We start from the raw sequence: 58,138 nt of genomic DNA on the forward strand, positions 1-58,138 counted from the left end.
GCTGCTGCTGCTGCTAAGTCACTTCAGTCGTGTCCGACTGTGTGACCCCATAGACGGCAGCCCACCAGGCTCCCCCGTCCCTGGGATTCTTCAGGCAAGAACACTGGAGTGGGTTGCCATTTCCTTCTCCAATGCATGAAAGTGAAAAGTGAAAGGGAAGTCGCTCAGTCATGTCCGACTCTTTGCGACCCCATGGACTGCAGCCTTCCAGGCTCCTCCATCCATGGGATTTTCCAGGCAAGAGTACTGGAGTGGGGTGCCATCACCTTCTCTGATTCCACTCACCATACCTCCTATAAATTCATCTGTGTTTCTTTTCCCCTGTAACTTACCAAAGCACTTCACTTCTCATACTTCTCCCATCTTTAGCATCGTTACCATCGAAATATTTGTCAGTTACTTACAAAGAGAAAGAGTGCACTAAAAATGGTACATTCATTATCTCATTTAATCCTAATTAGGGCCCTGAGGGAGTAGGTATTGATTTCTATCACTGTTAACATTTCACAGATGTTCAAGGTCATACACCTTGTAAGGTGTGGCTCTCAATCTACTTCTGATGTCAGAGGGTGTGCTGTTACCCACTCCATGATGCTTCTGCCATGGAACTAATGAGGATCTCATTATTTACTCTTTTTCCTAATACATAGTTTCTTCTGTTTTTATAGGTATCAATTTGAGTCCTTTCAGATGGATCATTTAAAGACTTAAATGTAAATTGCTTAAGTACTCCTAACCTTGGTCTCTGACCACATTCGGCCTGTGTTTTTATTTATATTTTTAAATAGTCTGCTACTAAAATATATTGGATTATTTAATACTAAAATAATTACCACTTTTTGCTGTTTACATTATCCATGGAGAAAACATTAAGTCACAGATAAGCAAAACAAGATTAAATATTATTCATTAGGGATCCAAAGCCAAGAAGCATATGTTTTAGATTTTAGACTATAAGCAATGACTATCTAAAAAGCTATATTCATGAAAAGTACCAGAATACAATAGGCATCAGATAGACTTGGTTTCTATTGTGTTTATTAGAAAATAGATCTGGACAAAATTAAAAACAGGTTAATAAGCACATGTTATTTATCTTAGAGATTTTTAAAGTTTTTCTGTTTTTTAAATAAATGCTGGTTTTGAGCCTCTGTGGGCCATGAGGGATTCATAAATATATTGTGCATCTATTTACAATGATCTTACTGGGCTTATATATTGAGTTTAACAATTTGGTTGGCTATTAAGAGGTCATTCAAAAGGAATGAAATTGCAATTGGGATGTACCACCAGTAGGTGGATTTAGATCTCAGGTGTGTGAGTGTGTGTGTTTTACTTCTTTTTAATCTGAGGTCTTGCTCAGTGACAACAAATACATTTTGGTCTTTTACAAAACCTCAGCTCTTTTACAGCAGCTGGATGTGAATGTGGACACCTAATACGAGCAGTAAGGAAAATTAAATATAAGCTATAACTTTAGTATTTCTTATTTTCATTTTGTGTATGGATTAATTATTACTGACAGCTAGTCTAAGGCTGATCCCTTTTCTAGGCTTCATTTACTTAGTTTGAATCCTCTCTTGGAGACATAGCTTGTCTAGACTGATGAATATTTACTTGGCAAAACAATGAAGAATTAATAGCACTCACTTTGACACCACCCACGTCCACCTTTCTCCTTTCTCTGGCCACCTAGAGTTTTCCTTACTCTCAGATTTTTACAAAACATTTCTGGGTGTGAGAGAAGGAGGACTGAAAGAATTCCTGCAGTGCTCTCTTAGCTTTCTGCTCCTGGTTTTTAAGATTTTTATTCCATAAGGCAGAAGGCAGAGAAGAAGAAAAAAGAGCCTAGTCTAATTTTTATAACTGCAAAGCAAATAACTTTCAGTTTACTTTAAAATTTTTTAATACAGAAAATGACGTTTCTGTAATCAGACTTTGAGTTAGACATTAATATATAACAGTGAACCAGATACATGCCTATATTCTATTAGGAGATTCAACAAATGAGAAAATAGATAGATGATAAAAAGATAGATTATAAAGAAAAAAACGTAGGGACATCCTGATGGTACAGTGGATGGGAATCTACTTGTCAGTGGAGGGGACATGGGTTTGATCCCTGGTTCGGGAAAATTCCACATGCCGAGGAGCAACTAAGCCCGTGTGTCTCAACTACTGAGCCCAAGCGCTTAGAGCCTGTGCTCTGCAACAAGAGAAGCCACCACAGTGAGAAGCCAGTGCCCTGCAATTAAGAGTAGCCCCTGCATCCCACAGCTAGAAAAACCGGTGTGCAGCAAAGAAGATCCAGCACAGTTAAGTTCCATTCAGTTCAGTTGCTCAGTCGTGTCCGACTCTTTGCGACCCCATGAACTGCAGCACGCCAGGCCTCCCTGTCCATCACCAACTCCTGGAGTTTACCCAAACCCAGGTCCATTGAGTCGGTAATGCCATCCAATCATCTCAACCTCTGTTGTCCCCTTCTCCTCCTGCCCTCAGTCTTTCCCAGCATCAGGGTCTTTTCCAATGAGTCAGCTCTTCGCATCAGGTGGCCAAAGTATTGGAGTCTCAGCTTCAACATCAGTCCTTCCAATGAACACCCAGGACTGATCGAATTTAGGATGGACTGGTTGGATCTCCTTGCAGTCCAAGGGACTCTCAAGTCTTCTCCAACACCACAGTTCAAAAGAATCAATTCTTCGGTGCTCAGCTTTCTTTATACACCAACTCTCACGTCCATACATGACCACTGGAAAAACCATAGCCTTGACTAGATGGACCTTTGTTGCCAAAGTAATGTCTCTGCTTTCTAATATGCTATCTAGGTTGGTCATAACTTTCCTTCCAAGAGGTAAGCATCTTTTAATTTCATGGCTGCAGTCACCATCTGCAGTGATTTTGGAGCCCCAAAAAATAAAGTCAGCCAGTTTCCACTGTTTCCCCATCTATTTGCCATGAAGTGATGGGACCGGATGCCACGATCTTAGTTTTCTGAATGTTGAGCTTTAAGCCAACTTTTTCACTTTCCTCTTTCACTTTCATCAAGAGGAGAAATTTCATCTTTAATTCTTCTTCACTTTCTGCCATAAGGTGGTGTCATCTGCATATCTGAGGTTATTGATATTTCTCCTGGCAATCTTGATTCCAGCTTGTGCTTCTTCCAGCCCAGCGTTTCTCATGATATACTCTGCATATAAGGTAAATAAGCAGGGTGACAATATACAGCCTTGACGTACTCCTTTTCCTATTTGGAACCAGTCTGTTGTTCCATGTCCAGTTCTAACTGTTCTTCCTGACCTGCATATAGGTTTCTCAAGAGGCAGGTCAGGTGGTCTGGTATTCCCATCTCTTTCAGAATTTTCCACAGTTTATTGTGATCCACACAGTCAAAGGCTTTGGCATAGTCAATAAATCAGAAATAGATGTTCTTCTGGAACTCTCTTGCTTTTTCCATGATCCAGTGGATGTTGGCAATTTGATCTCTGGTTCCTCTGCCTTTTCTAAAATCAGCTTGAACATCTGGAAGTTCACAGTTCATGTATTGCTGAAGCCTGGCTTGGAGAATTTTGAGCATTACTTTGCTAGTATGTGAGATGACTGCAATGGTGTGGTAGTTTGAACATTCTTTAGAACTGTCTTTCTTCAGGATAGGAATGAAAACTGACATTTTCCAGTCCTGTGGCCACTGCTGAGTTTTCCAAATTTGCTCACATATTGAGTGCAGCACTTTCAAAGCATCATCTTCCAGGATTTGGAATAGCTCAACTGGAATTCCATCACCTCCACTAGCTTTGTTCGTAGTGATGCTTCCTAAGGCCCACTTGACTTCACATTCCAGGATGTCTGGCTCTAGGTGAGTGATCACACCATCGTGATTATCTGGGTCCTGAAGATCTTTTTTGTACAGTTCTTCTATGTATTCTTGCCACCTCTTCTAATATCTTCTGCTTCCATACCATTTCTGTCCTTTATTGAGCCCATCTGTGCATGAAATGTTGCCTTGGTATCTCTAATTTTCTTGAAGAGATCTCTAGTCTTTCCCATTCTGTTGTTTTCCTCTATTTCTTTGCACTGATCACTGAGGAAGGCTTTCTGATCTCTCCTTGCTGTTCTCTGGAACTCTGCATTCAAATGGGTATATCTTTTCTTTTCTCCCCTGCCTTTAGCTTCTTTTCTTTTCTCAGCTATTTGTAAGGCCTCCTCAGACAACCATTTTTTCTTTCTGCCTTTAGTTTCTGTCCCCTTCCCCACAGGCTCTGTGCTGCCTTCTCCCCTCACCGCTGCCTCACTCCCCCGTGTCCTAGTCCCTGTTTTCTCTGGGGCCCCCCTTCTGATCCTTCAACTAGTCACAGAATAGGGCCTCCATCTTCCACCAGGCACTCCACCTACAGTGGGGCCCCAGATCACATTCTGTAAAAGTGGTGCCGTTGCTGCAGAGAAAACGGAGCCCTCTTACACTGTTGGTGGGAATGTGAATTGGTACAGTCTCTATGTGTGATATGGAGGTTCCTCAGAGAACTAACAGTTTTTCTTTCTGCATTTCTTTTTCTTGGGGATGGTCTTAATTCCTGTCTCCTATACAATGTCACAAACTTCCATCCATAGTTCATCAGGCACTCTATCAGATTTAGTCCCTTAAATCTATTTCTCACTTCCACTGTATAGTCATAAGGGATTTGATTTAGGTCAAACCTGAATGGTGTAGTGGTTTTCCCCACTTTCTTCAATTTAAGTTTGAATTTGGCAATAAGGAGTTCATGATCTGAGCCACAGTCAGCTCCTGGTCTTGTTTTTGCTGACTGTATAGAACTTCTTCCATCTTTGGCTGCAAAGAATATAATCAATCTGATTTTGGTGTTGACCATCTGGTGATGTCCATATGTAGAGTCTTCTCTTGCGTTTTTGGAAGAGAGTGTTTGCTATGACCAGTGCGTTCTCTTGGCAGAACTCTATTAGCCTTTGCCCTGCTTCATTCCATATTCCAAGGCCAAATTTGCCTGTTACTCCAGGTATTTCTTGACATCCTACTTTTGCATTCCAGTTCCCTATAATGAAAATGACATCGTTTTGGGTTGTTAGTTGTAGAAGGTCTTGTAGGTCTTCATAGAACCATTCAACTTCAGCTTCTTCAGCCTTACTGGTCAGGGCATAGACTTGGATTACCATAATATTGAATGCTTTGCCTTGGAAACAAACAGAGGTCATTCTGTCATTTTTGAGATTGCATCTAAGTACTGCATTTCGGACTCTTTTGTTGACCATGATGGCTACTCCATTTCTTCTAAGGGATTCCTGCCCACAATAGTAGATATAATGGTCATCTGAGTTAAATTCACACATTCCAGTCCATTTTAGTTCGCTGATTCCTAGAATGTTGACGTTCACTCTTGCCATCTCCTGTTTGACCACTTCCAATTTGCCTTGATTCATGGACCTAAGATTCCAGGTTCCTATGCAATATTGCTCTTTACAGCCTCGGACCTTGCTTCTATCACCAGTCCCACATCTGGGACTGGGTGTTGTTTTTGCTTTGGCTCCTTCCCTTCATTTTTTCTGGAGCTATTTCTCCACTGATCTCCAGTAGCATATTGGGCACCTACCAACCTGGGGAGTTCATCTTTCAGTTTCCTATCTTTTTGCCTTTTCATACTATTCATGGGGTTCTCTAGGCAAGAATACTGAAGTGGTTTGCCATTCCCTTTTCCAGTGGATCACATTCTGTCAGACCTCTCCATCATGACCCGTCTGTCTTGGGTGGCCCCACAGGGCATGGCTTAGTTTCCTTGAGTTAGACAAGGCTGTGGTCCATGTGATCAGATTGGCTAGTTGTCTGTGATTGTGGTTTCAGTCTGTCTGCCCCCTGATGCCCTCTCTCAGCACCTACCATCTTACTTGGGTTTCTCTTACCTTGGACGTGGGGTATCTCTTCACAGCTGCTCCAGGGAAGCGCAGCTGCAGATCCTTACTTTGGACGTGGGGTAGCTCCTCTCGGCTGCTCCTGCGCCATCACAGCCACTGCTCCTGCACTATCACAGCTGCTGCTCCTGCACAGCCAAAAATAAATAAATAAATAATTATTTTTTTTAAATGGCCATACGACCAGCAATCCCACTGCTTGGCATACACACTGAGGAAATCAGAACTGAAAGAGACACATGTACCCCAGTGTTTATTGCAGCATTGTTTACAATAGATAAGACATGGAAACAACCTAGATGTCCATCGGCAGATGAATGGATAAGGAAGTCGTGGTACATATACATAATGGAGTATTACTCAACTATAAAAAAGAATGCTGTTGAGTCAGCTCAAATGAGGTGGATGAAACTGTAGCCTATTATACAGAATGAAGTAAGTCAGAAAGAAAAACACCAATACAGTACATTAATGCATATATATGGAATTTAGAAAGATGGTAATAATGATCCTATATGCAAGACAGCAAAAGAGACACAGATGTAAAGAAAGACTTTTGGATTCTGGGAGAAGGAGAGGGTGGGATGATTTGAGAGAATAGCATTGAAACGTATATAACAGTATGTAAAGTAGATGACCAGGGCAAGTTCAGTGCATGAAGCAGAGCAGTGCTCTTTGACAACCCAGAGGGATGGGGTGGGGAGAGAGGTGGGAGGGGGTTCAGGATGGGGAGACACATGTGTACCCATGGGTGATTCATGTCGATGTATGGCAAAAACCACCACAATACTGTAAAGTAATTAGCCTCCAATTAAATTAATTGAAAAAACTCTAGACTTGAATTACATTTAAAAAGAAGGAACTAAACATAGACAAGTTATTAAACAATAATTTGGAGAAACCCAATTTTCCCACCTCCACCACTTTTGAAATGTTTAAACCTAGAGGAAAATTGAAAGAGTAGTTCAGTGACTTCCTTATACCCTTCACCTATATTCACCAATCACCAGTTATCATTTTTCCATTTTTGCTTTACTTTTCCAAGTAAAGATGCTTTTATTTTTCTGCACCATTTGAAAGCAAGTTGGAGATATCATAAAACTTCATCTCTGCATACTGCAGCTTGCATCTTCTGAATATGAGGGCGTCCTTCCACATAACCACAATGTTATTACAACACTTTGCAGTAATAATACCTCTCATTAATAGTGATGCCATCTAATACCTGGTACAAATTCAAATTTTCTCAGTGGTCTCCAAATGCCTTTAATAATTGCTAACCCTCCCATCCCCCATGCTCCCTAATCCAAAATTCAATCGAGGATCACAATTCACATTTACTTATGTCTCTTGAATCCTTTTTAATGTGAAACAGCCTTTCTATTTTTTGTTTTTATTTTTAATGACACATTTTTCAGTGCAAGCAAGATATCTTCTGGAATGATCTACATTCTGAATTTACTTGACCATTTCTTCCTGGAGTCCTGAGCTCAATTCAGCAGCACTCATATTTCCTGTAAATTAGAAGTTACTGTAGGCTTGACCAGATTCAGATTAAACAATTTTGACAAGAATACTAATAAGTGACCTGTACTTCACACTGCATTGCAGCAGAATATAAACATAGGTGTTTTTTTTTCACTCTTTGTGATGGTAAATCTGAGTAACTGATTAAGGTGGTGATCACCTGCTCAACAGGGTTAATTTTTTCTTTCTTTTTATAAATCCAAGTGAATAGTCTGTTCCCTAAAACCTTTCATCTATTTGGCATCCAGTAGTGTTCCTGTCCAATTATTATTACGTTGGAGTTTCAAAATGGTGATTTTTCTTCCATTATTCCTATTATTAATATCAATGGACAATACTCTATTTTTTAAAAAATTATCTGTCATTGAACTCCTTTTTTTCCTCTTCTACATTCTTTCTCTTTTTTCTGGAAATTATTTTCTATCAGTTCCTAGAGAGATATTTCTTACCTTTTCACAGATTTCTAACTTAATTTCTATCCAAACTCAGATTAATATTCATTTTGAAGGAAGTTAGTACAATCATCTAATAAAGTAGAACATCTCTATTCCATTTTCCTTCCCAGTGATTTAAAAGTCTACATGGATAAATCCTCCAACATATAGCTTCTGTGTGCCTCAAATTTTCACTCCTAATACCCATTTCTCCCACTGCCTCAGCCATCCACTCCTACAGCCACATTCTGTATCAGAAACTTTCTTACCTGTAAAACCTTTATTTCAAGTCTCAGACTCTGCAACCACCACCCCCTTCATTTCTAAGTCATCTGTTCAGGTACTGCCATCGTTCTAAAATTTTTGAATTGTTCCAACCTCAAACTGATTGATAACCCTAGCCCCAGAACTTTCTCCCCTTCCAACTGTCCCCTCTTCTGCATAATATCTCTGCTTATCCAATCCAGCTTCCATCCTGTAATCACTTCCTTGAGTATACTCTCAACTCCTTTATACGTCTCTCCTCCAAGTGTCGTAGGAAGCAAAACTCAAATCGTTTCTTTACTTCACACATGCACCTGAGCAGCTATATGTGACCTGGGAAAATCACAAAACAGCTGAATGGTTTCTCTTGAATGAATGTCAAAGCTCAGATGTGGTACTCAAAATGTCAAGCAACCCTCAATTTCTTTGGTAGATTAGCTTTTCTCTTTCTTGAGTTAGTAATTTTATAGCTTCTCCTTTTCCTCAAACTTCCCACAATCCTTTATCTATTCACACTTTGGTCTGTAGGTCTTGTCTTATAATTCACTGAGAAAATGGAAACAACTAGATATAAGCCCCCTCACACTTCCCCTCCCAAAGTTACACCTCTCACTGTAGCTGCATCCACCGTCCCCTATTTCTACTGTTAAAGTGGAGAAGGAGTCCTCCAACTGTGCTTAGGACTTCACTTTTTCTATTATCCCTTCTCTCTTCTGCGTCATCAAACTCTTTCCCTACTGATTCATTTTCATTAGCACAAAGATCTTCTAACTGTATCTCCCATTTAAAAGACAACACTCCCTTGATCTCACATTTTTAACCACCACATCATTTCTCTGGATTCCACTGATGGCTTAAAACATGTCCAAAGATTTGACATTCTTCCCCCACAGGCAACGTTAATGCATTGCTCCTTAACAACTTATTGACCATAGACATATTCATACGTCTTTTGTTATGCACAATATTGACCAGAAGATGTTTTGATATTCACTTACATAAGAAATCGCCAGCCACAGGTGTTAGTTTCTACAAAAATGCCCCTGTCAATAATGTGTTAAGAGTGGGTTGGATTTAGTGACTGATGTCTAACAAACAGAATAATGCAGAAGTGACAACATGTGACTTTTGAGACTTGGTCATAAAAGGCGTCAAGGTTTCCTCCTTGCTCCCTCATTCAGGCCACTCACTGGGGAAAGTTGGGTGCCTTATCCTGAAGACATTTCTCAGACAGCCCTTGGGAAGGTCCACATTGCAAGGAGCTTAGGTCCCATGACGACAGACGTGCAATTGAAATGCCTTCAGATTACCGCAACCTCATGACCGACCATGAACCAGAAGCACTTCACTAAGCTGCTTCCACTTTCTGACCAATAACAATGCTCAGATCATGAATTTTAAGCTTCCTTGTTTGGGGATAGTTTAGTGCATCATAATACATAACTAACACACCCATCATAAGTAAAGTCTTTGAGATCCACACTGTCTCTTCTTTCTCATTACCCATGCACTTGTCAACCAACTACAGTCTGGTCTTTGTTCATGTCAAGGTCATCAGAGATCTTTGTGTTGCCAAATCCAATTACCTCTATCTCTGCTCTGATCTTACCTGACTTCTAAGCAGCATTTAGCATGCTCTCTTCTTTCCTTCTCAAAACACTCTTCCGCCTTGGCTTTCTCAACACTATTCTCATTATCTCCTGTTTTCCCCTCCTTTGCTGGTTTGCACACCTCATCCAAATATTAATAGAAATGTAATGGCTCTTTAGGGCCAAAATTGGGTGCTCTTTCCTCTCTCCCATCCATTCCAATGGCTTTATGTACTCCCTGTATACTGATTACTCCAAAATTAACATCGCCAGCTCAGACCTTTGCAGTCATCTTTCATATCATGTTTGTCCTTAACTATCAAAAAGTCTACCCGACTCTATCTCCAAGTGACGTCTTTTTGGATCCGTTCTCCTCTCTCTGCTGCAGTCTCTATTATTACTTCTTACCCAAAACAGTTTTGCGGGTGGACTTCTGTCTACCAGTTTTTCCCCTCTCCAATCTATTTCCTACTCAGTAGCAAAGTACTCAGATCACATCATCTCCTGCAAGACCTTACTGTGTTACTGATCTCTCCACTAAGACCTGCAAGATGCTGTGTGATCTGGGTTCCGCTTCTCTCTCCAACTTCATCCAGCAATGGCTTGGGCCACACTGTAACTGCAGGTCCTGGCAAACACCAAGATATTTCCCTCAACGGAAATTCCCCTCCTCCCACTCTTTACAACCTAGTTTCTTCTCTTACTTCAGGTCTCCGTTTTATTGTCACCTCTTTAGAGAGGCTTTTCCACTTCTGGGAGACAGCAAGGGGCTCCACCAGAAGCATGTCTCTGATTCACAAACTAAATGGTCCAGAGCCATATCCCCTCTATCTGGCCCTTACACGCCAAGAGACAATATTCCTCTGCTGTAGTCATCCCAGAACTAGGTGCCAGGAAACTAGCAACTACCTCATAGCCTCAAACCTGCCAAAATTATTCAAACTAGCCAATCCTAAGTAGTTCAGCCTAGCCTGCACACTGGCAACCCACTCCAGTATTCTTGCCTGGAGAATCCCATGGACAGAGGAGCCTGGTGGGCTACCGTCCATAGTATCACAAAGAGTCGGACACGACTGAAACCCCCAATAAAGGGAGCAGCTTCAACCCTCCTGTCCTGTTTTCTGCCTCCCAATCACCCAGGCGTCTTTCCCACATGGCTCTGTACCATGCCTGTCTTTCTGTCTCTAAGTTTTGTGAGTATAAAAGACTATTATTTCCTGAGCCTCTCTGTCTCCTCTCATGGCTATACATGACTGATTATTTCATAAAAGAACATGAAACAACTTACTTTTTTTACTTTGTCTTTTTCTGTTTTTTGGCTTCACCTTCCCTCCTGCTTCTTTCCTTTTTTTCTATCCTCCCTGCCTTCCTTCCTTTAAATATATTTCCCCTCTAGGATGTAAGCCCCTTGAAGGCAAGGGCATCTTGCTCACACCAAGTCTTCAGTGCTGGGCAAGTAGTTGTCAGTGCTCACCAAACAGTGCTGAGTGTGAACACCAAGCAACATTCCTTCCTTTCCTTCCCAGTCTCCCATGGACTCACACACGCCATTCCAGAGAACAATTCAAACTCAGTGGCCATGAACCTGTCTGGAGAGTCATCGCCACACAGTGATCCACGGGGTTTGTCTTTCTTTGAAACAAACATGCAGGGTGTCGACTAAGTGAAGAAATGTGAAGCAACAGCAGCAGCAGAATCTCCGCACCACATGTGTGTGTGTGTGTGTGTGTGGTGTATTTATGCATTTTCTTCTGAAATATGGGTCACTGTTTTCACAGGAGTCTCTATTAAAAATCAAAGTTATATTAAAAGGTATGTTGAGGGCTTCCCTGGTGGTTCAGTGGTAAAGAGTCTGGCTGCAAAGGCAGGAGAAACAGGCTTGATCCCTGCTCTGGGAAGGTCCCAAGTGCCCTGGAGCAATTAAGCACTGTGCTCCCGAGCCTGGGAACCACATCTACTGAGCCCATGCATCACAACTGACGAAGCCCGAGTGCCCCAGCACTTGTGATCTGCAACAAAAGAAGCCACTGCATTGAGAAGCCTGAGCACCACAACCAGACAGACAGTAGCCCTTGCCCATTGCAACCAGAGAAAAGCTCATGTAGCAATGAAAACCCAGCACAACCACAAATAATAAATAAAATATTTTTAAAGAAGGTTGAAAAGTCTCCTTGCCATCCTATCTGTCCCACTTAGGGGAAACCAGTTTGTTAGTTTCTTGTGTATCTTTCCAATATTTTTATAGAAATACAGGGAGATATTGGAGAAGGCAATGGCACCCCACTCCAGTACTCTTGCCTGGAAAACCCCATGGACAGAGGAGCCTCGTAGGCTGAAGTCCATGGGGTCGCGAAGAGTCAGAAACGACTGAGCGACTTCACTTTCACTTTTTACTTTCATGCATTGGAGAAGGAAATGGCAACCCAATCCAGTGTTCTTGCCTGGAGAATCCCAGGGATGAGGGAACCTGGTGGGCTGCTGTCTATGGGGTCGCACAGAGTCGGACACGACTGAAGCGACTTAGCAGCAGCAGCAGGCAGATAGAAATACGTATTCCTCCTCTGTGTGAACTCTTTTCAAATTAATCTTCTGAAGAAGTAACTGTCTTATCAATGCAATTCCAGATGTTCCAATATTCCGTTAGTAGCCCTTCCTCCACAGCTTTAATAAAACTCAGCATAACTGAGGAAGGGCACAGGAAGGGCTCACACTGCCACTCTCTAGCTGTGTGGCCAAGAGCAAGTTACACAGTTAATCTGTGCCTTGGCTTTCTGACCTATAAAACTGGGATGTGAACTACCTCAGAGAAGTACCAGTAATCAAAAGTTAACATAGGCAAAGTTCTAAGGACAATGCAAGGTACATAGTAGGTGCTGCATAAATGGCAACTTTATTATTCCACTATAATTATGTATTCAAACAGTATTTATGTATCCCATAAGTCAGAAACTTCCTTTACTTAATATCTCCACTTCTGTGTTCTCTCAAACACAGAAGTTTCTATTGAGTTTACTTAAACTCAATAGAAATAGTCTTTTTTTTTTTTTTCCTTGTGGAAAATAAAAACAGATCTTGAAGACGCTCCTTGGCTTTGCCCAAACTCTTTAAGTCTTTCCCACCTCGTGCTCCCCTTCTTTCAACCTGATTTTTATCATGAGTGTGGGAGGGTGCAGATTATTTGCCTGGCAGGATCTAAAGATCCAGAAGAAAGAAGGATCTAGGAGTCTTTTGAAAGTCTAACCTTCCAAAGAAGCTATGCTTCCCTTCTCCCCGTCTCTCCTCCGTTCTGCTCATCTTGTTACCTATTCTATTTATTTCTTTCCCTTCACTTCTCCTGACTTTATCTCAAATGTTGGGGGCAGATGCTGACATTCACAAATCCTCCCAGTCCACAAACAGAATCCACCGTCCCCCTCCCCGCGCCCCGCCTCCACCCTGTGTGTGGGATCAATTCTGCGTCTCTTAGAACACCTTACCTTCCACAAACTGCAAAGTTTCTGGGTCTGAACTACAGCTCCCCGCGCTCTCTGCCCCTCCAGTTTCCCCTTCAGGACACTTGAGGAGCTGAGGTAGAATTCCGCAGCTTTTGGCAGCAAACCTCCTCCTCTATCGTCCCACCCACCCGTGGGATCTCGCCAAAGCTGCCAAGGGAACCCAGGGGTATGGTCCTGTCTCTGTATTTTGAGCCCTGAAGAATAAAGGAATCCGCGAGTAAAGGTTTCCTTGAAAGCAGGTGAATGTGGCCTTGAACCCGGAGCAGCGCTGCGGCGAAGGGTGGGACGCAGCGACCTTAGCCCAGAGCCTTGGCAGCGCACCTGCCCGGGAGCAGGAAGGGCGGGGTGAGCACCACTGGGGGAGGGACCAGCGCTGCCCGCAGCCCCTCCCGAGTACTCTGCGCGCCCTGGGCGCCCTGGAACCCGGAGACCATGGGGAAGCTGATGGCACTTATCCTGCTGGGCGCCGGCCTGGCCCTAGTCGGGGAGAGATTTTTGACACTTCGGTGAGTTGGCATCTTGAGCGTCCTGGGCTTTTTCTCTTCTTCCAAGTTAGGTTAAGGGCTTCCGGGCCGCCTTCATAGCGGGTAAGAATGAGCTGTTGGGGACCCTGTCTTCTCAATCGCACCTAACAAACTATCCCTTGAGAAGCTCTGATGTGGAAAGTGAGCTGATTTCTTGCCTTTCCTAAGATCGTGAGGCAGAAATGCCCCGGTTTATTTTCTGAAAGTTATGCAACTGCCCCCCTTCCCCCTTCCCTCAGCATTCCACCCACCCTTGAACATTGGCATTGTCCCGGTATCTGACCTGACCTTTTGAAGTGGAAGATCTGGTGGTGATAGCAATTCCAGAAATATCCCAGGAGAATACTGGGCTAGTAAGAAGAAATGTTTGTTAGATGATGACATGTGTTCCCGAATAGATGTTAGCTTCTACTTGCTTTCAGTCCTCTTTGGGTTGTTTTTATTTATTTCTCTAAATAGAAGTTGGTCTTCTCAGAGGTTCACATCTATTGGCAGAATCTGTTGAGGAGCATGGTGCCTTTTGATAATACATTCTAGTTCAGCTTGAGTTTACTGTTACATTTGCTCCCAGTGCATGCAAGTGAGAAAATCATAAAAAATAATGATAATTATAAAGCCAATCTAAAGAGTATTTTTTTAAAGTCACATTTTTTTAAAGTGAGATAAGTATAGAATCTTCCTGAATACAATTTAATAAAAATGTAAAATTATTCCTTGTGTTTAGAAGAATGTTTCACTGTGGAATCAAAAACACTATTCAAAAATAATTTGGCCAATTGTTTAAACTATGGTCAGTTTAATGAACTCATGAACTTGCAAAGTAAATGAACATAAAATTTTAAAAATAATAAAGCAAAAGCTACAGAGTTTAGCTATTAGGAGACCCTGTTGAATTTGGGGAAGGCAGTTGGGGACAAGGATCAAAAGGCAAGACTGTAAGGGATTAAGGGAACCAAAGTGCAGATTTGTAATAGATGATGCTTTGTCACATTCGATAATAGTATTTTGTGCATTTAAATTAATAATACTTATATACTATTAAATTAAAAAATATAGGCACATTACCCAGTGTGTCCACATTATATAAGTAAATGTAAATAAAAGGAGATGGCTACTTATTTGTGATATCATCCATAAATGATGAGAAAGAGAGTTAATGAATTTGAAGGTGGTTAAAGACTGGTTAGACATTGATTTTGGATGTTGTGCATTGATCTCCAGTGTTTTTATCTTCCACAGAGAAAGAATGAATGCATATCGAGAAGTGGAGTCAGTAGAATCCCAGAACTGCCACCTTATTGAGGGAATTGGTATGTATATGACAGTACAATTTCCTGGTCACCATCCCCCTGACTGAAGCTGCTAATTTAATCCACTGCTACTCCTCAAACCCTCCTACTGAGGCTTCAGCCTCATCAATTTTACCCAAGCTATCTGATTCCACGTCTCCAAGGGGTGTCCTAAATGTCAAAATCTATGGCTTTTTCTCGGTCCTCTTACTGACATCTCTCCATCATTTGAAATATGTTGTTGACTACTCTTTGGTTGGTCCCTTGCTGGACTCTGCTCCTGTCCACTCTGACATTTCATTTCCTTCTCTTTTTCTGTTGCCTTACTTCTTTTTTTTTCTTCTCCCCTCTCCTTGATGATACTCCTAGCTTCCAGTGTCACTGCCTTCAAAATTTATCGGCTAGTACTAAAAGAAATGTGACTTAGCCCTTATTCTCAAGAACCTCCCAATCAATTGAGGGTTTTTTTCTTAATTAATCGAAAATCCATAGTTGGATCCCTGATCTCTCAAACTGCAGGCCTTTTTTTCTGCTTGAAATCTTCTTTGCCTTTCTGTCATTTCCTCTCTCACACCCCACCCATAATCAGCTCTTCTTCCAGACTTTTCTTAAGCTTGGTACCTGCATTCTCAAAGAGTTTCAGTTCAAAATTTAGGAATCTTGAACTTCCCTGGCAGTCCAGCAGGTAAGACTTTGCCTTCCAATGCAGGAGATATGGATTCCATCGTTAGTCAGGGAGCTGAGATCTCACAGGCTTTGAGGCCACAACACCAAAACATGAAGCAGAAGCAGTGTTGTAACAAATTCAATAAAGACTTTAAAAATCTTTAAAAAAAAAATGAAGGAGCCATTTATTTTCCCCTCTCCCCTCACTGTTTCACGTGAGACCTGTTGGCCTCTCCTGGGCCCCCACATAGAGCTGATCTCATTTACTCCTTACTGCTTCAACTGCTTGTTCTGGCTCTGAGCCTTTAACTCTCCCTGATGATACTACTAGGGGGGAAAAAAATCTAGCCAGATGCTGTTCTAGGAATGTATTCTTTCATTTTCTCACCTTTGCTCATGAAATTACCTCCAAAGATTTCTTCATTGCTGCTTGCTGAAATCAGTTGGAAATCCCTCTTCTACCCCTGAACTCTCATAGCACTCTGAAACTCCCATTCACTTGAGACACCTACCACATGCTTTATTTTAGAGCCAGCAGTGTCTTTCTCTCACAATCAGATTGTAAACCTCCTAGGGTCAAGGACTGTGAATTATTTCAGTATGCGACAGGACGACAGTATAGCTTATTGTGATATAAATGATCTCCAAGATAAGTTACTAATACATATATATACATACATATATATATATATATATATATATAAAAGAGCCCTTTTGATTTTGGTTTTCTATCTTTATTTCCCCTCTCAATTTCTAAAACAAATAGAGAAACAGCCTGGCCCTTTATATATATATAAAAGAGCCCTTTTGATTTTGGTTTTCTATCTTTATTTGCCCTCTCAATTTCTAAAACAGAGAAACAGCCTGGCCCTTGCGCTCCCTAGTGTTAGATGAGGTGTGTATTGCGAGCTAGAAAGCAGAAGGAACTCAAGACAAAGCATTTCCTGACTTTGATATTTAAAAACCTGGACTCCTTCAAGGGATTCTGATGGAAACGGAAGGGGAATATGTGGTTGTGGTTGTTGTTGTTTTAAATAACAGGGGGCTTTGTCCCATTCTGGGGGAGAATCAAGACCTGTAAAGGAACGGCTACAATATACCTTTAGGGAGGCTGGATCCCTTACACTGTATGAGCATGAGCAAAGGTTGTATGTGTGTGCGCGCGCACAGTATGTATAATTGGCAAAAGTTTCTAAATTAAAGGGACCACATGAGCTTGGCAATGAATATTTCAGTGGTGACTAGTGTAGAATAAAGGCCATGTGGACTTCCCCAAAGTCCACAGCTTTGTTTATTAAGCTGTTTGCACAACCCTGGCAGAGAGACCCAATAATGACTCAGGCTGAACTTCCTACCAGTTTAGTGCAATGTGGGTTTGGGGTCAGATTTAATTTGATTAAAAAAATAAGGAAATGTAACATTCAATCATTTGTTTACTGCCTTGTGGAGTAATATTCATATTAATTATATATATATATATATATCTCTCTCTCTCTCTCTCAAAAGAGTCTGCCAGTTAATTTAGACAGTAATTAGAGCATTGTTAAAGCATTGTTAAAGTCTAGCCCAACTCTCAGATTGTATGATTCAAATGGCTTGAGAAGTTAAAACTAGAGCAGAAGGGGCCTCCCTGGTGGCTCAGTGGTAAAGAATCCACCTGCCATTGCAGGAGACACGGGTTCTATCCCTGATCCAGGAAGATCCAACATGGTGCAGAGCAACTGAGCCTGTGTGCCAAAACTGCTGGGCCTGTGCACTAGAGCCCGGGAGCCACAACTCCTGAGGCCAGCGTGCCCCAGAGCCCATGTTCTGTGGCACTTCACAACAAGAGAAGCCACTGCAGTGAGAAGTATGTGCACTGCAGCAAGAGAGTAGTCCCTGCTCACAGCTAGAGAAAACCCTCGCAGCGACGAAGACCCAGCACAGCCAAAAAGAAATACAATTATTTCAAAAAACTAGAGCAGAAGAAAAAAACGCATGCACATCTCATGTCTATTGGCATATGTACATTCTATATTTACAGAACTGAACAAGTGGGAATGATCATGGGTCATTTGTCAATAGGACAATATTGCTATATATCTAAAAATAATACTACTACCTTATCAAAGGCCTAGTGTCTATGGCTCTCTGCTGAGTCCTTTGGAAACACTTTCCATCATCCTCATAAACACCCCGTAAGGTGGGTGCTGCCACCTGTGTTTGGAGATTAGGAAACTGACACCCAGAAGAATGAAGTTCCCTGCCCAGTGGTTCAGAACGAGAAGGGGCCAGGTCTACGTTAAGAGGCATGGTGGTTTTCTTCCATGCCTTTGTACTCTCTGTTGTGTAACACTGCCTTTCTTATCTACTGACAGCACATTTTTATTACAGAGTTTCAGGGAAGTATGGTGGCGGCAGAAAACAGAAAATCTGAGATGCAAAAAAGTGAAATATTAATCAATAGAGCTGACCAAGACCGGGCAAGTTGCACATTTAAACAAAGCTCACTAATGAGATGATACTCGTAAGACCCTCCTCTCTGAGAGTGAAAAGCTTTGTGAAAGAATGGAAAACCAAAGAATTGAAGGCAGAGGATAGTAGGCAGTAACAGAGCTGGGGAAAATTTCTGATTTGTGTTTTCTTCAAGACCTAGACTTTTCTGATTAATTTTATTGGTCGAGGGCTTGCCTGATGGCTCAGATGGTAAAGAGTCTGCCTACAATGCAAGAGACCTGGGTTCATTCCCTGGTTCAGGAAGATCCCCTGGAGAAGGGAGTGGCTACCCACTCCAGTATTCTTGCCTGGAGAACTCCATGGACATGGAATGCATGTGTGGACAGCGGAGCCTGGTGGGCTACAGTCCATGGGGTTGCAAAGAGTCAAACACGACTAAAACTTCCACTTTATTGGCAGAACCAACTTTTCCTCTTTTTGTTTTCCTTCCTCATTATTTATTTATTTATTTTGGCCACACTGGGTGGCATGTGGGAGCTTGGTTCCCCTCCCGGGGATCGAACCCAAGCTCCCTGAATTGGAAGAATTGGGTCATAACCACTGGACCACCAGGGAAGTTCCATTCTTTCCCCAGTATTCTTTCTAGGAAGAAAGCTTAAAAAGTGAAATAATTCTAACCTCCCAGAAATCATACCTCAAAGATCTTTTTTATATTAAATTCATCTTTTTTCCAAGGCTTTGAGGCTCAAAGATTGGCTTAACTGGGAAGTTATTTGGCTAATCAAAGTTGCCCTTGAAATAGGAACAGCTTTATTAGCTTGCCCTTGACAGAATTATCAAGTAGACAGACAGTCATTGTATATGGAGTCTTCCTATCTTCCTCTCCTTTCTTTTCCCCTCCTGTAGCTTCCTGTGTCTCCAAGATATGTTTCTACTCCATGGTAGTTTCCATTTGTTTTCTTAGCTGGCTATTTTCTTCCCTCGAAGATGTGAAATGACAATATTAATTGATAGTAATGTTTTGGCATGACTTTTTCTCAAGACGTCTATAGAGAACAATTGGAGGCCAGAGAAGTGAGGTTATGCCAAAAAATAGGGTGGACAGATTAAAAGGGAGTAGATACCTATTTGTAAGACTGGTTTTAGACTTAGCAGTGGGGTTTTAATGTTGTCTGTGCACAGGGTAATGAGTATATGGAGAAGACTCAGGGGAGGGTGTCCCAGAGGCTTTTACTCCCACAGGAGCCACTGTTGCTAAGATGCACCGGGCCATCATGCAGATGCAGTGCAGGTCGGGGAAAGGGATAAAGGAGGGTCAGGAATAATGTACAATCAGCTACTAATTCTTTTCCACATCTGAGTGCAAAGCACCAGCTTCCCTGTGCTGTGGACAGAGCAAGTAAAAAACAACAACAACAACAACAAAAAAAAAACAGCATAGCATCTCTGGAAAATGCCCACTCATGCTGCAGGTGAATTACTGAAGCAGGTTAGTGCTATCATGGGAGATGTGTGAAACGGTGTTTGGAAGATGAAAAGACTAAATCAGAAATTATACAACTCAGGACATCTTCTATTCAGAAATTAACACTCACTTGTCAATAACTTAACCTCAAACAAGACAAAGTTCAAAAACTAAAGCAGTTTCTCCTTTTTAGTCAGTCAACCAGCTTGTTGCTGAAAGCTTTTATAGTGAAAAGGCAGGTGTTATATTGGGTACAAGGACACGGTACTGAGTAAAACCAGGTCCTTGATCCAAGCAAGTTGCAGCCCAAATGTGGAAAATATCATGGTGGAGGTAGGCACAGGTGACCATATTAGTACACAAACTGGATGTTGGAGCCAAGAGAGGTTGAAAAAGCTGAGGGGACAGCATTCAAGTCATCTCTAAGGGCCTGTGATACTCAGTCAAGTGGAGGTGAGACTGGGTGTGGGAAACGTGTGTTGCCAAGAAGCAGGTAACAGCATGTGCTCAGGTATGCAGGTAAACAAGCCTGGCCTACCTCAGCACTGCTGACAGAGTGCTGCAGCACGCCTGGAAAAGACAGCGAAGGGTGGGAGCCCCAAGAATTGAGATCGGAGCCGAGAGGCATCGAACTGCGGATCTAGGTCAAGGAGTTTGAGAATTTTACTGCCAGCCCTACTGGCCCTTTGGAGGGTTTTAAGTAGGAGCATTACAGGGTCAAGTTTGCGATTTAAAAAGAATGGGTTGTAGGGGAGCAAAGTGGACCTACTAGGAAGTTATTACAGAAATCCAGGAGGGAGTTCCAGAGCTTGAAAGACTTGTGATCAGATGGTTTTAGGGAGTAAGGAAAAGGAAGACATCAAGGATAACTCCAAGGTTCCTACTTTGGGTCCTTGGGGGACGGAAATGTTATCCACTGAAATTGAAATATACAAAATGGAGCAGATTTAAGAGGGAAATTTCCAGATCGCTTTGATACATGTTGAACATGAGAAATGAAAAGGCCCGATAGAAATGTCCTATATACAGGAGACCTGGTTTGATCCCTGGGTTGGGAAGATCCTCTGGAGAAGGGAACAGCTACCCACTCCAGTATTCTGGCCTAGAGAATTCCATGGAGAAGTCCATGGGGTCGCAAATAGACACAGCGGAGTGACTTTCACTATACATGTATATACAGGTAAATACAGAGGTCTGGAAGTTGGGAGAAAGTTTTGGTCTTGATTTAGAGATTGGAGAGTTAAGAGTATGTGGGTGGAAGCTGACACCTTTGGACTAGAGTAAATTGATGCTCTGCTATGAGAAATAGCCAAGTGCGGGTAGAGGCTGGTGAGTATTTCCAGCCAGGATAGAGGCAGAAGGAGACTAGGGCAAAAGGAAGCCCAAAAGTGGTTTTTAGAGGAAAAAAGAGAGAGAAAAAGGTTTGTTCAAAAACTAACCCATCCAGGGGATTCCCTGATGGCTCAGTGGGAAAGAATCCACCTGCCAATGCAGGAGACATGGGTTCCATCCCTGATCTGGGAAGATCTCACATGCTGCAGAGCAATTAAACCCGTGTGCCACAACCATTGAGCCTGTGCCCTAGCGCCCATGCTGTGCTACAGAGAAGCCACAGCAGGGAGAAGTCCATGCACTGCAACTAGAGAGCAGCCCCCGCTCACCACAACTAGAGAAAAGCCCATGCAGCAGTGAAGACCCAGCACAGCCAAAGTGAACCAAAAAACCTGACAATTAAAAAAAAACACATTAATAAATGAAATTTAAAAACTAATCCACCCATATTCAACATCATTTTTAAAACTGTTTTATTCAATTTGCTGGATTCTCCCCAAGTCTATTTTACTCCATGTAGGGCAGGGCATGCAAGCTCAGTCATGTCTGACTCTTTGCAATCCCATGGACTGTAGCCCGCCAGGATCCTCTGTCCAGGGGACTCTCCAGGCAAGAATACAGGAGTGGGTTGCCATTTCCTGCTCCAGGGGATCTTCTTGATACAGGGATCAAACTCACATCTCTTGCATCTCCTGCACTAGCAGGCCGATCCTTTACCACGGTGCCACCTGGGAAGCCCTATTCCATGTAGAAAAAGCAGTAAATCTTTCAGACCATCAAAACACCATATATTGGTAACTCTTGATTAACTGGAATGCTTAGAAAATGGAAAGCTGTGATTAGTTTTCAGGTTCCTAGTTGGGGATTAGTTTTCATCTTCAGTATAATCAATAGGATTAAATCTTTTTCCATCCTCCAGTTTTCAGTGCCTATTGTTTATTACTCTGATTCAAATCTGCATTGTTTTTGGCTTTATTCCACTTTTCTTTCCCCCATTCTCCTTAGGAATCCATTACCTCAGGCAACCATTTTCCCATGCATTCTGTTACTACAGCTGTGCAGCAAACTACCTCAAAACTTAGTGACTGAGAAGGACGGTAGTTATTTTGCTCATGAGTTTGTAGTTTTGGCCGGGCTCAGGGGAGGCAGCTCATCTCTATTCCCTTTGGATCAGCTAGGGCGTCTCAGGTCATCTGAGACACTTTCAGACCCCTCTGTACATGTGGCTTTGATACATCGTTTCAATCAGATTTGTAAATTACCATTTGCCATATTCCATAACCATTGCTTGCATCCTCAATGCAGCCTGCCTGGGAACACATCATATGTGGGTCTACCTCTTTGCTAGAAAACATGCAAATCTCCTTTTCATCCTGTTCTCAGTCATAACTTACTCATTATATGTTTCTTTCTATAGAAAAATGCCAATGACCATCTCTCAGTGAGAAAAGGATCTAAGTAAAATCTTCCAAATTCATTTATTTCCAACAGCTCATCCTAGGATTTATTGCTTTTTTAAAATTGGAGTTTAGTTGCTTTATGTTGTGTATGATCTGTTGCTTTTATAACAGAGAACAATTAATAATTTCCCAATATGATTAGAAAACAATAGATTTTTCAGGCCTCAACAAGTTATCAGTAACCTCAGATATGCAGATGACAACACCATTATGGCAGAAAGTGAAGAACTAAAGAGCCTCTTGATGAAAGTGAAAAAGGAGAATGAAAAAGTTGGCTTAAAGGTCAACATTCAGAAAACTAAGATCATGGCATCCGGTCCCATCACTTCATGGCAAATAGATGGGGAAACAGTGGAAACTGGCTGACTTTATTTTTCTGGGCTCCAAAATCACTGCAGATGGTGACTGCAGCCATGAAATTAAAAGATGCTTACTCCTTGAAAGGAAAGTTATGACCAACCTAGACAGCATATTAAAAAGCAGAGACATTACTTTGGCAACAAAGGTCCATCTAGTCAAGGCTATGGTTTTTCCAGTGGTCATGTATGGATGTGAGAGTTGGACTATAAAGAAAGCTGAGCACCGAAGAATTGATGCTTTTGAACTGAGGGTGTTGGAGAAGACTCTTGAGAGTCCCTTGGACTGCAAGGAGATCCAACCAGTCCATCCTAAATTCGATCAGTCCTGGGTGTTCATTGGAAGGACTGATGTTGAAGCTGAAACTCCAATATTTCGCCACCTGATGCGAAGAGCTGACTCATTGGAAAAGACCCTGATGCTGGGCAAGTTTGAGGGCAGGAGGAGAAAGGGATGACAGAGGATGAGATGGTTGGATGGCATCACTGACTTGATGGACATGGGTTTGGGTGGACTCCGGGAGTTGGTGATGGACAAGGACACCTGGTGTGTTGCGGTTCATGGGGTTGCAAAGAGTTGGACATGACTGAGTGACTGAACTGAACTGAACAACAAGTTAGAGGAGAGAAATACTTGGCAGAGAAGTCTTTACGTGACCTTCACAATGATGGCTTTCCAAATGTTATCACTTGGTCTATAGATCTGTCTTGTGTGGCAAGTAAAGCTGAATCTCTTAGGACATGCTCTAGGAGTTTTTATTTAAAGAATAAATCTAGAATATGAATTTATTTTATAGTTATTTTTTCTCCTGAAAATGGACTTCTTAAAAAAAAGAAGAAGAAGAAGAATTTAGTATTTCAGGAACCTGGCTTGGGTTTTCCTGGAGACCTGGAGAGCAGCATGCTTGTAGGATTCCTGAAAGTTAATATTGTTTCCCAAGTAAATAGCTCAAAAAGTTAAGGTAGTTTCCAAAAGACGTTCAAAGTCTTGACTGTGTGTGAAATTACTTTTTAAGCCACCATTCATGCATCTTTCTGATCCTCAGCTTTTTTTTTTTTTTAATAGAAAATGGCTCTGAAGATATTGATATCCTTCCTAGTGGGCTGGCTTTCATCTCCAATGTGAGTATTTCCCATGCTCCTCAGATGTGCAAGTCAACAGCTGTATGGATAGAACATTAGTGTCACCAACTCAAGTGTCACCAACACAAGTGTCCCACTTGTGTGCAGACTAGTCAACTAAAAGCACCAAAATGGGATTCCAGAGGCTAAGTGAGGCAAGACAGAAGTGCCCAGGCTTGCCTACCCCATGGCGGGCAGTTATATACCCAGGGGAGTGCTGATAAGTGTATATTGAATTCCATTCACTTCCTAGATGAGGCTCCAGATTTTCTCTGTGGCTATCCATCCTCATCATTGCCCTACTGGCTGAGCCTCAGCTTCTGGAAGTCATCTTCTTACTAATCGGTATTCATCTCATCATGCCTGCCTGAGTTTGGAACTCAGTAAATGTTTGCAGAGTGAATGTTAGCCACGTTACTCAATTCATAACCGTCTTGCATTTCTTTGCATTTCCCAAGAGCATTTTCATTTTGGGTTCCTCAGCATTTAAAGAAAAGCTCTTTCAAAGAGGAGTAGGGAAAAACATGCATTTTATTTCCAGTACCACCTTCACAGGTTTGGGATGATTAGGAAGCTATGAGAAGGATTGAACTTCAACAAATTAAAATGTTATATTGTAAAAATATTGAAAATTATCATATACTTAGTTAAATCAGTTACAATTTGGAGTGGGACTTAGGATTTTGAAAAAAAAGTAGATATTAATTACATTTCCAATGTGAATTCTGATTGCTGGAATTGCATGTTCTAATATTCCATTTGGGCCAATAAAATACTATCAAATAACACATTTTAAAAATCTATGTCTTTTTGGCCAAAAGGGGGGCCCATAAAATATTCCTTAATGGTCCCAATTTCTAAATTCTTCAGTATAGTCAGGGTCTATAGTCAATATGCATTTTAAATTGCTGCTGGTGTGCTATATGTTAGGGTAGGTGGGTGGGAAGGATTTTATGTCTTTCGTTTTCCTCCAAAAACGAAAGCTGTGTAGAAAAGCTTTTTCTTTGTTGATTTAAACTACCTACCGTCAATTTAGATTTTCAATGTGATGCCCAACAGACCTTTAAAAACAATTATTTTATGGCTAGGAGATATGTAGTTCCTACTGTATGTTTCTTTTCTATTAATATTTTCACTAGAGGTAAGCGTACTGAATTCTTGTTATTCAGCAAGTAGAGATTGTCATCACAAATAATTCTATGAGAAACGTTAGCTTTTTTTGCAAAATAACAAACAACTCATTCTTATAGGATAAGGATAATGTTCTTTGCTTATTTTTAATCTTGCTGTACTGCAATAAATTCAAGTCCTTGTTCTTCTTGGTCACCTCCTACTGCCCTTTCCTGCCATCCTAGAACATGTTTGGAAGCTGCTGATTTAGGGAGTAATTGTGTGTGATAGATATTTTTAGTCTATTTAGAGGTGCCAAGCAGGCTATTTGCTTCCTTACCTTGGGACTTGAAGGTAAGGTTTTTTTGCCAGCAAGATTACTCCCTTCCTCACATGTTGCCATCTAACTCCTTGTTCCCTATGAGGGCTCACTGTAGTGGAACTTTAATTCCTCAGGAATATCCCTAACACTCTGTTTCTGGGCAAGGTGGCTCTTCTGTGCCCCCATAGTTTCCCTGTGGGTAGTGTCTTAGATGCCTCCCCCTATGTGATGGGCTTGCTTGGTGCTGCCTCCCTGGATTTCAGTCCTTCTGAGACAGGACTTGGAGTGTCTGTTGGTTGTCAGCAGGTTGCCATGCTGCACCTGCCACAGTGTCTGGCATACATAGGTGCTTGGCTGCTTACTGAATGTGTGTGCTGGTGAATGAGGGCAGTGGAGGAGTTCAATGCTTGTCCACACGTACCTGTAGTCTGTTGGTGGAAATAAGATGCCTGCACACCCAGGTCATTTTTGCCATTTTCAGGGGGGAATGGTATCAAAATAATTGCAATCCATGCCAAAATTCTTACCTAACTGCTTTAAACAGAAAACCAAGCATATGCAAAGAGTTTCATTCATCTCTGCCGTGCTCCACCCTTATTTCCCAATCAGATCATTTCCATTTCCAGAGCACCTGATCCTTCTACCAGTTGGCAGTGCCCTCACATTCCTCCAAGCTCCCACGGTACTTGCTGTGGGGTTCTTTCTTGAGCGATATAATATTATCTACTGTTAAACCTTTCTTAATGGTGTGGGGAAAAGTTGTACATCACTGTACAACTACTGATCTGAGTGATTAGGCATTTCACTTCTCGGGGCTTAATTTTCCTTATGTGAAAAGAGAAGATTTACCTCAAGTGAAAATGGGAAGAACTGGGTGTCTCTGACATCTTTCCCCGAATGTCACCACTATTTGTGCCACTGGACTTAGTGACAAATTGACTATGAAGGAAAGAGATTTGGAGTCTCAATTGTATGGCCTGATATTGGGGAGAGCAGTGATTCCCTTAACAGAGAATAGATACAAATGAGAGCAAGTATTTGAGGAGAGATGATTTTGATTTTGATCATTTGATTTTGAACTGCCTTTAGGAAGAAGTTGGGATGCAAGCTAGGGCTCCATAGAGAGGTTCCAGGAAAATGTGCATATTTGATAATTACTAATGTAGAAGAAATACCTGAAACCTTATGAATGAGCTCTGCAAGGGAAGAGTGCAGAATGAGAAGGGAGGGATGGAGGAGGACAGAGGGAGGGAAGGGCAGGAAAAGAAGCAGTAATTCTATGTGGAAATTCTACTTTTGATTTTTTGATAAGAAATAAAAGTTCTACCATAGTGTCAAATGCCAAGAGATACAGACAAGGAGATATGGAAGGATTATTGAGACATTTTGGAGGCCGTTGATATGATCTTTATAGAGGTATTTCTACAAACCGGTAGAATATGGATTCCAGAGAATTAACAGTTGGAGCAATTCAAACCAAGGCAACAAGGTCAAGTGATGTTTCTAAAAAATTTGACAGTGAAGGAAGGTGAGAAAAATGCCTGTTTGAAGTAGTAAAGTTGGAAAATATTTATTTCAGGGAAAGAGAAATGAGCAATTTTTCAGGTAAAAGAAGGGGACATTGGTGACGAATGAGTGGTGAATTCTAAAGACAGACCCCAGAGATCAGGGAATTAACTAAGAACAGAAGGATATTCTTTCCTTAGAAAAGAGAGAGAAAGGATGAGAATGGATAAAACTGAAGAATAAACTGAGGTAGAAAGAAGGGAATGAGGAAATTCATGTTGAATGGCATGGATTTTTTTTCAGTGAAAAAGGAGGTAAAGTCATCCACTGAGAATACAGAAAGATGGTGTGGTCTATAAATCCAGAAGAGATACTTAGAGATACACAGTAGTTTACATATTAGAATAAACACAAATATTGATAAAGAATATTAAATGTCTGGTTGAAGTTGAGATGATAACTTCGTAGTGTTTTTCAACCTGATTTTAGACTGCTGCTGCTGCTGCTGCTAAGTCGTTTCAGTCATGTCTGACTCTGTGTGACCCCATATACAGCAGCCCACCAGGCTCCCCCATTCCTGGGATTCTCCAGGCAAGAACACTGGAGTGGGTTGCCATTTTCTTCTCCAATGCATGAAAGTGAAAAGTGAAACTGAAGTCTCTCAGTCATGTCCAAATCTTAGAGACCCCATGGACTGCAGTCTACCAGGCTCCTCCGTCCATGGGATTTTACAAGAGCCCTATATAAAAGTTAGAACAGGGCAAAGAGATTTGATAGAGAATTTGATAAGGAAGCAGTGAGCAAAGAGTGAGTCTTTCTTAGAAGACAGGTTCTTAACTGATGATGGCAAGATTCAAGGTCTGGAAGCAGAAGTGCATAGCTCAGGGCTGTTAAAAGACACTTATTCTTTGGAAGAAAATCTGACAAACCTAGACAGTGTATTAAAAAGCAGAGACATCATTTTGCCAAAAAAGGTGTGCATAGTCAAAGCTATGGTTTTTCCAGTAGTCATGTATGGATGTGAGAGTTGGACCATAAAGAAGGCTGAGCACCAAAGAATTGATGCTTTTAAACTGTGGTGCTAGAGAAGACTCTTGAGAGTCCCTTGGACTGCAAGGAGATCAAACCAGTCAATCCTAAAGGAAATCAACCCTGAATGTTCATTGAAAGAACTGATGCTGAGCTGAAGCTCCAATACTTTGGCCACCTGCTGAGAAGAGCTGACTCAGTGGAAAAGACCCTGATGCTGGGAAAGATTAAGGGCAGGAGAAGGGCATGACAGAAGATGAGATGACTATATGACATCATCGACTCAATGGACAAGAGTTTGAGCAAAGTCCTGGAGATAGCAAAGGACAGGGAAGCCAGGCCTGCTGCAGCCATGGGGTTGCAAAGAGTCAGACATGACTTAGCAACTGAACAACAACAACAGGGGCATGCTGATCTGTCCTCTAGGTGTGGTCACTTAAGGAGGATGAATGATAGAGGGAATAGCCCTTCCACCGATGGGCTTCAGTGGCTGGTATTATCTGAGGAAAGCCAGGTTTCTCATAAGACTTAAGCATAGAAGGACTATTCTAAGAAAAGTTTGAAGATATAGGCAGAGTTATTTGCTGTAGTCCATGGGGTCACAGAGTTGGACACAACTGAGTGACTCAACAACAACAAATTTGGAACTGAAGACCTACTCTCCCAGAGATCAGGGGTGAAGCAATGGAAAGGCCAAGAATAGTATGAGTGTGTGTGTGTGTGTGTGTGTGTGTGTGTGTGTGTGTAAGAGAGGGAGGGAGGAAGGGGAGAGAGAGTGCAAGGGAGAAGTTAGAGTAGAAAGAAAGAGAAAGAAGGAAAGAATTTAAACTGGGTATAAGTAGACATGAGTGTACAAGAAAATATACAAGGTTGTTGATGTTTACATACATCAGAGTGATAGAGGAAGGATACAAGGAGGAAGTAGGCTGAGTTTTATAATTAGTATAGAATAAACCAATCCTAAGTTTTGACACAGTGACCTTGGATGCAGCAAAGGTCCAGTACATTCAGGACACCTATTATTGGTTGATAAATACCTGGTCCTTCCAGTAGAAACAGCCACTGTACAAGTTACTGGAATGAACGTTTTACAGTATTTGGAGAAAAGGATTCACATTCAAATCTTTGGACCAATCTGTAGGAACCAAACAGGTCAGAAATAGTCAACTCAATGAAACTGGTTCTCCTATTAATTCTTAGCTGATCCTACCTTTGTCATTACATAATATAACAATGCAGGGTGTAACAATGCTCTCACCCTACATTGTTATATTATATAATGGCAAAGAGTAGGATCAGCTAAGAATTAATAGGAGAACCAGTTTCATGGCCACCTGATGCAAAGAGCTGACTCATTTGAAAAGACCCTGATGCTGGGAAAGATTGAGGGCAGGAGGAGAAGGGGACGACAGAGGATGAGATGGTTGGATGGCACCACCAACTCGATGGACATGGATTTGGGTGGACTCCAGGAGTTGGTGATGGACAGGAAGGCCTGGCGTGCTGCAGTTCATGGGGTCACAAAGAGTCGGACACGACTGAGCAACTGAACTGAACTGAACTGAGGGTGGGAGCAGTGCAATGAAACCATACACCCTAGGACTAGAAAGAACCTCAGTAATTAAATATTTTAACTTCCACATTTTATAAATAAGTAACCTGTAGCTTAGGCAGGTTAAGGGACTCAAACAAAGTTATTCAGCTTAGTCTCTTATATTATGCTCTTTGGCTTAACCTCCTCTCTCTATATATTAAAAACTGAAGATAGGTTCTTCCCATATTCCCATTCCCAATGGCTTGGATGACACTGGTAATCCTTCAAATCAGATAATGGCAACACCTGACAGTGTAAAAAAATCCCAGAAATCTATAAAAGAAATGTAGAGCTTTGAACATTTTTGTTTCTCTGTTTCTTAAAGGGATTAAAATATCCAGGCATGCCAGACCTTGCACCAGATGAGCCAGGATGAATCTTCTTGATGGATTTAAATGAGCAAAACCCTAGGGTCCAGGAATTAAACATCAGTGATGGTTTTGACAAAGCATCCTTTAATCCACATGGAATGAGTACTTTCATTGACAAAGGTAAAACCTGAATGCTTAAGAATAAGGGGAAATGAGGGAAATACCAAACCACTCATCCTCAAACTACCCAGCATGTATGTCAAAGGAGGGAAGATGCTATTTTACCATAAAGGTATATATTTGTGAGATAATAAATGTATATCAAAACACTTTTTTAATTGCATGAAAGAGGGGAAGATTAGATTGTGGTCAAACTCTTTCTCCTATTCCCTTTTCATCTCACCATCAAAACCAGTCTGAATGTTGTTCTCAGAAATCTAACATATAAATTAAAGACCCTTTGAAAATAATCATGTGACATCATGCTGCTGCTGCTGCTGCTGCTGCTAAGTCTCTTCAGTCGTGTCCGACTCTGTGTGACCCTACAGACGGCAGCCCACTAGGCTCCCCGGTCCCTGGGATTCTCCAGGCAAGAACACTGGAGTGAGTTGCCATTTCCTTCTCCAATGCATGAAAGTGAAAAGTGAAAGCGAAGATGTGACATTATAAAACAACATAAAAGAAAACAATGGATGAATTAGACATGATCAAAAATAAAATCTTCAGAAGATACAACCAGTATACCACGGGTAACTCTGCTCAAGGTTGTGTGGCAGCCTGGATGGGACAGAGTTTGGTGGATAATGGATACATGTATGTGTGTGGCTGAGTCCATTTGCTGTTCACTTTAAACTATCACAACATTGTTAATTGGCTATGCTCTAAGAAAAAGTAAAAAGTTTATTAAAAAATAATAAAATACCAGGTCATACACTTCTATTAAGATGAACTAAATAAAGAAAAAAACACCACCAAGGAAGTGAGATGGAATATTATTTGGCAATAAAAATAAATGAAGTACTGATGAACACCGTAAGCATTACCCTAAGTGAAAGAACTCAGTCACTAAATGCCACATGCTGTATGATTCCACTTATATTAAATGTTCAGAACAGGTACATTTATAGAGACAAAAAGTAGATTCATGGTTGGCAGGGACTCAGGAGAGTGGGGAATGGGGTGTGACAGCCAATGGATATGGGGTTTCTTTGGGGGAGTGATGAAAATATTCTGGAACTAGATAGTGGCTATGGCTAGACAACTCTGTGAATACATTAAAAACACTAAACTGTGCATTTTCAAAGTGTGAGTTTAATGGCAAATGAATTATATCTCAAAAAAGCTGTCACAGAAAACTGAGCATAATTATGAATACACTATATATATGCTTTAAAATATTATTTTTCTTTATAGTGTATAAGTCCAGACTAACAATTTTTAAATATTTGTGTGTCTACAGAAGAATGAAACCTCTCTAGTAGTAATGACATGAAAAGGAGGAGAAATGAAAGTGTTGCAAATCAAAATTTTTGAATGAATGGTGTTTTAATTTTTCCAATTACATATTGGAGTTACAATGCATTGTTAAATATAAATTTGCTAGAGTAATTTCAGTGAGCAAAAAAATTATTAATAATTATCTCAGTCCACTTATCCAATTGATCTGTTTCATTCCTTTCATCTGAACCAATAGAGACTTGCTAATTTTTAAATAAATGGGTACCTTTTAAATAGCTCAAAGCTATTTTTGTTATCGTTCAGTCACTCAGTCATGTCCAACTCTTTGCGACCCCATCGACTGCAGCATACCAGGCTTCCCTGTTCTTTACCATCTCCTGGAGCTTGCTCAAACTCATGTCTATTGAGTCAGTGATGCCATCCAACCACCTCATCCTCTGTCGTCCCCTTCTCCTCTTGCCTTCAATCTTCCTGTGCATCAGGGTCTTTTACTAAGCTAAATATTCCCCCTGAAATCTATAATAATATATGATGTGTATTTGCTTAGCAAGCTCTTCTTTAAAAGATAATTGTACCTAACAGTTTTATATTGTTCTTCAGTTCATAAAGTACTTTCATATATAATTTATTCCTCAAAATAAAACACTGGGCCCAACCTTGACTCTTCTGCTCTCCCTGCCCCATTCAGTTGACTATTTACAATGTTCTGTCCAATCCACCCCTCACAGAACTCTCCAAGCTGCTCACCTCTCCCTATCCTTCCTGCACCATCCCAGTCCAGATCCCCAGCATGTCTTTCCTAGATTCTGCAGTGGCCCCTGATGGTACTTGCCCTCTTATATCACTTCAAATCATTTTATAAGCAAGTAGTTATTTTCTGTGCAAATGTGGTCATGTCACTCCCTTCTAAAAATTCATCATATGATTCCCATCACTTTCAGAAGTGAAAGTTGTTTTTTTTTTTTTAAGCTAGGACCATTTACTGATTAATCCTCAGGCATATAATCAGGTTTTCAGAAGTTGAGTGTATTATTATTAACATCTTATTTTATTCGTTAGTGACCTCCCTTAATTATGTATTTAATTCACAAGGCCAAAACATTATACATAAATTGGCATGCATGAGAAGATAGAGAACAAAAGTCTTCTCACCAGGCATCTCTTAAATGAAAAAAAGGTCTTAAGAAGGGGGTAAAGCCAGGGCAGCACATATATTTTTCATGCTGTAACCAGCAAGAGTGTCTTGTTGAAGGGCGATGTGGGGACTAAATCCTACTTGTCCCCTGTCAAGTCCCTGGAACAGAGTTGGGTCAGACCAAAAGAAAGGTTCATCTGTGAGGGAGCACTTTTCCTTAATTCAGATAAAGCTGCCCATGTGTTTCAGGGGCCCTGAGGATAAGCCCCACATCTCAGAGCTCCAGCTTCCAGCTTGCTCTACTGCGTAACTGGAAACCCCAAGAAGGGAACTGAGGAGATGAATGCAGATCCAGTCCTGAGTGGAAGCATGGGCCCAGGTTTTTTCAAACTCTGGAGCTCATCTGATTTAGAGCTCCTGGTAAGTTAGAAAAGACTACTCTGACAAGCCAGAGTACCTTAATCTGGTTCACTTCACAGCAGTTCACATTCCAGTATGAGAACAGACAGGTGAACATTCCTGAAGCTGGTTATAACCTAGAACTGGCTAATCTATCTTCTCCTACACTCATATTTACATTTCACATCCGTTGGGTTCACAAATAAATACCGTTTCTGCAACCTCAGGTAGGGTGACTTGTGTTAGAGGTTCATTCTCCAACTGGGAGGTGTTTGATATGTTTACTCAGGCCTGATACCTCTTGAATGTGTGTTGCAATGTAGGCTTTTCTCATAGAAAAGAATTCTCGGGAAAGCTTCATTTGCCTGTACCCACTTCTGTTTGTTGAAGGGCCACTTGGGGAAACCACATCTGTGTTTATGCACCATGGTAGCTCTGTGGCTTCCTGTTAGAGAGGATGTGCAGGTGAGGTTGAAGGGAGCATTGCAGAAATATCTGGGCTTGACTTTGCCATTGGGTGTTGGTAAAATTGCTCATAAGTCATTAACCTACTGAGTGTCAGTTTCTTCAATAAAACGGGGATTCTGGCATTTGTTTGACTTACATCAGATGGGTTGTGGGGATCAGATACAAGATGTGTATAAGAAAAATCCTTGGACATAATCAAGTTCTATACTATGTCTAAAATAGTTGAAATAGAAGCCAACTTCTTGGAAATTATGCCTTTTTTCCAATTTAGACCAAACTGTATATCTTTATGTTGTGAATCATCCCCACATGGACTCCACCGTGGAGATATTTAAATTTGAAGAACAACAACGTTCTTTGGTATACCTGAAAACTATAAAACACGAACTTCTCAAAAGGTATGGAATTATTTTGCACTTCTATTTATTTTGCGCCTCTGCTGTGTGCTTTGTTTTCTTAGTTCAGCAGGCTGTCTTATTATTATTTTTTTTTTTATTTTTTTGGAGGCTAATTACTTTACAATATTGTATTGGTTTTGTCATACATTGACATGAATCCACCACAGGTGTACATGTATTCCCCATCCTGAATGCCCCTCCCACCTCCCTCCCCATCCCATCCCTCTGGGTCATCCCAGTGCACCAGCCCCGAGCACCCTGTATCATGCATGGAACCTGGACTGGTGATCCGTTTCACATATGATAATATACATGTTTCAATGGCATTCTCCCAAATCATCCCACCCTTGCCCTCTCCCAAGAGTCCAAAAGACTGTTCTACACATCTATGTCTCTTTTGCTATCTCTCATACAGGGTTATCATTACCATCTTTCTAAATTCCATATATATGCGTTAGTATACTGTATTGGTGTTTTCCTTTCTGGCTTACTTCACTCTGTATAATAGGCTCCAGTTTCATCCACCCCAATAGAACCGATTCAAATGTATTCTTTTTAATAGCTGAGTAATATTCCGTTGTGTATATGTACCACAGCTTTCTTATCCATTCGTCTGCTGATGGACATCTAGGTTGCTTCCATGTCCTGGCTATTATAAACAGTGCTGCGATGAACACTGGGGTACACATGTATCTTTCGATTCTGGTTTCCTTGGTATGTATGACCAGCAGTGGGATTGCTGGGTCATCAGATCAGATCAGTCACTCAGTCATGTCCGACTCTTTGCAACACCATGAATCGCAGCATGCCAGGCCTCCCTGTCCATCACCAACTCCCAGAGTTCACACAGACTCACGTCCATCGAGTCAGTGATGCCATCCAGCCATCTCCTCCTCTGTTGCCCCCTTCTCCTCCTGCCCCCAATCTCTCCCAGCATCAGAGTCTTTTCCAATGAGTCAACTCTTCGCATGAGGTGGCCAAAGTACTGGAGTTTCAGCTTTAGCATCATTCCTTCCAAAGAAATCTCAGGGCTGATCTCCTTCAGAATGGACTGGTTGGATCTCCTTGCAGTCCAAGGGACTCTCAAGAGTCTTCAACACCACAGTTCAAAAGCATCAATTCTTCAGCGCTCAGCCTTCTTCACAGTCTAACTCTCACATCCATACATGACCACAGGAAAAACCATAGCCTTGACTAGACGAACCTTTGTTGGCAAAGTAATGTCTCTGCTTTTCAATATGCTATCTAGGTTGGTCATAACTTTCCTTCCAAGGAGTAAGCGTCTTTTAATTTCATGGCTGCAGTCACCATCTGTAGTGATTTTGGAGCCCAGAAAAATAAAGTCTGACACTGTTTCCACTGTTTCTCCATCTATTTCCCATGAAGTAGTGGGACCGGATGCCATGATCTTAGTTTTCTGAATGTTGAGCTTTAAGCCAACTTTTTCACTCTCCACTTTCACTTTCATCAAGAGGCTTTTGAGTTCCTCTTCACTTTCTGCCATAAGGGTGGTGTCATCTGCATATCTGAGGTTATTGATATTTCTCCCGGCAATCTTGATTCCAGCTTGTGTTTCTTCCAGTCCAGCATTTCTCATGATGTACTCTGCATAGAAGTTAAATAAACAGCGTGACATATGGCAGTTCTATTTCCAGTTTTTTAAGGAATCTCCACACTGTACTCCATGGTGGCTGTACTAGTTTACAGTCCCACCCACAGTGTAAGAGGGTTCCCTTTTTTCCACACCCTCTCCAGCATTTATTGCTTGTAAACTTTTGGAGAGCAGCCATTCTGACTGGCATGAAATGGTACCTCATTATGGTTTTGATTTGCATTTCTCTAATAATGAATGATATTGAGCATCTTTTCATGTGTTTGTTAGCCATCTGTATGTCTTCTTTGGAGAAATGTTTAGTTCTTTGGACCGTTTTTTGATTGGGTCATTTATGTTTCTGGCATTGAGCTGCAGGAGTTGCTTGTATATTTTTGAGATTAATTCTTTGTCAGTTGCTTTGTTTGCTATTATTTTCTCCCATTCTGAAGGCTGTCTTTTCACCTTGCTTATAGTTTCCTTTGTTGTGCAGAAGCTTTTAATTTCAATTAGGTCCCATTTGTTTATTTTTGCTTTTATTTCCAATATTCTGGGAGGTGGATCATAGAGGATCCTGCTGTGATTTATGTTGGAGAGTGTTTTGCCTATGTTTTCCTCTAGGAGTTTTATAGTTTCTGGCCTTACATTTAGATCTTTAATCCATTTTGAGTTTATTTTTGTGTATGGCATTAGAAAGTGTTCTAATTTCATTTTTTTACAAGTCATTGACCAGTTTTCCCAGCACCACTTGTTAAAAAGATTGCCTCCTTTGTCAAAGATAAGGTGTCCATATGTGCATGGATTTATCTCTGGGCTTTCTATTTTGTTCTATTGATCTATATTTCTGTCTTTGTGCCAGTACCATACTGTCTTGATGACTGTGGCTTTGTAGTAGAGCCTGAAGTCAGGCAGGTTTATTCCTCCATTTCCATTCTTCTTTCTCAAGATTGCTTTGGCTATTCGAGGTTTTTTGTATTTCCATACAAATTGTGAAATTATTTATTCTAGTTCTGTGAAAAATACCATTGGTAGCTTGATAGGGATTGCATTGAATCTATAGATTGCTTTGGGTAGTATACTCATTTTCACTATATTTATTCTTCCGATACATGAACAAGGTATATTTCCCCATCTATTAGTGTCCTCTTTGATTTCTTTCACCAGTGTTTTATAGTTTTCTATATATAGGTCTTTAGTTTCTTTAGGTAGATATATTCATAAGTATTTTATTATTTTCATTGCAGTGGTGAATGGAATTGTTTCCTTAATTTCTCTTTATGTTTTCTCATTGTTGGTGTATAGGAATGCAAAGGATTTCTGTGTGTTGATTTTATATCCTGCAACTTTACTATATTCATTAATTAGCTCTAGTAATTTTCTGGTGGAGTCGTTAAGGTTTTCTATGTATAGGATCATATCATCTGCAAACAGTGAGAGTTTTACTTCTTCTTTTCCAATCTGGATTCCTTTTATATCTTTTCCTGCTCTGATTGCTGTGGCAAAAACTTCCAAAACTATGTTGAATAGTAGTGGTGAGAGTGGGGGTACACTTGTCTTGTTCCTGACTTTACGGGAAATGGTTTCAATTTTTCACTATTGATAATTTTTGCTGCAGGTTTGTCATATATAGCTTTTATTATGTTGAGGTATGTTCCTTCTATTCCTGGTTTCTGGAGAGTTTTTATCATAAATGGATGCTGAATTTTGTCAAAGGCTTTCTCTGCATCTATTGAGATAATCATATGGTTTTTATTTTTCAATATGTTAATGTGGTATATTACACTGATTGATTTGCAAATATTGAAGAATCCTTGCATCCCTGGGATAGAGCCCAATTGGTCATGATGTATGATCTTTTTAATATGTTGTTGGATTCTGTTTGCTAGAATTTTGTTAAGGATTTTTGCATCTATGTTCATCAGTGATATTGGCCTGTAGTTTTCTTTTTTTGTGGCATCTTTTTCAGGTTTTGGTATTAGGGTGATGGTGGCCTCATAGAATGAGTTTGGAAGTTTACTTTCCTTTGCAATTTTCTGGAAGATTTTTGAGTAGGATAAATGTTAGCTCTTCTCTAAAGAGTAGGCTATCTTAAACTTTTGTTTTGAAGTGTTTTTTTTTTTTTTTTCTAAACCTTTCTAAAGGTTCCCATGGTGACACTGCCCTGCACCTCACTAGAAATTGCTGTGTTTAATACTGAATATCTCTAATTTTTGGAAAGCATTTTAATCCTATAAAGGTGCTCATTTAGATTCCCAAACTCTAATTCCATCTTTGGTAACACAGCAGTGCAGTACCTGCTATTGGACTCTTTAAACACCCACACCCTCTAGTTGTCCTTGTAGGTTGTAATCTGAAAGCCACACCCACTGGGTGTTATAACCAGCCTCCAGAAGGACCATTCCTTTGTTCAATCAAAGCTTTAAAGTAGAATTTGAAGGGCGGGGGGGGGGGGGGGGGGGGGGGGGGGGGGGGGAGGCCTGGAGGCACATATACAAATTCACACTTATCAAATGTTGACTATGTGCCAGGCATTGTGCCAAAATACCTGATCCACCTCTTCTCACAACTGCCTTTAGTAACAGCAGTAGTAAACACACTTAGAGCAGTTTGGGGCCAAGTTACTTCCCCAAGTTATATAACTTGTAAGTGGCTGAATTAGGTGTAAACCTTGACCCATCTGAATTCAAAGCTGGGCTGTTACTCACTGTGGTGAACATCTTTGAGAAAAATTCTAAGTTTTTTTATGGGCTAGGTTGCCTGTTCCGAGCCTGTAATGAACTACAAAGAATCTTTTATAAAACAGACTCAGCATTAAAAGACTGGTTCTAAAACAGTAGAGGTACATCTTCGCCTCAGGTAGACGAGTAGGGAAAGCAAAGGAATGAAATTCATCTTCTCTCCTTTGCTCTCTTTCTCAACGACATATTTTAATGTCTCCAAACAGAATTAGGGGGCAACAAAAGCAGAGGGGAGGAAGTAAGAGAACTTAACGTTGTTGACTTCTCCCATGATGTGTCGTGTTGGGTTCTGAGGCATGGTGGGGACTAGGACTGCCACAAGGTAACTGAGAAACTATGGACCAACCCCTTAACCTGTGCTTCAGTGTTCTTCAGCAAAATGGGGATTTTCTCACAGGCCTGATTACCTACCTGGTGATTGTGAGGACCAAATGCAACAATGTCATCTCATGGGAATAGCTCCTCGGCATAGCTGGAGGGAAAACTCGAGACACAATTCCTTTATTAGGGAGGACCACCCCAGGATACAAAAATCAGAGACCAACCTGAGGCAGGGGAAGGGCAGTGTCATAGGTTGAACTGTGTCCCTTCAAAAAGATAAGTTGAAATTTTAACCCCCTTCCCATACATCAAAACATGACCTTATTTGGAAATAGGATGTTTGTAGATGTAATTAGTTAAGATGAGGCTATATTAGAGCCTGCCTTTAATCCAATACAATTGATGTCCTTAGAAGAAGACAGACAGCAAATGAGACAACAAATCTCTGTTGTCTTAAGCCTCCCAGCTTGTGGTAACCTTTTTACAGCAGCACTATTCACAAGAGACTATGCCAAAGCCTTTGACTATGTGGATCACAATAAACTGTGGGAAATTCTGAAAGAGATGGGAATACCAGACCACCTGACCTGCCTCCTAAGAAATCTGTATGCAGGTCAGGAAGCAACAGTTAGAACTGGACATGGAACAACAGACTGGTTCCAAATAGGGAAAGGAGTATGTCAAAGCTATATGTTGTTACCCGGCTTATTTAACTTATATGCAGAGTACATCACAAGAAACGCTGGGCTGGAGGAAGCACAAGCTGGAATCAAGATTTCCAGGAGAAATATCAATAACCTCAGATATACAGATGACACCATCCTTATGGCAGAAAGCAAAGAAGAACTAAAGAGCCTTTTGATAAAAGTAAAAGAGGAGAGTGAAAAAGTTGGCTTAAAACTCAACATTCAGAAAACTAAGATCATGGCATCTGGTCCCATCACTGCATGGCAAATAGATAGGGAAACAATGACAGACTTTATTTTGGGGGCCTCTAAAATTACTGCAGATGGTGACTGCAGCCATGAAATTAAAAGACGCTTACTCCTTGGAAGAAAAGCTATGACCAACCTAGACAGCATATTCAAAAGCAGAGACATTACTTTGCCAACAAAGGTCCATCTAGTCAAAGCTATGGTTTTTCTAGTTATCATTTATGGATGTGAGAGTTGTACTATAAAGAAAGCTGAGCACTTAATAATTGATGCTTTTGAACTGTTGTGTTGGAGATACTCTTAGAGTCCCTTGGACTGCAAGGAGATCCAACCAGTCACTGACTTATTGGAAAAGACCTGATGCTGGGAAAGATTGAAGGCAGGAGGAGAAGGGGACGACAGAGGATGAGATGGTTGGATGGCATCACTGACTCAATGGACATGAGTTTGAGTAAACTCTGGGAGTTGGTGATGGACAGGGAGGCCAGGCGTGCTACAGTTCATGGGGTTGCAAAGAGTCAAACACGACTGAGCAACTAAACTGAACTGAACAAATACAGAAGAGAGTCTATAGTAAATATATTTGTCCAGCCAGCCACTGCTAAGTGTGACTGACTACTTGAAATCATGCGATTGCCCTCCAACAAGCAACACAGGCATCATTTCAAGACAGTCTAGTCAAGATAAGAAAGGAAGAGGAATTTACCCACCAGCCCCATCTTTCAGTAGTCAAAGGTTTGCTTCAAGGGTTGTTAATTCCTACACATAGCTCCTTACGCAGGCAAATCTGGTGATATCCTGTGCTTTGATAACAATCTGGAAGCCTGGAAGTAGGAGTAAGAGGCCCATAACAGACATGCGCAAGGCATTAGAAGGGTACACTGTGGAATTATGTCAGGTCCCATGCAGAGCAGGGTGAAGCAGTGCCAGCTGGAACAGAGCAGGTGGGCTTTGAGGACTTTGAGAGATGCCCTGATAAACACAATGACAAGGCATTTCAAGAGGTGGAAGAAAGTGCTACAGGACATAATATGAGGGAGTTTAACTTAGTCTATGGTGTTGGGCAATACCTCTTGGAAGAAGGACTGCGTAAACTGAGACCTAAAAGAGAAGTAGCCCAACAAACTTGGGAAAATCATTATACACCAAAACCTCAAAGTAGCTCCTGATTCATCCAAATTTTTCTTTCCTGAATTAAGTCTAAACTTGTATAGGTGTAACTGAATCACTTTGTTATACACCTGCAACTAACATCATTGTTAACTGACTATACTCTAATATAAAATAAAAAAATTTAAAAATCATGTATACCACGGGAAAGGGTGGCACATTAAACTTACTGACATATTGTATATTTTACAAAGTTGCTGCATAAAGGAGCTTCACGCACACACACAAAGTTCCATTGTTTTTCTTGCATTTTTTTTCAAGTCATCTCTCTTTTTCTTTTCCAAAATGGAACTGACTTTGTTTTTATTGACTTTTGTTGTAAGAGTAAGACTTGCTTCATTTAAAATTTTTAATGGTATTGAAGAACATAAATAAGAAAGAATAACACTCATAATCCCACCTATGCAGAGAAAGTATAAAGGTCAGACTGATCTGGGTCTTGGTACAATAATAGAAAAGAAAACCCCTAACTCTTTCACAGCTCAAACCATGAAGTTGTTTCGTTTTCTCACTCATGCTATGTCCACTGTAGATTCAGGAAGTCAGTTGTATGGTGTCCGCATGTAGAACCCTAAGAGAGGACCACACTTTATCAGAAAAGTTGCTGGTTACTGTGGGAGAGTGAGGGAAGCATTCTGGCTCTCAAAGACTCCCATCTCAGAAGCTAATATATCATTTCATTTTCATTGGCCAGAGCAAGTCACATGGCTGTGCCTAAATCCAAGGGCATGGAGAAGCCTAATTCAAGAAAGAAGAGAACCAGAACTGCACTATGACCACCACAGATAACTACTATTAACATTCACAAGCTAACAGATTTAGATTTGGGGTTTATCTGTAAACTTATCTGTTTTTGCTGACTCCTATGGAAGGGAAGGGACTATGATCCACCCGGGAAGTCCCTTCCCTTCCATTAGATCAGATCAGATCAGTCACTCAGTCATGTCCGACTCTTTGCTACCCATGAATCACAGCATGCCAGGCCTCCCTGTCCATAACCAACTCCTGGAGTTCACACAGACTCACGTCCATCGAGTCAGTGATGCCATCCAGCCATCTCATCCTCTGCCATCCCCTTCTCCTCTTGCCTACAATCCCTCCCAGCATCAAAGTCTTTTCCAATGAGTCAACTCTTCACATGAGGTGGCCAAAGTACTGGAGTTTCAGCTTTAGCATCATTCCTTCCAAAGAAATCCCAGGGCTGATCTCCTTCAGAATGGACTGGTTGGATCTCCTTGCAGTCCAAGGGACTCTCAATAGTCTTCTCCAAAACCACAGTTCAAAAGAATCAATTCTTCGGCGTTTAGCCTTCTTCACAGTCCAACTCTCACATCCATACATGACCACAGGAAAAACCATAGCCTTGACTAGATGAACCTTTGTTGGCAAAGTAATGTCTCTGCTTTTCAATATGCTATCTAGGTTGGTCATAACTTTCCTTTCAAGGAGTAAGCGTCTTTTAATTTCATGGCTGCAGTCAACATCTGTAGTGATTTTGGAGCCCAGAAAAATAAAATCTGACACTGTTTCCACTGTTTCTCCATCTATTTCCCATGAAGTGATGGGACCGGATGCCATAATCTTCATTTTCTGAATGTTGAGCTTTAAGCCAACTTTTTCACTCTCCACTTTTACTTTCATCAAGAGGCTCTTTAGTTCCTCCTCACTTTCTGCCATAAGGGTGGTGTCATCTGCATATCTGAGGTTATTGATATTTCTCCCGGCAATCTTGATTCAAGCTTGTGCTTCTTCCAGTCCAGCGTTTCTCATGATGTACTCTGCATATAAGTTAAATAAGCAGGGTGACAATATACAGCCTTGACGAACTCCTTTTCCTATTTGGAAGCAGTCTGTTGTTCCATGTCCAGTTCTAACTGTTGCTTCCTGACCTGCATACAAATTTCTCAAGAGGCAGATCAGGTGGTCTGGTATTCCCATCTGTTTCAGAATTTTCCACAGTTTATTGTGATCCACACAGTCAAAGGCTTTGGCATAGTCAATAAAGCAGAAATAGATGCTTTTCTGGAACTCTCTTGCTTTTTCCATGATCCAGCGGATGTTGGCAATTTGATCTCTGGTTCCTCTGCCTTTTCTAAAACCAGCTTGAACATATGGAAGTTCACGGTTCACATATTGCTGAAGCCTGGCTTGGAGAATTTTGAGCATTACTTTACTAGCGTGTGAGATGAGTGCAATTGTGCAGTAGTTTGAGCATTCTTTGGCATTGCCTTTCTTTGGGATTGGAATGAAAACGGACCTTTTCCAGTCTTGTGGCCACTGCTGAGTTTTCCAAATTTGCTGGCATATTGAGTGCAGCACTTTCACAGCATCATACTTCAGGATTTAAAATAGCTCAACTGGAATTCCATCACCTCCACTAGCTTTGTTCGTAGTGATGCTTTCTAAGGCCCACTTGACTTCACATTCCAGGATGTCTGGATCTAGGTCAGTGATCACACCATCGTGATTATCTGGGTCGTGAAGATCTTTTTTGTACAGTTCTTCTGTGTATTCTTGCCATCTCTTCTTAATATCTTCTGCTTCTGTTAGGTCCATACCATTTCTGTCCTTTATCGAGCCCATCTTTGCATGAAATGTTCCTTCGGTATCTCTGATTTTTGAAGAGATCCCTAGTTTTTCCCATTCTGTTGTTTTCCTCTATTTCTTTGCATTGATTGCTGAAGAAGGCTTTCTTATCTCTTCTTGCTATTCTTTGGAACTCTGCATTCAGATGTTTATATCTTTCCTATTCTTTGCTTTTCACTTCTCTTCTTTTCACAGCTATTTGTAAGGCCTCCCCAGACAGCCATTTTGCTTTTTTGCATTTCTTTTCCATAGGGATAGTCTTGATCCCTGTCTCCTGTACAATGTCATGAACCTCATTCCATAGTTCATCAGGCACTCTATCTATCAGATCTAGGCCCTTAAATCTATTTCTCACTTCCACTGGATAATCATAAGGGATTTGACTGAGGTCATACCTGAATGGTCTAGTGGTTTTCCCTACTTTCTTCAATTTACGTCTGAATTTGGCAATAAGGAGTTCATGGCCTGAGCCACAGTCAGCTCCTGGTCTTGTTTTTGCTGACTGTATAGAGCTTCTCCATCTTTGGCTGCAAAGAATATAATCAATCTGATTTCGGTGTTGACCATCTGGTGATGTCCATGTGTAGAGTCATCTCTTGTGTTGTTGGAAGAGGGTGTTTGTTATGACCAGTGCATTTTCTTGGCAAAACTCTATTAGTCTTTGCCCTGCTTCATTCCATATTCCAAGGCCAAATTTGCCTGTTACTCCAGGTGTTTCTCGACTTCCTACTTATGCATTCCAGTCCCCTATTATGAAAAGGACATCTTTTTGGGGTGTTAGTTCTAAAACACCTTGTAGGTCTTCATAGAACCGTTCCACTTCAGCTTCTTCTGAGTTACTGGTTGGGGCACAGATTTGGATTACTGTGATATTGAATGGTTTGCCTTGGAAATGAACAGAGATCATTCTGTCGTTTTTGAGATTGCATCCAACTACTGCATTTTGGACTCTTTTGTTGATCATGATGGCCACTCCATTTCTTCTGAGGGATTCCTGCCCACAGTAGTAGATATAATGGTCATCTGAGTTAAATTCACCCATTCCAGTCCATTTCAGTTCGCTGATTCCTAGAATGTCAACATTCACTCTTGCCATCTCCTGTTTGACCACTTCCAATTTGCCTTGATTCATGGACCTGACATTCCAGGTTCCTATGCAATATTGCTCTTTACAGCATTGGACCTTGCTTCTATCACCAGTCACAGCTGGGTATTCTTTTTGCTTTGGCCCCATCCCTTCATTCTTTCTGGATATATTTCTCCACTGATCTCCAGTAGCATATTGGGCACCTACTGACCTGGGGAGTTTCTCTTTCAGTATCCTATCATTTTGCCTTTTCATACTGTTCATGGGGTTTTCAAGGCAAGAATACTGAAGTGGTTTGGCATTCCCTTCTCCAGTGGACTACATTCTGTCAGATCTCTCCACCATGACCCGCCCATCTTGGGTTGCCCCACACAGCATGGCTTAGTTTCATTGAGTTAGACAAGGCTGTGGTCCTAGTGTGATTAGATTGACTAGTTTTCTGTGAGTATGGTTTCAGTGTGTCTGCCCTCTGATGCCCTCTTGCAATACCTACCATCTTAGTTGGGTTTCTCTTAACTTGGGTGTGGGGTATCTCTTCACGGCTGCTGCAGCAAAGCACAGCCATTGCTCCTTACCTTGGATGAGGGTTATCTCCTCACCGCCGCCCTTCCTGACCTTCAATGTGGGATAGCTCCTCTAGGCCCTCCTGCACTCGCACAGCCACGGCTCCTTGGACCTGGGGTTGGTCCTCCCAGCCACCGCCCCTGGCCTCAGGCATGCAGTTGCTCCTCCCGGCCGCCGCCCCTGGCCTCGGGCTTGGGGCTGGGATATCTCCTTCCGGCTGCCGCCCCTGACCTCCGACACAAGGTAACTCCTCTCATCGCCACCCCTGACCTTGGACGTGGGGTAACTCCTCTTGGCTGCTGCCCTTCAGGCGTGGGGTCCTCCCGGCTTCTGCCCCTGATCTCGGATGTGGGGTGGCTCCTCTTGGCCACGCTTTAGTGCGCCCGTTGTGGCCGCCTGCGCTTTAGCGCGCCCGTCGCGGCCACCCTTCCATAGGAGTCAGCAAAAACAGATAAGTTTACAGATAAACTCCAAATCTAACTCTGTTAACTTGTGAATGTAAATAGTAGTTATCTGTGGTGGTCATGAGTGAGACAACAACAAGTGGCTAAAAGAAAACCCATCAGGGCAATGAAAAGTCATGCGCTATTTGTGGAATTCTTTAATCCAGACTAGTTCTTGTACAATTCTTCAAGCTGATGAATTATTGGTCTTTGAGATTTCATGATTTTAATTAGTCCATGGTTTGTTGGTTTTCCCTCTCTCTCTTTTTTTTTTTTTTTTTTTCATTTTAGTGTGAATGATATTGTGGTTCTCGGACCAGAACAGTTCTATGCCACCAGAGACCACTATTTTACCAACTTCTTCTTGGTGCTATTAGAGTTGTTCATGGATCTTCGCTGGACTCAGGTGCTCTTCTACAGCCCAAAAGAGGTTAAAGTGGTGGCCAGAGGATTTAGTTCTGCCAATGGAATTACAATCTCACTAGACAAGAAGTAAGCTCTTTTATGAATTTTCAACCATTTACCCTTGATGTTCTTGTGGACTCCATCCCTGAAGAAGTGGTTACTTCTTGAGGCTTAAGTACTCAATACATGTGTGCGGGGATCCAGTGTGGTGAGGGGTCACACTCAATGTGTGATCTTAAGCCACCACTGCCCTTGTGCACATAAGGCTCCCCCAATAAAATGAAGGATCTGGACTCATGGATATGAGGTCCTTGTTTCAAATTCTTTTTTTTTTTTTAATAGAGGGAAAAGGATATATGTTTTCTTGTTTAACAAAATGAATTAAATATATGAAGCTTCAGCTCAAACTCTATATAAAATTACAGAGGTCTGGGGCCATGGGTTGTGGGGTGATGGGTGCCTGGTCCCAGGGTGAGTATCCAGCATGGCCACAAGGCCAGGTGGGTCTTGGGCTCCAGGAGAGGACAAGTCTCTGTGGCCCAGCATTCTTTTTATCATTGTTAATGTTATTATCTTAATTTTTTAAATTTCAAGGGCCCTGTCTTTCTGGCCATGGGAGGCTAGGTGAGACAGGAGGCTGCCTGGGATGGGAGGCACACCCAGCCTGCCCCAGCCTGTCAGGGCAGTGACTAGGACTGCTCTGCCCTACCTCCTGGCCCAGATACTGGTGGACTCCTGGACACCCGGGACAGGTGGTAGCAAAAAGAGCCTGGGCAGGGACATAGGCGGGCAGGCATAGTTTGTTCCAAATTCTTGTGTGACTAAAAAGGAGAATAAATGCACAATACCTCTATTCTTTAAGAGGCCAGAAGGACTTTAACTAAGTTAACTTATACTAAGTTCCATTACCCAAAAGTTCTTATTAGACAGGGAGGCCCAACTTAGACTGGGCACTGTGATTGTATAAGTGGCAGACTTCCTTTCATACTACAGCAGACTTTTCTATGAGAAAATGCTATTTTATGCAGTATAAAATTTTATGAGAAACATTCTTTTAAAGTGTTTTAAAATGGAACGTTATTTAAAAAGAAGAGTACCATGAAATATTAAATGTAATGGTAAGGTAGTAAGTAGAGATGATCCCTGTGGAAAACAATTCTAAGTATTCTCCCTCTTTTTAAAAAATGATTGTGATTGAGTTTCATGATCATCTGTTACATCTTTTCAAGCACTAATTTCCAGCACTAGAAGTATAGAATCTATTGGCCTTACAAGAGATCCACTTACCTCCATTTGATTTAAAGAATAAAGTGTGACTCTGTTAACTAATGAGACTGAGCCAGTATGTCATTTGGAAACACCAATTCCATTGCCTTTTGTCAAATTTCATATTCAAAGCTTATTAAAGTACTTCAAAAGTATTAAACATACTACTCCATTATCTTTCACTGTGGTTTATAGCAAGGTATTGCACGGGCATGTTGAGCTATTGTGAATTTGTATACCTTTTTTCCAGAATAAGAGTTAGTGTCATCTTTCATTATTACTTGCTTAAATGTCAATGTTGTTTACTTCAAAGGTATATCTATGTAGCTGATGTATCAGATAAGAACATTCATGTTATGAAAATACATGACAACTGGGATTTAACTCAACTCAAGGTAACAGGACCCTGGTTTCCCATACAACATGTTCCATTAGCTCCCAAGCTTGACCTGGGAATGTACTTCTTGAATGAAGGAAATGAGACTATTTTAGAAGAATGATGGTGACATTATGTTTGCACTTAGAAAATTCAGTAGCAAAAATACCTATTTGGGGAGCCAGAAGGAGCTGGTAGGAGGAAGGTGGGAGGGATGAAAGTCAGAACAATGTTTGACTGCTTCCTCTTCATTGGAAGGTAATCCAGTTGGACACCTTAGTGGATAACTTAACTGTTGATCCTGACACGGGAGATATTTTGGCAGGATGCCATCCTAATGCTATCAAGCTGCTGATGTATAACACCGAGGATCCTCCAGGGTCAGAAGTAAGTTCTTAGACTTACCTGAACTGCAGGGGAAAGCTGCAAGAACAAATAATGTGTGGAAGTGACTTGGGAGAATTTAGCAGGCTATATGTGATGTTCCAGAACTGAAGAAATTCTGCATATGGAAAGAGTACGATTTGGGACAGGCTGGGGAGATACAGCCCATTAACCCTTTCAAGTCACCTGGTGCCCATTAACCATCAGTGCTAAACAACATATCCCATCCATGCAAAAGCTATACTTGTTTTTGGAAATCATGGGTACCAGTCCGTGGCCCAGGGAATTGGGGAACCCTGGTTTAAATGATCCTGATTAAACCCTGGTTTAAATGTAATCTCAAAACAAAATTAGATTTTGCCAGCAGTTCTATTATATATGATAGTGCTGAAGAATGTCTCATTTTAAAGATGTTATTTTAAATCTCTTCCAAAATAATATCATACACCATTGAATTTTATATGGCATTAAAAACAACAGCATAAAGTATTGCAATTTTTACAGCATTATGCTTAAGAATAAAAAAATCTCTAGTGAATTTAAATACCGATATAAATTCTTGGCACACATACTATGAGAGATTTATTCCCAAAAATTATTGAGCACTTATAATGCACTAGACTTTGTTCTCATACTTGGAATATCCATCAGAAAACAAAGCATACCAAGATCCCTACTGTTAGGGAGGGAGATACTCATGAACAATAAGCATCAGAAATAAGTAAATTATATATTAATAGTAAGTTGGAAAGTTCTATGGAAGAAAAAGCATAACAGTAAAAGGGATCAGGACTGCTGTGAACAGAGGGACAGCAGGTCTTAGTAAATACAGAGACCAAGACAGACCTCACTGAGAAGGTAAGATTCTAACAAAGATATAATGTTTGTATCTAGGTTTGTGGTGTTGGGAAATTGAGCCTCAAATGCCACCCTGATAATTGGTCCAGTGGGTAAAGAAAACATACTGCTTCCAAAATTGCTATTCTTTAGTTTTTTTTTTAATTTGTTTCTTGAGACTTCCTGGCAATCCACTGGTTAAGATTCTGTGCTTCCAATGCAGGGGCTCACACTTGATCCCTGGTTGGGGAACTAAGATCCCATATGCTGTGCAGTACAGTAAAAATAAATAAATAAAAATTAAAAATTTTTTTTCTTTTATTAATAAATTAGTCACAACTTTTTTTTTTTTTTTGGCCACACCACATAGCTTGTGGGATCTTAGTTCTCAGACCAGAGACTGAACCCTTGGCGGTGAAATTGTGGAGTCCGAACCACTGGACCTCCAGGGAATTCCCTAGTCACAACTTCTTGACAAAAAACAACAACCAAAAAAAAAAAAAAATAATAATAACCCAAAACATCAAAAAATATAAAAAATACAGTCTGAGACTAGAGCCTGAAGAATGTCACCCTGAGCTAGCAAGCTACCCTAGCCTCAGATGTGTGCCTCACAAAGTGATACAAATTTTCTACATTTTCTACAAATGCCCAACAATAATGTCTGCTTTAAAAGAACAAAAGAAAATATGATCCATAGAATTATTTGAAAATTGCTTAGACTCTTTTTCATGTCTCCATTTTCAAGTTTAATCATTTGTTTATTTTAGGTAAGACTTCTTTCTTCACAATCTCTGATACCCTTTATTTTTGCTTGAGGCTAATGTTTACATGAGTTCCATCTTGAGTATTTCCATGTAACAAACCTGAGATAAAGTTGTAGGATCTTCCTTAAGATAGGAACTTAAAAAAAAAAAAAAAAAAACTCTACTAAACTCTGTTTTAATGAGATGTCGGTTTTCTTTAATTCACATCATGTCCTGATTGAGTGAACTTCAGCCAAGCTATTTGGAAACCTGAGCACTTATATATTTACTGATTAGCAAACTAAAGAGTGTTAATCCTGCAGATCAAAAATAGGACTAGGCAGTTGTGTCAGACTGAATTCCAGAGTGTGCATTCTTTACACTTGCTTCCCTGAGTGGGGGCTGCAGCTGTGAAAACTACCATCCACAGGTTCTGGGTTGGTTTGGCTAGCTAACTCGCTGTCCCTTCATTATTTTGCTCCACGCTTACCTCCCCATGCTGTATGTCCAGTGAAAGGCAAGACCGTTTCTACAGAAGGAAGACTGTACATTCAATTAGATAAAAGCATTCATGGTTCTTACCTGTCTCTATAGAGATGCCCGAACTATCGAAATTGTGCAAACCATCTGTTGAGGAATTTGGCTGATGTGAGATTACTTTCATTAGAATAAGAAAAAAAAAAGACTGAAGATGCACAGATTTTAACTTACTGATTTCTGAGAATTGTACAAGTCCTGGAGTGTTTGGGAAAGAAAATGTCTCTGACAGCTGTTTGTTCTTATACTACTAATGAATGTTCTTTCTTGACAGGCACTTCGCATCCGGAACGCTTTGTCTGAGAAGCCCATGATAAGCACCATGTATGCCAACAATGGCTCGGTGCTTCAGGGCAGCTCTGTGGCTTCTGTGTATAGGGGGAAGCTTCTCATAGGCACTGTATTTCACAAAGCCCTGTACTGTGAGCTCTAGACTCCAGATATTCCCAAAAGTCTACACATTTGGTAAAAGTAAACCCCTAATCATATAAGTAGAACTCTAAGTAAATGACAAACACCAATAAAAGTGTGTCCAACTTTTCTCATGCATAGACATAAAGAATCAGAGACATTACATAATATTCCCCTAATTGCAAGTTAAGTTAGTGACAGTCCAACAAGAAACCAAACCTCTCAATTCTTTAACCAACTATTCCCAATATTCTTTCTACAATAAGACATGTGAGCTGTGATGAGTGAGGTGTCCAGCTTACTTGGTAGCTGTGTGGCAAAATTACCTCATACAGCTGTGCTGTTCTGAGCCTCCTGCAGTCCAGACCAGGAGAAGAGCTAATGTTCAAATATTTACAATTCACCTTCTCTTCCTTCAATTGCACGAGGCACAAACTGCCAGTCACGTGCCCAACACATGGATAAAAGCAAGAACTGGCATTGTGAGACTGCCCAAGCCCTCCCTGAACTGGCATTCTCCCAATGCAGACACACAGGAAGTCAAATTCTGGAAAACCTGACAAAAGACAGATGGCACTGTCTACTTTGGGCCACAGCAGAGCTAATCTGATCTTTGTAACAGGTCATTATTCATGGTGGTATCTTGTCTCTGAAGTGAAGTGTTGTTATCAGCTTGACTCTGAACTAGGAGACAGGGCCTCAGAACTGTTAATTCTCAGCTGCTTTAAACTTGTTATTTTGGTTGATTCAGTAAACACTTATTAAGCAACATTCCACAGACTTGACCCTAAAAAATCTGAAATAAATAACACAGTATAGTACTGAAGTTCTGTCTAAGGACTCAACCTTAGTTTGACGAGAATGAATAGAAGTGTCCCTTTCTTGGTCAAAAATCAAGACAACCTTTAGCAAATCATTAACGTGGCTTAGTATACCCAAGCACCCCACCCCCTCCCCCTTCCCTTTTCTGTGAATTTTACTGAGAAGTGGTTGGTTGATATATTTTTCTCTTCTGAGGGTGGGGTGTTGGGGTGATTTCTTTATGTCCTAAGTCATTTTGCTCAGTTAGATGTAAGTTTTGTTGAAAAGTTTTGTAGCCAGGTAAAATTCTACATTTTAGCCCATGTAACCCTTTCTGATTTAGACAATAAAACTGTGGTTTCCAGACTTTCCTGGTTGTTCAGATGGTAAAGAATCCACCAGCAATGCAGGAGACCCGGGTTCCATCCCTGAGTCAGGAAGATCCCCTGGAGAAGGGAACGGCTACCCACTCCAGTATTCTTGCCTGGAGAATTCCTTGGACATAGGAGCCTGGCCGGCTACAGTCCATGGGGTTGTAAAGAACTGGACAAGACTGAGCAACTAAACACACAACACAAACTGTAGCTTCCATTGCTTTAGAGGATGAACGACTCGCAAAATGTTACAATCAGTTCTCAGATTTTACATTTCCAAAGGCCAACCATTAGGGAGTCACAGAGAAAAATAACTAACAGCATGTATATAGCCAGTTTTGGAAAATACAGTCTTTTTTTTTTTTTTTTCCTGTCTTTAACCTGCACAACTGCAAATTAGATAAAGTTTATCTGACTAAGGAAGACTTGGAGAGCCAGAGATGAGAAGAATAAGCGTATTTAGATGTTGGTGGGTTCATAAGAATCTACCTTCTTCTTCTTGGGGCAATTTAGGAAAGGCTGCATGATAAAATCCCCAGAGAGATGGGGGGCAATCTCATTGCTAGGGACCAATATGTCCTTCCACAATGAAGGGCTAGGAGAGATAAAGCCCTGGTGTTTCCCTTCATGTAGGCACCTCCAAATCGTTATGCGATTACCTTGAGCCTCTTCCCTTACTTGGTTTGGGAAGGAGGGGGACTGCTCCCCACAATAGATGCTACATTTTGATGATTCATTGTCTTTTCTTCCCCAGTCTTTCTGTTTAAATTGTCAGAGATGCAGGTGGGGATACTAGAGAGATGTTGAGCTCTTTGTTGAGCTCAGGAAAGTAAAGAGCAAAAACCAATGTGATTGACAGCTCCAAGATGGCCCCTAATGATGTCTGATTTCTGGTATTCATTCTCTTGCACAGTTCCCTCCTACATCAAATATGGCTTACTTGTGTAATTAACAGGATATTCCAGATGATGACGGGTGACTGTCAAGGCTAGGTTATACAAAAACTCTTTCATTTCTGTTTTGCTCACAAAATCTATGCATCATGATAAAAGTTTCTTACTGTGTTTAGATGCTAGATTCAGAAGTAATTTGTAATAGTCAACTAATGAAACAGAAAATCGAATATAGTGTAGAGATTAAACAAAAGCCAAAGTTCATTCTTTAAAAAAATAATAAAACCTGACACACATCTGGTGGGATTTATCAAGAAAAAAGAATGGCTCAAGTATCCAGTGTCAGAAATGAAAAATAAGACAAGCAGATGCTGTAGACATTAGAGAGAGAAAAAGGGTTTGATGCACCAGCTTGTGCCAACGAATTTGAAATTTTTATGAAAGGAACAAACTCCTGGAAAAAAATAACACTATTAATTGAGGTAAGGCTAAGCTATTGTAACATACAAAATGAAACATATGATGCCTTAAAAAATAGATGATAAATTTTTCTTTTATTGTCCAGTTTTTAGGAGAGAGATCAATATGGCAGCTTCCCTTGATGGTGCCATTCAGAGACATCACTGGTTAGGTTTTGCAGGAAAGAGAAAGCGCACTCAGATGGGGCTATTGAGGGAAGTTCTTTAAGGGGAGTATAGATACAAGGGTGGGAATGTAAAAAGAAACTAGTAAGACAAAGTCTAATACTCCGTTGTTAGCAATGGAGTAAGAGAAATGTTGGGGGTTTTCCAGGGACTGTTTCCAGCCCTAGGTTTGAAGGAACAAGGGAGTAGAAGCAGTTACTAGAACCAAAAGAGAGTAGATGAAGTGGAGACTCTCCCAACAGATGCTCTTGTCACTGGTAGGATGCAGCTAACCTATGACAACTCAGCAGAGAGAACAGAGGGAATGAATATCTTGACTGAACTCCCCTTCCACCCTCCCAAATCCATAAGGCAGGGAGCTATTAATGGAGGCCAGAAAGCCTCCCAGGACACAGAGCAAAGGGGAATAGTGTACAGAGTGAATACTAAGCAGCAGAAAGCTTCATCATGTTGCTGCACCACAGCTAGGTAACTATAGTTATCCACATGGTTGAAGCTCGTTCACCCTCATTTCTGTATTTCATCAAGCTGGAAGGAGAGAAAGACTGGAGGATGTCAGGGAGAGATACCCCATGTCTTAAGTCCCAGGACCAGAAATGGTAGCCATTACTTTTACTCTCTCACCAATGGTAAAAACTAACCGCATGGCATCACCTAACAAACTGCAGGGGGAAACGGGTGATGTAATACAACTGGAGAGACATACGTTCGAGGACGAAGAACGAATACATTTTGGTGTACAACTAGTGTTCTGTGCCACAGTCTAGCCTCTGGTCAACAGCAACAGTCCAGTCTTCTCTCACACACTGTATCCCTCACCAAGAAAGATAACTCCAAGCCCCACCCAATTTCTCCCTTCTGTTCAAAGCACAGGATCTGAGGGTGATGCTTTGATCTCTACATTAGGTCCAGATGTGGCTACATGGGGTAGCCTAGAAAATAAAATATTGTTCCCACAACACATCCAATTACAATGGTTGAGTATGAGCAGAATATCAATAATAAAAAATAATAAACAGTTGTTTCTTCTCTTAAAAGAAAGACTAGAATACACTTAGCAGTCTCTGGTCCATACCAATGAGATTATTCCACCTGGGAGGAAATGAGGTTAGTGTCTTAGTAATGGTGTATTTTTCTAGGTCCCCATGAGTCCAAATTTTACCCTTTTGGAATTCTTTCTAGTACATTATGCTTTAAGACCACACTGAAAGTGAGTCTTAGAAATACTATGTAATTTTAGTAGCCTCCTTCTTACAGGTATATGTTTGAAAATCTGAGGACATTTCCAGGTCAGATTTTTAGTTGCTTATGCAATAAAATAGCTTAGAATTTGACAGGATTCAGCATCTGTTTATTTCCAGTAATTGCCATGTGCCAGCAACAAATTCAGATTCCTTTTTGGGACACAGTTTTCAAGCTTAATTTACTTCCTGTTTTCCATGTCTACGCATTTCTCTCTCCCTTACCTAAATGCTGCCTCCTTTGAGGCCATTTGAGGGAATGGGTGAAAGGAGACAAAGTGGTGAATACATCCCACAGTGCTGGCGAGCTTGGTTTTCCTAACTAGGAGGTATTTGAGAAAGGCTATGAGCTGTAGCCAGTTTTCCTCCTGCTGCTGGGGCACAGCACCACATTTCTAGATCTCCTCTACAGCCTCTGCTTTAGGCCTGCTAGTTCTTACCTGAACACATAATTTTATCACTGTCCTGTACTAAAAATGTCAAGGACCAACCAACCAACACACAACATTCCGGTTGCTCTTTGGGGAAATGGCCGGCCTTTCGAGTTATTGTAGGAAATGTTTTTCCTAAATATTTGTGTGATGATGTTACAAGGATTTCCAGTTTTTCAGCCTGTAAAATTCTTCAACTCTTATCTAACCACATATTTAAGGTTATGTTTTGAACCCCACTTCTATGTTCCAATTCCTGTATTTTTAAGGTCACAGTAAGCTGTTGTAACAGGCTTCCCAGGTGGCGCTAGTGGTAACGAATATGCCTGCCAATGCAGGAGAAATAAAAGATGCGGGCTCGATCCCTGGGTTGGAAGATCCCCTGGAGGAGGGTATGGCAACCCACTCCAGTATTCTTGCCTGGAGAATCCCATGGACAGAAGAGCCTGGCGGGCTACAGTCCATGGGGTCACAAAGAGTTGGACAAGACTAAAGCAACTAAGAATGCACGCACACTAGCTGTTGTAATAAAGATCCCTTGTATATAGTGGCTTAAAGATAGTACATCATAGTGTGTAGGAGCACAGACTGGGGAGTCCAGCTTTCTGGATTTGAACCCCAGTTCAGTTATTTACTAACTGTGCAACTCTGGCCTTCTCTGAGTTTCAGTTTTCTCTTCTTTAAAATAGAGGTAATAAGACTAATTAGCACTTACAGTTTTTAAGAGGATTAAAAGAGTTAATATTTATAAAATCTAGAACAGTACTTGTTATATGCCAGTGTTATATATATGGTTCCTCATTTTAGAAAAATATTTATAATCTCTTTCACGTCAGAGATCTCAGATAACAGTTTCTCAGATCAGCATGAAAATTCTGATCCTTGTGGTACTCCAGGGATCTAGCAGTTCTCATGCAAGAGAGTATATTTTGTAGGGCATTAACATCTTCATGAAAAATCATCATATTGGTGTCCATCCCAAACAAAAGCAAAAGAAAGTATGAGGAAACATGCCAAATATCTTCAGGCTCAACCTGGAAATGGCACTTCTGTTGACACTATTAATAAAGGGTATCACAGGGCAATACCTAACTGGAAGAGAAGCTGGGAAATATAGTTCAGCTGGGTTTCTTTATGCCCAGAGAGGAAGGGTTTGGGTAAGTAGCCAGTGTCCTCTATCATAGTTCCTTCACTGACTCAAGACGAGTTTATAAATCATGACTCTATTACCATTAAAGAAATTGTGTTTGTAATAAAAGTTCTTCAAATTAAAAGAAACAACACTAGAGATAACCAAACGTTAATAAAGTTGAAATGGATAAACAGATTGTAGTAACTTCATACAGTGAAACAGTAAACAGCAATGTATACAACTAGTGCTATTTGAAACATGGAAGAATTTCATGAATAATGTTGAGCTACTACTACTACTAAGTTGCTTCAGTCGTGTCCGACTCTGTGTGACCCCATAGACGGCAGCCCACCAGGCTTCCCCGTCCCTTTCTCCAGGCAAGAACACTGGAGTGGGTTGCCATTTCCTTCTCCAATGCATGAAAGTGAAAAGCGAAAGTGAAGTCACTCAGTCGTGTCCAACTCTTAGCGACCCCATGGACTGCAGCCTACCAGGCTCCTCCGTCCATGGGATTTTCCAGTCAAGAGAACTGGAGTGGGTTGATTGCCTTCTCCAAATGTTGAGCTAAAGAAAATAAAAATTAATACAAAAAGTATTAAAATGATTTTATTTGGAAGGAATCCCCAAAAAGGCAAAATTAAACAATTGTTTGGGGATGCATGCTTAGATGGATACATTAGAGAGAACAGGGAAATGATGGTTATCACAAAAGTTAGGATAGTGGTTGCCTATCCTAAGGTGGGATTGTAGTCAGGCCAGGATACATGGGAAAACTTCTGGAGTGCTGGCATTATTGCATTTCCTGACTTGGATGGTGTTTTACATTGCTATTACTTTATAATTTTTCTATAACTATATATATTTTATATACTTTTGAGTATACACAATGTACCTCACAATAGATTTTTTTATGTGTATGGACAAGCTAAGTCAATTTCAGAAAATAAAAATGAAGGGCAGGGATAGGTCTAATAATAAAAACAGTCTAGTATTTGTGCAAGAAAAAGATGAACAGACCAATGGAATAGAACAGAGATCTCAGAAATATATTTCTGCCTGGGGAATTCAAGTAAGATAAAATTAGCAGCACCAATTAATAGGGTCAGGATGTTTGTTTAGGAAATGGAAGTGGGAAAACCAACTGACATTATGCAAGGAAATAAACCTATGTCCTACCTAACATTACTAGGTAACTACTGAGCAAGGATCTACAGTATAACCTTTAGAGTTAATAGGAGACAGTATAGGAAAGTATCTATGACCTAAGGATAGGGAATGATTTCTGACACAATGTTTCAAAAATAGAAACTCTAAGACAAGAAAGTTGATTGAACTTGAGTCATCAAACTTAAGGATTTCCATTCAGTGAAGGACACCATTCACAAAGATTATAGATGAATATCAGAATGAGAAATATTTGAAATGTTAAACTGACAACATATTAAAGAGTAGAATATACTAGGAACTCTTGAGAATAACAAAGTGGAGACAGTAACCCCAAGGAATAACAGGCAATAATGTGAAGAGGCACTTTGCAGAAGAGGGGAGAAATGAAGCACATGAAAAGCTTAGAATCTTCAATTATCAGAGAAGTGCCAATTAAAACAGCACTCTAAAATCACTTTATACCTATTACTACTACTACTACTACTACTACTAAGTCGCTTCAGTAGTGTCCGACTCTGTGTGACCCCACAGACGGCAGCCCACCAGGCTCCACCGTCCCTGGGATTCTCCAGGCAAGAACACTGGAGTGGGTTGCCATTTCCTTCTCCAGTGCATGAAAGTGAAAAGTAAAAGTGAAGTCGCTCAGTCGTGTCCGACTCTTTGCGACCCCATGGACTGTAGCCCACCAGGCTCCTCTGTCCATGGGATTTTCCAGGCAAGAGGACTGGAGTGGGGTGCCATTATACCTATTAGACTAGCAAAATTAAAAGACTCAACATTGTTGAGTACTGACAGAAAGTTAAGGGTATATGGAACTTCCTGCACTGTTTGTGGGACTGAAGATAATTTTGGCCACAATAAATAAGACCCAGAGCTCAAGGAATCATAAGAACTGTAGGATTCAGAACCACGCCTGCAGTCAAACTAGCAGAGCAGATGCTTGCTATACTGCCTCTTTGCTCAAGGTTTCAAATTTCAGTCTTGCTCAAGCCCTTCTGATTTGTGGCACAAAATCACACCCTGTACTGCTACTTCAAGAACTGTGGAAGTATACGTTCTAGTTATCACCTCTGAAGGGTAAGAAGGTACATGAGAAGGGAGTATCTGACTCCCCCCATATTCACCCACACCCCTGCTGAAGTTCAGACACTGTTAGGTTACAAAATCTCCCTACATGGTTCGAATATATAGCCAGGATTTTAAAACACTGTACCCAAAGGATGTTGGAAAAGAGGTGGAAGGTGCTGAGTTCGTGTCTCTACCACACCATCACAGAAGACCTGGTTGCACACATAATATTATTGATGTACTTGTGTTCAAACTATTATACATCACAATAGTGCAGGAAATTGTCTACAGCAAAACACAAATCACTTACTTTTTGCCAAAATTCCATTTTCCCATGCAATGAGGTTGTTTAGAAAATAATTTATTTGAGATGTAAAACACCATAA

General features: G+C 41.0%; 1 protein-coding gene across 1 annotated transcript; it reads left to right on the forward strand.

Moving 5' to 3' along the window:
- Positions 1 to 13,574: 13,574 nt before the first annotated feature.
- Positions 13,575 to 51,172, forward strand: PON3 (paraoxonase 3). Its single transcript, XM_027540124.1, is given in 9 exon segments — positions 13,575 to 13,730; positions 14,988 to 15,058; positions 23,819 to 23,874; positions 29,761 to 29,926; positions 33,478 to 33,604; positions 45,331 to 45,531; positions 47,024 to 47,105; positions 47,345 to 47,473; positions 49,865 to 51,172. Coding segments are annotated over 9 exon segments (1,065 nt in total). The 5' UTR covers positions 13,575 to 13,656; the 3' UTR covers positions 50,024 to 51,172.
- Positions 51,173 to 58,138: the final 6,966 nt, after the last annotated feature.

Source organism: Bos indicus x Bos taurus, chromosome 4 (assembly GCF_003369695.1).
Source record: "Bos indicus x Bos taurus breed Angus x Brahman F1 hybrid chromosome 4, Bos_hybrid_MaternalHap_v2.0, whole genome shotgun sequence".
In the NCBI taxonomy this organism is placed as follows: domain Eukaryota; kingdom Metazoa; phylum Chordata; class Mammalia; order Artiodactyla; family Bovidae; genus Bos; species Bos indicus x Bos taurus.